The sequence below is a fragment of the Garra rufa genome, chromosome 5, assembly GCF_049309525.1.
Source record: "Garra rufa chromosome 5, GarRuf1.0, whole genome shotgun sequence".
NCBI classification, from domain to species: domain Eukaryota; kingdom Metazoa; phylum Chordata; class Actinopteri; order Cypriniformes; family Cyprinidae; genus Garra; species Garra rufa.
The window spans coordinates 55,933,381-56,005,469 of record NC_133365.1 but is presented as its reverse complement, the minus strand read 5'-3'; the positions used below and the strand labels follow the sequence as shown (position 1 = coordinate 56,005,469).

Here is a 72,089-nt window from a genome sequence, read left to right as displayed (position 1 = left end):
GCACCATGGTGGGGACATGCCGCAGCAGTGCAGGATGGGTAATGGTCTGCATGTGCGCAGACGGAGGCGACGGCTGTCCGGCCTCAGAGTTCGATCCTCCAGGTCTGTGTCGCGCGCTCTTCTGATGCGCCCGCAGTCCGGCCAGCTGCGAGTACGCGCTCTGACAGACGTGGCACTTGTAGGGCCGTTCTCCGGTGTGCAGACGCACGTGGTTGCGGAGGGTGGAGGACTGGCTGAAGCGGCGGCTGCAGAAGCGGCAGACGAAGGGTTTGTCCAGCGTGTGGATGCGCATGTGCGAGCGCAGGTTGCTGCGGGAGTTGAAGCCGCGGTGGCAGATCACGCAGCGCATGCGGCTCGCGCCCGATGAGGAGGAGGAAGAGGAGGAAGAGGAGGAAGAGGAGGAGGACAGCGAGGAAGATGCAGCGTCGCATATGTGAGAGTCGTCTGCTGTGGAGGAGAGAGAGAATATATCAGTCTCTCACACTGGACAATCTACATTTACATGTGAACTTGAATGAAAATTAGTCATTTCTTTTAAAAAGTCATTAAAATAAATAAAATCTTAAAGAAACAAAATCATGAAAATAAAATCTTCATGAAAGTCATGAAAAGTCATGAAAATTAATAAAATCTTGAAAAGTTAGGAAAATTAATAAAATCTCAAAAAGCCAAAATGAATAAAATCTTGAAAATCATAAAATTAATAAATTCTTAAATTCATGAAAATTTATAAAATATTAAACAGTCATGAAAATTACAATTAAAAATAAGTCATTCATTTTCATGACTTTTTAATATTTTATTAATTTTCATGAATTTAAGAATTTATTAATTTTATGATTTAAGATTTTATTCATTTTTGGCTTTTTGAGATTTTAGTAATTTTCCTAACTTTTCAAGATTTTATTAATTTTTGCCTTCTTGAGGTTTTATTAATTTTCATGAGTTTTTTAAAGATTATTAATTTTTATAAAACCTCAAGAAGCCAAAAATGAATAAAATCTTGAAAATCATAAAATTAATAAATTCTTAAATTCATGAACATTAATAAAATATTAAACAGTCATGAAAATTACAATTAAAAATAAGTCATTCATTTTCATGACTTTTTAATATTTTATTAATTTTCATGAATTTAAGAATTTATTAATTTTATGATTTTCAAGATAATTCATTTTTGGCTTTTTGAGATTTTATTAATTTTCCTAACTTTTCAAGATTTTATTAATTTTTGCCTTCTTGAGGTTTTATTAATTTTCATGAGTTTTTTAAAGATTTTATTAATTTTTATAAAACCTCAAGAAGCCAAAAATTAATAAAATCTTGAAAAGTTATGAAAATTAATAAAATCTTAAATTCATGAAGATCAATAAAATCCTAAAAATTCATGAACATTAATAAAATATTAAACAGTCATGAAAATTAATACAATTAAAAATAAGTCATAAAAATGAATAAAATCTTTACATTCATGAAAATTAATAAAATCTCAAAAAGCCAAAAATTAATAAAATCTTGAAAAGTTATGAAAATTAATAAAATCTTAAATTCATGAAGATCAATAAAATCCTAAAAATTCATGAACATTAATAAAATATTAAACAGTCATGAAAATTAATAAAATTAAAAATAAGTCATAAAAATGAATAAAATCTTTACATTCATGAAAATTAATAAAATCTCAAAAAGCCAAAAATTAATAAAATCTTAAAAAGTTATGAAAATTAATAAAATCTTAAATTCATGAAGATCAATAAAATCCTAAAAATTCATGAACATTAATAAAATATTAAACAGTCATGAAAATTAATACAATTAAAAATAAGTCATAAAAACGAATAAAATCTTTAAATTCATGAAAATTAATAAAATATTAAAAAGCCAAAAATTAATAAAACCTTGAAAAGTTATGAAAATTAATAAAATCTTAAATTCATGAAGATCAATAAAATCCTAAAAATTCATGAACATTAATAAAATATTAAACAGTCATGAAAATACAATTAAAAATAAGTCATAAAAATGAATAAAATCTTAATTCATGAAAATTAATAAAATCTCAGAAAGCCAAAAATTAATAAAATCTTAAGTTATGAAAATTAATAAAATCTTAAATTCATGAAGATCAATAAAATCCTAAAAATTCATGAACATTAATAAAATATTAAACAGTCATGAAAATTAATACAATTAAAAATAAGTCATAAAAACGAATAAAATCTTTAAATTCATGAACATTAATAAAATATTAAAAAGTCATGAAAATCAATGAAATCCTAAAAAGTCATAAAAATTTACAAAACCTCAAAAAGTCATGAAAATTAATAAAATCTTGAAAAATCATGAAAATTTAATCAAATCATAAATTCATGGAAATTCAAAATATATCAGCCTCTGACACTGGACAATCTACGTTTACATGTGAACTTGAATGCACTTAGTTTAATACTAAAATAAAAATGCACCCTTGTTGTCCAAACCTGGTAATATTGGTAAAATATTAAAATGTTGTTATAAAATGTTGAAATATGTGTTTTATTTAACATTTATTTGAGAAAAAATTAAAGACATAAAAAAAATTAAATCTTGAAAATCTCAAAAAGTCATGAAAAAATATAAAAGTAAAATCTCAAAATGAATAAAACCTCAAAAAGTCATGAAAATGTATAAAATCTTGAAAACCATGGAAAATAAAGAGTCATAAAAATGAATAAAACATAAAAAATAAAGCCTCAAAATCCACAATTTAAATAAAAGTGTATTTGATGAGTTTTCATAAGGTAATTAACATTTAAGTTCATTTAAAAGGTGTTAATTTTATGTTTTATGTAATATTTCATCCAGTACATGCCATTTGCGCTTTATATGGGATATGAATTCTAAAGCATGACATGAAAGTGCCTAAAAATCCCATCTGGACAGATTTTGTTCTTAAAACACTATGACTGTCTAAAAGATGATTGGATGTCAAATGTGGGCAGCAATCCCATCATGCACCACTAGAGGTCAGACGTGTTCATGTAATCGACAGATAAGCATCTGCTCCACATTCCTTCCTCAAGCTCTTCAAGTCTGACTAATTAAGCAATGACATTTAAGAACACATAACGACTTTGAATCTTTTGATCAGCTTAAGCTGCAGGTGAACACACACACACACACACACACACACACACACACACATACCGCTCCTCTTCTTCTGGTGCTCGTCCTCTGTGCCCGGAACGCCAGGAATCCCCAGGAAAGTGTTGTGGGAATTACTGTACCAAACCAGCAGCTCCTGGTCCGGAGGAATAGTCTGGAAATGCAAACAATTAAAATAAACACTCACATTTGCTGCCTTTTGAAGATTCTATATATTGCAACAAAAATATATTCTAATGTGTTATTTTTGAATGTTCTCTGAGAAAAACATAAAGGGAATGTTGCATTTTGATCATTTTGCAAACATGATGGGAATGTTACATTTGAATGTTCTCTGAAAAAAACAGTAACATTTCAAAAATGTTACATCAATCTGCAGCTCAATGTTTCAGAAAACATTCCAAATGTATATAAAGTTACAACAGTAGCGCAGATTTTGTATGTCTTTTTATGATTTTATTATTTTCCATGACTTTAAGATTGTATTAATTTTCATGACTTTTTGAGACATTATTTAATCTTTCATGACTTTGAGATTATTTGATTTTTATGACTGAGATTTTATTGATGACTTCAAGTTTTATAAATTTGAATGACTTCTTAATACTTTATATTTTTAGATTTTTTTTATTTTCATGATGTTTTGAGATTCTAATGATTTATTTTCATGACTTTTTAATATTTTATTAATTTTAAGGAATTTAAGGTTTTGTTCATTTTTTACGAGTTTTTTTTAATTGTATTCCTTTTTATGATATTTTATGATTTGATTATTTTTCATGAATCATTTCATGATGTTTGTTTTTACATTACTTTTTAAAAATTGTATTAATTTATGACTTTAAGCATTATGTATCAATTTTCATGACTATTTTGGGATTTTATTAATTTGAGACTAATCATTTTATCATGACTTTAATATTCTACTAATTTTCCTGACCTTTTTTATAAAAATAAATTTTTTCATGACGTTTTGAGATATTGTTGTTTTTTTTTGAGTTTTTAAATATTTTATTAGTTTGAATAAATTTGAGGTTTTATTCATTTTTTATGAGTTTTTGAGATTTTAATCCTTTTGTGATTTTATTATTTTTCATGTCTTTTTGAGATTCTATTCATTCGGAGACGTTTTATTTTCCCAGTACTTTTTAAAACTGTATTAATTTATGACTTTTAAGATTTCAATAATTTTCATGACTTTAAGGTTTTATTAATTTTTGAGATTTTATTCATTTTCATGATGTTTTGGGATTTTATTGTTTTCCATGACTTCTTACTATTTTCTAATTTTAATGAGTTGTCGAGATTTTATTAATTGCATGTTCAATCTTCCATGACATTTTTCATGACTTTGAGGTTTTATTAATTTCATGTTTTATTTTTCATGACATTTTGAAACTGTAACAATTTTCGTGACTTTTTCAGGTTTTATTAAGTTCCATGTATTTTTGAGCAAATGTTTTGAACACAGTTTGTTTTCACTCACATTTTTAGAATGTATCAATCCTGATCAAAACTACTGAAGATTAATTAAAGTTCAAGATTTTAACCCTTTAAATGCCAGTTTCAATTGTTTTGTTGTACCTTTTTGAAAGTTTTAGGAAAGGGAATATAGTTGAAATACTAAAATTCAAATTTGAATGAGACGAGGAAGGTGTTTTACCTCCAGAGTTTTGTAGAAGATGCTGCTTCCGATCTGAACCACCTCCAGGTTTTGCTCCTGCTCGTTTCGGGCACATTTAATGTAGGTCATCCAGCTGCGCTGATCCTCCTGACTGGCGTCGATGAAGCAGCGCACCGTGCCGTCCTCATTAAACACCTGAACACACGTCTCTTCATTAAACCACTTCATTTAAACCAGTCTCATGCAGAATAATGAGACACACACACACACCTCCCACATGAGGTTATTGTTCTTGCGCAGGTCCACATGCTCAGGGGACACCACTCTCCCGGTGAAGGGGCCCATCTCGGTGCCGGCTTTGATCCAGGTTTTGGAGAAAATCCCCAGACCTTCTCCAGGGACTGAACTCTGGGCGATGATGACCTCGCTGGGCAAAACCAGACTAGACAGCTTCTGCACCTCTGCAGGACATCGGCACCATCAACATGAATACGCTTCATTATCATTACGCTACACTCAGACGCTCCTCATCTGAGAAAGAAAGCTGCTTTACTGACACCAATGAACAACACTGCAAACAATGCTTTTCTTACTTAGATTTTTTTTGTCTTTTTGTCCAGCCAAAATATCTACAAATTCTTAAATCAAAAAGGATCTTCAGAAAAACAAGTCAAAAGCAAGTGTTTTTGCTTAGAACAAGCTAAATAATCTGACAAATGGCAGAAAACAAGATTATTTTTCTTACCCCATTGGCAGATTATTTTGTTTGTTTCAAGCAAAAATGCACTTCATTTTGACTTGTTTTTTTTCTGAAAGATTGAGTGATTACGTTGATAATTGCAAACATTTTTTATATTATGCTTTCTAAAATATTAGGTTTAAATATGCTAATGAGGCATTATTTATTAAAATATGCACTGCAAAAAATTATTCATTATATATTTTTGTCTTGTTTTCTAGTATCTAAACATTCTTGAATCAGGATGCATTTACTACAAGTTAAATCTTGTTTTAAGTCTTGTTTTCTAAAAAAAATTGTTAGTAAATATCTGCCAATGGGGTGAGAAAAATAATATCAATTCAAAGACTAAACATTTTTTTCTTGCCCCATTGTCTTGTTTCTAGTCATAAATATCTAAACGTTCTTGAATCAAGATGAATTTAATTTAGAAGTAAAATGACCTAAGATATTCCGTCTTGTTTTCTAAAAATGTAGTTAGTTTTTGGTTAAAACAAGCTCTAATATCTGTCACTGGGGTAAGAAAAATAATCTTGTTTAGCCTTTGAATTAAGAATTTTTTTCTTACCCCATTGACAGATATTAGAGCTTGTTTTAAGCAAAAACTAACAAAAAATGTATCTTTTTAGAAAACAAGACTTAATATCTTAAATGATTTTACTTGTCAAGTAAATGCATCTTGACTCAAGAATGTTTACATATTTATACTAGAAAACAGGAAAAAAATACTAAGTAAGAAAATCATTTTCTGCAGTGAAGTGGAGATTTAAATCTCAGTGTAGGAGAAAAAATTATGGCCTTTAAAAATAAAATTGCAAATAGATAAAGTACTATAAAAGAAACACTTGACAGTGTTTTTCTCTCCAATAAAAACCAAAAAGCCTAAAATCTCAAAGCTGACAGGTGCATGAATGGTGCTCTCCTTGACACCCATCAGTCTTTCCATCGCATAAAAGATTCTTGAGATTAATCAAATGTTCTTTACACTAGGAAAAATAAAAGGTTCTTTTAAGAACTGATCAATGAAAGCTTCTTTAGGGGTCTGCTATTGCATCACTGTGAAAAACACTGTTTTGGAAATTCGATTTTAAAGTTTAAACTTGTAAACTAAATAAGTATAAATAAATTATTCCACTGATGTTTGTTAGGATTGGAAATATTTGGCTGAGATACAACTTTTTGAAAATCTGAAATCTGAGGGTGCAAAAAAAAATCTAAATATTGAGAAAATCGCCTTTAAAGTTGTCCAAATGAAGTTCTTAGCAATGCATATTACTAATCAAATTCATCTGTTATATATTCACTGTAGGAAATATACACAATATCTTCATGGAACATGATCTTAATATCCTAAATCATTTTTGGCATAAAAGAAAAATCAATTTTGATTTGATTGCTACTAATATATCCGTGGTTTTGTGTCCCAGGGTCACAAATATGCAGCAAAATATAAATAAATGCCACTTTTTAAATAGCTTTTATTCATTTCTAAACGAATTAATATTAAAACGCTCATGAATATGAATGGTTTTGCATGTTTTAAATCATTTCAAAGAAGGAATCAGCGTTCACAAGAAGAGTTTGGAGGATTTGATTGGTTATTTCGGTTTGTGGTGGCCAAGAGGCTCTAGCTCATCTTTGCAATGACACTTTGGCAGACGCGTCGAAACGAATGAATGAAACGAATCCCCTTTCTTATTATTTTGGTCACGAAATATGACCTCTATTTAACCGGATTAAGTGCGTTAAATGTTGGGGAGGGAAACTGTAAAAGCGCATTGAAAGGCGCGTGAAAAGCGGCAAAGAAAGACACTCGCATTTAACGTCAAAATCAAAGAATCGCGCATTTGTTGCGCACAAAACGCAAACAGAAGCGGCCTTGGAGAGGTGAAGAAGCGCATTCGTTCCGCTTTCACTGACACTCATTATTCTCCACTGACTCATTCCACATTCATTATCCTTTCACGACGTTTGTAGCAATAAATGTGAGTGAATGAAGCGATGGCTTGTTTAAAAACACGCAGGAATCTCGCGGACAAAAAGATGGAAAGGCGATTAGCTGCTTGACATGCCGTGAATGAGGACAGAAAGAGCCGTTCACGGTGCGTTAATGGAGAGAAGCGGAGATGCCAGCGCAGGAAAAGAGCCTGTCCAGAGATCCGTGAATGCGGGAGAAAGCTCCCAGAATGGGAATCTTTTCTTTGGCTCTCTCAGGTCAAGCACAAAGTTAACCAAATGAATTTAAAGCCGCGATTCATTCAGTCATCAGCGCTTACACGCCGAACGCGCCGCGTCCAAAAGCACCTTTCACCGCGTTAAACGGCTTCAATGGAGCAGAAGAAAAGAGACTAAATGCTGGAGAACGAACGGCATCCCTTCAACGAGCTTGGGAACAAATTCCCAGCACAGGAAACACACTTTATTCCCACTGACACCGGCGAGTTTCGATCGACAACTTCGGCCGTTTTCCGACAAATCGATCGCTGACAGAATTTAACATTATTTGTCGCCAAATAAGACCAACAAGACAAAATGCAATCGATCTGCAACAGAATTAAACGAATTCAAGCATTATATAAGACCACCAACAAGACAAAACGTGACCCTGGATCACAAAACCAGTCTCAAGTAGCAATAGCCAAAAATATGGGTCAAAATGATTTTTCTTTAAAGACAAAAATCTTTAGATCATGTTCCATGAATATAGTTTGAACATTTCCGACTGTGAATATAGGCCATTACAAATTAATTCTTGATTAGTAATATGCATTGCTAAGTACTTCATTTGCACAACTTTGAAGGCGATTTCCTCAATCTTTCGATTGTTTTGCTAATTTTCGAATATTTGTCCTATTTTAACAAATCATACATCAATGGAAAGCTTATTTCCTCCGCTTTTTTAGATTATGTATAAATCTCAATTTTTAAAAAATGACCTTTATGATTGGGCTTGTCCTCTAAGATCACAAATAATTCCAGCAAAATGTACAAAACGAAACCTTTAAAAACAACCAGGCGTTTTGTTTTTGTTTTTTCACGAGTTTATGTTAGTATCTCACATTTTGCAATAGGCTATTGTAACGTTTAAACACAATTCCTTCTCTGCATTTATTAACAATAGTATAATATCATGGAAACATCACAAAAACACTCAAGAAATGATATTGGTTGCGTTTTAAACCACACACAATGCAAAACTAAAAATCCGCTTGTGCACCCAATGCAATTTATGGATAATATCAGTGATCATTTTTGTCAGGCTGAAACTTTACAAACATACACTATAGAAACAGCTAGGCTGTTTTAAGCCAACTTTGGGTTAAATATGCACTACTTTTGGGTTGAAACGAAATGTTAATAAATTAACCATGAATCCATATTTTACCCAAAGTTGGATTGAAGCTACTTGGGACTTTTTTAGAGTGTAAGCACCGATATATTGACATATATTCACAAATATTGTAATTTCAGACAGAAACACAGTCTAAAAAATGCAGGGTTGTTTTAATCCAACTTTGGGTTAAATATGCAATTTTCAGGCATGGATACTAAAAAACTCTTTAAAAAAATGCTATGGTGTTTCAACCCAACTTTGGGTCAAATATGCACCACTTTTGGGTTAAAACCTGAATGTAAAAAATGAAGCAAGCTGGAAAACAATGTCCCAGCTATTCTGAATTTGCAGTAAACCCCGATCAAAAAAGCGATGTTTACCTCCAGTGAAGGACTGCGCCAGAACTTCGGCGGTGAAGGCGGTTCTCGGGCTCTGCTGCTCCTCGCACGGATTGTCTCCCAGCACATTCCTCCATCGGCCATAGAGGAAACTGTGCAGGATATCAGAGGTGATGATCTCACACAGCTGAGACCTGAACCTGGACTTGAGTGCCAGCGCCTCCGCGGGCAGAACCGAACCCATGTGTGCAGCAGCGGAGGAGGAGCGGAGCGGAGCGGGTCTGCGGGACTCTGAGTGCGGCTGATGATGCGGGATCAACTGCTGCGCTCCCTCCGGATCAGCTCCACTTATACGAGCCTGTGGCTCCGAGCCTCTAATTAGTTATTAATGACCCCCCGACCCACCTACACACACACACACACACACACACACACACACACACACACAGGACAGGGGGGGAAAAGCTCTTTATGCTGGAGCCCCGCCACCCCTTCAAGACACACACACCCAATGAGAAACTCTGTCTTTGTGAGGAGAGACACACAGATATGAGAGAGAGAGACAGACTGAGAGATAATCTGACATAAGTGGCTCAACACCTGTACAGAGGCTATTAACACATCACAGCCTGCAATTATTCTCACACATTTAACCAGCTGTTATTAACCTCAATACACACACAGTCTCTCGTGACATACAATTATTATGCATTTCACTCACTTTCTCTTGCTTAAGTTTTCCTTTCTTGTGTCTTACTATGTAATTATTTAAAACAAGAGTAATTCAAGTTTACAATGGCCAATGAGTAAAATGCACAGGTACTTAAATTAAACCATGCCTAAATACAATATGACACACAGTGTCATTGCCATATAGCTTATAGTGTATACCCTGTAAATAATTATTTTTTTTGATTATTTTTGCAGTATCTATCTATCTATCTATCTATCTATCTATCTATCTATCTATCTATCTATCTATCTATCTATCTATCTATCTATCTATCTATCTATCTATCTATCTGTATAAATAATGCATATAAATGTTTTTCATATTTTATTGCATATGCATTATTTAGCAAATAATAAATGCATAAGAATATATACACTTTTTAATTCATGCATATGCATTATATTTAACATACGACATTATCATTATATATATATAGTATAAATAATGCATATGCATATACATGTTTTTCATATTTTATTGCATATGCATTATTTAGCAAATAACAAAAATTAAATAATTACACTTTTTTTCATGTATATGCATTATATATAACTTGCAACATCATTATATATATATATATATAGTCTAAATAATGCATATGCACATACTTTTTTATATTTTATTGCATATGCATTATTTAGCAAATAATGAAAATTAATAATTATACTTTTTATTTAATGCATATGCATTAATTTAAAATAGCCTATATAAAGAATAATCTAAGAATATTTAAGAATAACTCATGTAATTTTATGCATATGTATTCTTAATACAACAAAACTAGTCTTAAGTAGAACATAGCAATAGTCAAAAATACATCGTATAGGTCAAAATTATCTTTTTTTTTATTATCTCTCTTTTCCATAAACGTATTTTGTACGTTTCCGACCATAGATAAATTAAAACGTAATTTTTTTTTTATTAGTAATATGCATTGCTAAGAACTTCATTTGGACAAGGCGATTTTCTCAATATTTAGATTTTTTGCACCCTCAGATTACAGATTTTCAAATAGTTGTATCTCAGCCAAATATTGTCCTATCCTAACAGATCAGACATCAACGGAAAGCGTATTTATTCAGCTTTCAGATGTATACATAAAAAATACTCTTATGACTGGTTTTGTGGTCCAGGATCACACACACACACACACACACACACACACACACACACACACACACACACACACACACACACACACACACACATATATATACTCTTAGAAATGTTTTTGCATATGCATTATTTAGCAAATAATAAAAACTGTATCATATGTTAAGTTTAAATAATGCATATGAATAATGCATATGCATTATTTAAACTTAGCATGATATACACATGCTATACATCTATAAATTCTTAGAAATGTGTTTATATTTTAATGCATACACATTAGTTATACTAAGAATCTATAATAGTAGTATTTTATGCATATGCATTATTTATACTATATATATATATATATATATATATATATATATATATAGCAAAAAATTGCAAATTGCAAATTTGTGACATGATCTTATACAGTATTGTTCTGTCTGTAATCCTGCACATTATTCTTTTGAAATACAACAGATGAACATTTATCGGTGCTCATATGAAGCCCAGCGTTCAGTTGCACACCGGCTTTGCGAGCTGTTTCTCCTCTGGATTGGTGGAGTGTTTGAAATGAGCGTTTTCCCACTTTCCTCCAGCAGGAGAACATCTTTATTCCATTCTCATCCCGCAGGTTCCCTTTCATTTGATGCAAATCAATCTGTCATGCTGTTCTGAGGAGGATTTGACATTCGTGAGTCGCGGTACACTGGAGATCATTCATTCATCAGGGATTGAGAGCAGAAATGAAGGTGAGCGACAGAACCAGAAAACACATTCAACAACTGCATTTCATCAAGTTTACATGTGACCCTGGGACACAAAACCAGTCATAAGTGTCAATTTTTCAAAATTGAGATTTATACATTATCTAAAAGCTGAGTAAATAAGCTTTCCATTGATGTACGATTCGTTTAATTATGCTACACCTATATACAACATGACAGTGTAAATGTCATTACAGCGTATAATTTGCAAATCATTATTTTTTTGGATTATTTTTACATATATAGTATAAACATACGCATTTTAATGTTTTTCATATTTTATTGCATATGCATTATTTAGCAAATAATAAAAATTTATAATTATGCTTTTTTATTCCATGCATATGCATTATATATAACTTATGCCATTATCATTATAGCCTATATTTAAAATATCAAAAATTCTTTTAGAAGAACTAATGTAATTTTATGCATATGCATTATTTATACATTAAATAAGCTTTCCATTGATGTATGGTTTGTTAAAATAGAACAATATTTGGTTGAGATTTTGGTCAACTATTTGAAAATCTAGAATCTGATGGTGCAAAATCAAAATATTGAGAAAGTCGACTTTAAAGTTGTCCAAATGAATTTCCTAGCAATGCATATTACTAATCTAAAATTAAGTTATGATATATTTATGATAGGAAACTTACAAAACATCTTCATGGAAAATAACATAAATGAAAATTGATCATTTTGACCCATACAATGTATTTTTGGCTATTGCTATGTGCTGGTTTTGTGGTCCAGGGTCATATCTTGTATTAATAATCCAAATGCATAAACTTTAACATTAGTTATTCTAATATATTCTTAGATTATTCTTTATATAGGCTATTTTAAATATAGGCTATAATGATAATGTTGTAAGTTATATATAATGCATATGCATGAAAGAAAAAGTGTAATTATTAATTTTCATTATTTGCTAAATAATGCATATGCAATAAAATATGAAAAACATTTATATGCATATGCATTATTTATACTTTATATATATACACACACATATATTTGAAAAATTGGAATCTGAGGGTGCAAAAAAACTAAATATTGAGAAAATTGCCTTTTAAAGTTGTTCAAATGAAGTTCTTAGCAATGCATATTACTAATCAAATTATGTTTATATATATTTATGGCAGGAAATTTATAAAATATCTCCAATATCTGAAAATTTGACCCATACAATGTATTTTTGCCTAGTGCTACAAATAATTGCATTGCATAGAAAGCTGCATATAAATAACCATTATACATATACTCACATATCATCATCACTGAACCCTGATTCTGTCCATCGTGATCCGTTTCAGTCTTTCTTTGCCGCATCAAAACAGGGAAACTACTAAAAAAACAGAAATATGTGATCAGGCATGCATTTATATTTACTAACAGCAACAAGCCATTAAGAAACATAACTCAGATTTGAATGTAAATTCATTGCATTTTAATCTATTTAAATTATCTAAACATCTATTATAAATATCTAAACATTATTGAATCAAGATGCATTTACTTGACAATTAAAATAAGATATTAAGTCTTGTTTTCTAAAAGAAATTATCCAAATTTGGTTAGCTTTTGCTTAAAACAAGCATAAATATCTGCCAGTGGGGTAAGAAAAATAATCTTAATTCAAAGGCTAAACAAGATTTTTTTTCATGCACCATTGGCAGATATTTTAGCTTGTTTTAAGCAAAAACTAACATTTTGATACTTTTTTTTAGAGGACAAGACATTATATCTTAAGTGGTTTTACTTGTCAAGTAAATGCATCTTGATTCAAGAACTTTTAGATAATTATAATAGAAACCAAGACAAAAATACTAAGTAAGAAAATCATTTTTTGCAGTGCAATTATAATAACATGCACCACTAACAGACAGAGGAAATTGATTGACAAAATAGGAACATGCAACAGAATGGAGACAAACCACACACACAGCTGCCACTCCCTGAAGTCGAGTGTTTTATCTGTGAACGCCTGAGGGCAGAAGAAAGGAAACTCATCTGTGTTTAAAAATCCATTTAGACCAATGAATCCTCCCACAAACCACCTCTCACTAAACACACACTCACTCACACACCACTGTGCTTTCAATTACAGGAAACACCAAACCAGATGCATTACCCAAGACTCTTCAGAACACCGGCTCTTTAAATTATTAAAGGAATCGATCATGCAAAAATTAAAAACTGCTGAAAATATGCTTACCTTTATTTCATCCAAGGTGTAGATGAGTTTGTTTCTTCATCAGATTTGTATAAATGTGTCATTCTATCACTGTCTCACCAGTGGATCCTCTGGAGTGAATGGGTGCCGTCAGAATGAGAGTCCAAACAGCTGATAAAAACATCTCAATAATCCACAATAACCCACTCCAGTCCATCAGTTAACATCTTGACAAGACAAAAGCTCAAACAAATCCATCACTGAGACATTTTTAACTCAAATACATTGAGTCTGTAATCCATAATAATGCTTTCTCTTGTTGTTTTCTCACATCAAAATCTAGCCACGTATTTGTTTAGAGCCGTTTTGGTTTGTAAACAGTGCTTGATCTGTGCAGATTTCTCTCCTGATTCAGACCAGACCACTTTTTATTATGGATTATGGAGTTCGGTTGAAAATGTCTTAATGCTGGATTTGTTTGAGCGTTTGTCTTGTCCAGATGTTAACTGATGGACTGGAGTGGTGTGGATTATTGCGGTGTTTTTATCAGCTGTTTAGACTATCATTCTGACGGCACCCATTCACTGCAGAGGATCCATTGGTGAGACACTGATGGAATCACACATTTATACAAATCTGATAAACTTTTCCTTTGAGTTGAGCTGAACTACACAGAAATAGCAAATATGAAAACTCTAATTATCTTTTTGCCCATTTGATCACATTTGACTTGCTTTCTATGGAAGCCTGTTTCCGCCACTGAATAAAAAATAAAGGTGCGACATCTCACAATTCTGACTGTTTTTCTTAGATTTGTGAGATGTAAACTCACAATTCTGAAAAATAATGTTGCAATTACGTGATATACACTCACAATTGTAAGTTATAAAATCAGAATTGCAAGATACAAACTTGCAATTCTGAGAAATAAAGTTAGAATTAAGTGATATAAACTCACAATTGCGAGTTACAAAGTCAGAATTGTGAGACATTAATTCTGTGAACATTTTTTTTTTCTCCTCAGAACTGGACTTTATAACTCACAATTGAGTATTAAGTCAGAATTGCATGATATAAACTCAATTCTGAGGAATAAAGTTGCAAGTTCCTCAGAACTGGACTATAACTTGCAATTGCGAGTTTATATCTCACAATTCTGACTTTACATCTAGCAATTGTGCATTTATGTCAGTTTTGAAAAATAAAGGTGCATTTACATGATATAAATTCAGAATTGTGCGATATAAATAGTAATTCTGTGAACATTTTTCTCCTCAGAACTGGACTTTATAACTCGTAATTGTGCATTTATCTCACAGTTCTGAAAAATAAAGTTGCAATTATGTGATAATACTTGCAATTGTGAGCTTATAAGTCAGAACTGCTTGTTATAAACTTGCAATTCAGAAATAAACTCAGAATTGCATGATACAAACTTGCAATTTGGACTTTTTTTATATAAACTCCCAATTCTGAGAAAAAGTATTGTGTGATATAACTTGCAATTTTGAAAAATAAAGTTGCAATTAAGTGATATAAGTGAGTTTATATCTCACAGTTCTGACTTTAGAACTCCTAATTGCAACTTTATTTCTCAGAACTACGTGATAGAAACTCACAATTCTGAGAAATAGTCAGAATTTGAGAAATAAAGTTGCATTTTCGTGATATAATTGCCAGTTATAAAGTCAGAATTGTGTGATATAAACTCGCAATTCTGTGAACATTAGTCTTTTTTTCTCAGAACTGGACTTTATAACTTGCAATTGCCAGTTTATATCTCACAATTATCAGAAGAAGGTTCTGAGCAATAAAGTCAGAATTGCATGATATAAACGTACAATTTTGAGAAATAAAGTTGCATTTACGTGATAGAAACTTGCAATTCTGAGAAATAGTCAGAATTACGTGATATAAATGACCAATTCCGAGTTATAGTCAGAATTGCAATATAAACTTGCAAATAAAGTTAGAACTGCATGATAATAACTAAAGTTGCAATTAAGTGACAAATGAGTTTATATCTCAGCTCTGACTATAACTCGCAATTGTTAGTTTATATCACGTAATTGTAACTGTAATGCTCAGAATTGCAATTACGTGATATAAACTCACAATTGCGAGTTATAGTCAGAATTTGAGAAATAAAGTTACAATTACGAGTTATGAAGTCAGAATTGAGATATAAACTTGCAATTTTGTGAACATATTAATTTTTCCTTTCTAGAACTGGACTTTATTACTCGCAATTGCGAGTTTATATCTCACAATTTTGAGAAAGTAGTCAGAATTGTGCAATTATCTCACAGTTCTGAAAAAAATGTCAGTATTGCGTGATATAACTTGCAATTCCAAAAAATAAAGCTGCAATTAAATTATATAAATTTACAATTGCAAGTTAAGTCAGAATTGCATGATATAAGCTCACAATTCTGAGAAATAAAGTTGCAATCCCGCAATTCTGACTTTATAACTTACAATTGTGCATCTATATCAGTTTTGAGAGAAAAAAAAAGTCAGAATTGCACGTTTATGACGCAATTCTGAGAAAAATTCAGAATTTGAGAAATAAAGTTGCATTTTCGTGATATAATTGCCAGTTATAAAGTCAGAATTGTGTGATATAAACTCGCAATTCTGTGAACATTAGTCTTTTTTTCTCAGAACTGGACTTTATAACTCGCAATTGCCAGTTTATATCACACAATTATCAGAAAAAGGTTCTGAGCAATAAAGTCAGAATTGCATGATATAAACTTGCAATTCTGAGAAATAAAGTTGCATTAACGTGATAGAAACTTGCAATTCTGAGAAATAAAGTTGCATTAACGTGATAGAAACTTGCAATTCTGAGAAATAAAGTTGCATTAACGTGATAGAAACTTGCAATTCTGAGAAATAAAGTTGCATTTACGTGATAGAAACTTGCAATTCTGAGAAAAATTCAGAATTTGAGAAATAAAGTTGCATTTTCGTGATATAATTGCCAGTTATGAAGTCAGAATTGTGTGATATAAACTCGCAATTCTGTGAACATTAGTCTTTTTTTCTCAGAACTGGACTTTATAACTCGCAATTGCCAGTTTATATCTCACAATTATCAGAAAAAGGTTCTGAGCAATAAAGTCAGAATTGCATGATATAAACGTACAATTTTGAGAAATAAAGCTGCATTTACGTGATAGAAACTTGCAATTCTGAGAAATAGTCAGAATTACGTGATATAAATGACCAATTCCAAGTTATAGTCAGAATTGCAATATAAACTTGCAAATAAAGTTAGAATTGCATGATATTAACTAAAGTTGCAATTAAGTGACATAAATGAGTTTATATCTCAGCTCTGACTTTATAATTCACAATTGTTAGTTTATATCACGTAATTGTAACTTTAATGCTCAGAATTGCAATTACGTGATATAAACTCACAATTGCGAGTTATGAAGTCAGAATTGAGATATAAACTTGCAATTCTGTGAACATATTCATTTTTCTTTTCTAGAACTGGACTTTATTACTCGCAATTGCGAGTTTATATCTCACAATTCTGAGAAAAAAGTCAGAATTGTGCATTTATCTCACAGTTCTGAAAAAAAATGTCAGTATTGCGTGATATAACTTGCAATTTTTAAAAAATAAAGCTGCAATTAAATTATCTAAATTTACAATTGCAAGTTAAGTCAGAATTGAAATGATATAAGCTCACAATTCTGAGAAATAAAGTTGCAATCCCGCAATTCTGACTTTATAACTTACAATTGTGCATCTATATCAGTTGAGAGAAAAAAAAAGTCAGAATTGCACGTTTATGACGCAATTCTGAGAAAAAGTCAATTGCGAGATATTAACTTGAAATTGCAAAAAAAAAAAAAAAAGTCTAAATTGTGAGAAAAGTCGCAATAACCTTTTTTTTTTATACAGGTTATAAAAAAAAAAAAAGCACAGAAAATGTGCAGATCTGTGTGAGGAGGAGGAGGCCGGCGAGCAAAGAAAAGGCAGCAAAAAGATGTAGTCTTTCGATCATTTTAATACATGGTTACCTGTACACATGAGGAAGAAAAGAAACACTAAAATTAAACATTTTGAAATTATAATATCCCTTTTCATTAAGCAATGAAGTTAATACTAGATCAATTTGTAACTAATCAATCATACATATATTAGATCACACAGAGTAGAAAGCAAAAACTGAATTAAAAAGTTATGGGTTCGGGACTGTACAGGAGTCCACAGTGTGTACTGGTGAAGTCGAGGGATGGAGAGACCGGCGGCGGTACCAAATAAGACAAGAACGTTTGATCTTCCAATACTTCCAATATAAAAAACTACAATTAATCAATACACAGGTAGGCTCTCCGAGGCTTAGCAGTCTTGAACGCTTGAAAAAGTCGAAGTTTACAGAAACACACACATAAAACTTCTCATCCGTCAGCAAGATGCAACATCAAATTTCAAATTACACATTCACAATCTTTGACAAATTTCAGTATGAAAACAGAACAGAAAAACTAGGACAGTTTTCCTGTCAAAAAAAAAAAAAAAAAAAAAAATACGCAGGACCAAAAAAAGTCTTTGATTTTAATTATATATATATTTTTAAATAAAGTATTTAGTCAAGTATCTGAGCATACATACATAGTTTTACAAGAGAGCAAAGGCAAAAAAACAACCTCACGATACGCAAGACCACCCTTTTCCCCGTCGGACCACTGTCGTAAAAAAATCATCCGTTACATACGACAAAAAAAAAACAAAAAAAAAAACGATCTACAAGTTAAACGTCTGTCAAAATATTAGAGAGAATCCATCTTTGTTTCAAAAAAGCAAAAGTATGAAATAAGATATTGCACCTTTTTAAACCAGAGTACAATAAAATGACAATGAAAACAGAATACAAAGTACAAGAGGAATTACATCATCAGGAAGCGACCGGCGACGTCGTTGCGTTTCTCGTGTAACAAAAGCATATATTTCCGTAACAAAAACATCACAGTTTTTCATCGCACTGAATTAAAATGCTTTATGTAAAAGAAAAAAAAACAAAAGAAACATTTTGTACACATTCTTAAAACATTTCACGACAAAACGAAACGATAATTCAAGACTGCTAAGCCTGCGATCATTTTATTGCAACAGAACTAGAAAAATAAGAGATTATATTGCGCGATCGATGAAATGCCGCGACTCCGGGGTTCGTTTTGGCGATACACATTTATTTATATATATATATATCGTTGAATTAAAAAGGAAGAATAGAAAAAACAAACCAACTCGGAAACGCTCCAAAAGGGATCCCGGAAATCGCCCATATCGAATAATGGTGTACACAAGTATTTAGTAACAATTTGATGTCCTGATTTTAGAAATAGTTCTCTTTTTAAATCATATAAGTCATTCTACAGCTAGTGTTTCTCACTAAGAAAAAAAGTAAAAGTCTTCAAGGCGTTGCAAATCTAGAAACCTCTGTTACAAAAGGTCTGTTTCCTCCTCGCAGTGATTCAAAAATCTTCAACTAAAGGGTCTGCAGTCGCCCGCTTTAATGATCCTGCGGGACGAGAAGAAAGATAAACAGCGTCAGAATCCAGTCAAAATTGGGAAATATTTTTAGCATTTAAAACAGGCGTTTTCTATATGAATCCATGTTCGAATATAATTTATTTCTGTGATGCACCGCTGAATTTTCAGCATCATTACTCCAGTCTTCTGATTTACTCCTCAGGACATATGTGACCCTGGACCACAAAACCAGTCATAAGGTTAAATTTGACAAAACTGAGATTTATACATCATATGAAAGCTCAATAAATGAGCTTTCCATTGATGTATGGTTTGTTAGGATAGGACAATATTTGACTGAGATACATCTATTTGAAATCAGAAATCTGAGGATGCAAAAAAATCAAAAAGACTGAGAAAATCACCTTTAAAGTTGTCCAAATTAGGTTCTTAACAATGCATATTACAAATCAAAAATTACATTTTGATATGTTTACAGTAGGAATTTTACAAAAAATCTTCATGGAACATGATCTTTACTTAATTTCTTAATGATTTTTGGCATAAAAGAAAAATCAATAATTTTGACCCATGCAATGTATTTTTGGCTATTGCTACAAATATACCCCAGCGACTTAAGACTGGTTTTGTGGTCCAGGGTCACATATTTATGATCATTATCAATGATAAAAACAGTTGTGCTGCACAATATTTTTGTTCCAGAGCAAATAGTTCTGGCAAAACCTCATCATGTTTATGTAAATTCAATGCTGTATATCAGAGCGCTGCCTTTGTACTTCTGACTGAATTGCCTAGCAACTTTTATAATAGCTGTTGTTGTTTATTAAATATTATTCAATAAATAATATTTTAGTAAATAATAGTAGTATTTAAAAGTGTTTAGTATTAAGAAACGCATTTTATTTTTTCACATTCACAGATGAATAGAAAGTTCAAAAGGACAGAACTGATTTAATATGGAAATCTTTGGTAATATGTCTCTACCATAACTTTTGATCAATTTAATGCATCCTTGATGAATAACAGCAATAACGATCTCTTCTTTAACTGTTTTCAACATGCTATGTACCAGATATGTTTCTTGAGCAGCAAATCAGTATATTAGAATGATTTCTGAAGAATCATGTGACTGGAGTAATTCTGAAAATTCAGCTGTGCATCACAGAAATAAATTATATTTGAACATAGAACCACATAGAAAACAACCATTTTAAATTCTAAAACTATTTCACAATTTTTACTGTATTTTTGATCCAACAAATACAGCCTTGGTGAGCAGAAGAGACATCTTTCATAAACATCTTAGACAATCCAAACTTTCAGCTGGTAGTGTGTGTTGATAACATATGATCAATATCTTTATACAACAGTGAGTGTCATGGCCCAAATCCAGCATCATTTTATAAATATTACAGTTTTAGTGTATGAATGTAGTTTTAAGAGGTTTACAGGCGAGAATGTACGCGTTTACAGTTAAAATATGCAGTTTGTTAAAAATAATCTGCCAATGGGGTAAGCAAAAAAAAAAAAAAAAGAACTTATTTCAAACAGAAAGCTAAATTATTTTTCTTACCCCACTGGCCGATTATTCTGCTTGTTCTAAGCAAAAACACACTTAATTTTGACTTGTTTTTTCTGAAAACAAGGCCATTTTTACTTGTCTAGAAAATACTCCTTAATTTAAGAATTTTTAGATATTTTGGCTGGAAACGAGACAAAAAAAATCTAAGAAAAGCATTTTTTGCAGTGTAGTAACTTTTATGATGGCTGTTTTTTATTAAACATTATTCAATAAATACTATTTTAGATAAATAATCATAGTATTTAAAAGTGTTTAGTATTAAGAAACTAATGTTTTATTGTGAAAAATAAGAAATTGAGCGGAAGAATGAATGCTACACTGCAAAAAATGCTTTTCTAGCTTAGATTTTTCGTCTTGTTTCCAGCCAAAATATCTAAACATTCTTAAATCGAGAAGAATTTTCTAGACAAGTAAAAATTATTTTCTTTTTTTCAGAAAAAAAGTCAAAATTAAGTGAGTTTTTGCTTAGAACAAGCAAAATAATCTGCCAATGGGGTAAGAAATAAAATCTCATTTCAAACAGAAAACAAGATTATTTTTCTTACCCCATTGGCAGATTATTTTGCTTGTTTCAAGCAAAAATGCATTTAATTTTGACCTTTTTTTCTGAAAACTAGACAATTTTTACTCATCTAGAAAATTCTTCTCGATTTAAGAATTTTTAGATATTTTGGCTGGAAACAAGACAAAAAATCTAAGCTAGAAAAGCATTTTTTTGCAGTGTACATAATATGCAGGTAATCCCACTCTCTAATGATAATACTCTACTACACAATACACTGCTTTTACTACAGTAAAACTATAAGCTTTTGCTATGAAGCAAAATCTCATCATGTTTATGTAAATTCAATGCTGTATATCAGAGCGCTGCCTTTGTACTTTTGACTAAACTGCATTGTAACTTTAATGATGGCTGTTGTTTCTTAAATATTATTATTCAATAAATAATATTTTATACTTTTATACTGAAAAATAAACAAGTTATAAAATGTAATTTTTTTTTAGTTTCAACAACGGCTTGACGCAGCAAACAAATGCACTGAGCAGCGCTGTGAAATCACCCTTAATAGATGAAAGGATATTAACGTTACAACAAAGGTAACACTTTCCTTAGCGGGCATTCAAACTAATGGTTTTATTGTGAATATAAGATCGAGCTGAAGAACGAATGCTGTAGAAGATGCAGCTAAAGTGACGTTTTAGAATTAGTAACAGACGCTTGTGCTCAGCTGTTCAACTGTCAAACTGAGATTACCTACGGCTGAATCACAGCAGTGCCAACATATAGCCAGATTTCATATCTATGAGTGTGATATTGCTCATATAAAGTGACTATATTAGTAGAGTTGTGTTTATTACCGGGAGGCCGGGAGCCTGCGTCTGTCCCTGGCTGTAATACGCCCCCTGCTGTCTGTAATACTCCACCCAGGCGGCGCTGTAGTCTGGAGGAGAGCTCTGCTGAGACCCAGGACCGGCGCCCTGAGCTGAACACACACAGACGGACACACCATGAGAACACTGACACTATGGTTTGATGATCATGACATCAGGAGGACAGACGATCTTACTCTGTTTCTTATAATACTCCTCCCATGCTTTGCTGTAATCGGGGCCGCTGCTCTGGCCTTGGTTCTGTTGACCTGCACAGAGAGTGATTCAGGAACATTAGTTACAATTAGAGAGGCACATGAGATTTCATTAAATAAATATATGCACAATGAGTGAAGCATGGCACTGTGTTCATTTAACTGCGAGCAGCTCATGATCTGGTGTTTTCAGAGTCAATGATCCACATGAACTTTGAATGCATTTGGGAACAAAACATGCACAAAAATTGGGATCGAAAAATACAGAAACCAACATCACCAAAACTTCATAAAAAAAAAAAACACTGCAAAAAATGCTTTTCTTACTTAGATTTTTTTGTCTTGTTTCCAGCCAAAATATCTCAAAATTCTTGAATCAGGCAGGATTTTCTAGACAAGTAAAAATTTGTCTTGTTTTTAGTAAAAACGAGTCACAATTTGGTGAGTTTTTGCTTAAAACAAGCAAAATAATCTGCCAATGGGGTAAGAAAAATAATCTAGTTGTCTGCTTGAAATAAGATTTTTTTTCTTACCCCATTGGCAGATTATTTTGCTTGTTTTAAGCAAAAACTAAAAACTAAAACTTTTAACTAAAAACAAGATAATTTTTACTTGTCTAGAAAATCCTTCCTGATTCAAGTTTTTTTTTTTTTTTTTTTTTTTTTTTGATATTTTGGCTGGAAACAAGACAAAAAATCTAAGAAAAGCATTTTTTGCAGTGAAGTAAGGGTTCCCAGGTCAACATTACATTTGGATGGTTTTAAACTTAGAAAATCAAGAAATTAGTATAGCCATAAATATTAAATGTTGCATTTAACAGTTAAAATGTTATAAAAAATTATGAATTATAAATGTATTATTTTTATATTAATTTACTAATACTCTTTTTTTTCAGATTTAATGTAAAATACTACATTAGTAATATTTTTTAATTTGTTTATTAGTCATTTTTATATTTAATAATAAATTAATAATAAAAATAGTAACGATTACTTATCACTATATTATTATTATTATTATTATAGAAATGTTTGACAGTGTTGAAAATTATATAGTTATTTTATCTATTTAAAAAAAAAAAAGTAATAAAAAAATGCCAGTGTTTATATGATACAGTCATTTTTGTTATTTTATCTTTGTTATTAGTAAGAACAGATGCAAGTAACAAACTAAAGACACAAATGAACTAAGTACGGCCTATGAAATCAGTTATACTTTTTCTGGATTGCGTTTTGTCCGTTTAACATTTTCTAGACTCTATTTTAATTTTTACATGAAAAATATAAACCAAAAAGCATGAAAACTTTTTTAAAAAGTTTAACAAAAATTATATTTTAAGGCCCTTAAATTCACATTTATTTTTATCTGGTGTTGTGAATCATTCCATTAATTGTCTGGATTCTATTTTAATAGTCTCAATAGTTCAAATCATTTATAAAAATGAATTTGATTTTATAAAGAATTAATTGATTCTATTATTCATTTATTTATTTTCCAGAGACACTATTGCGAATTATTAACAGTTTTCTGGTTAATACCTTTTCTGGTAAATATTCCTTAAACATTTGTTTTAATAACATTTTATCAAGTCTTTATTTACTTTTATTTTGACAAATTGCTGTAAAGACCTTTGGGTTTCTGTTTGTTTATGATATAATATCTTTTTATCTGCATTTCATCATTTGTTTATGATTTGTTATCAAAAGTAACTGTAAAATGCTCATAAAGTGAATCTCTAGCAGAGATTATGTTTGTGTTTTCACCTACTTGTATATTGAGACGAAAGAGGCTGAAAACATTTTTTTTCTTTTCCGTTTTAGACATTTAACTGTTATAAAGCTGTAACTGTCAATAACAGATCACATCCCTTTGGGCTTTCTGTGTGATCCAACAGAAGTTCATCGGAGGCTTTTATCAGGACGAGTAATGAAAAACAACAAGAGTATTCCACTCCAAGTGGCAGAAAATAATACAGCAGACTAGGAAAATTGCTAGTCAGGAAAATAAAACCCTCTCAGCCACGTCTCTTAAGTGTCCCGACATCTCACCCAAACCTTCATGATGTTTCGACTGAAGAAACACAGCAAAGTGTTTCAGAACCAGAGGTACTTGCCTAGCTTTTTATAATACTGCTCCCATGCTTTGGAATAGTCCATCTGGCCGGTCTGAGATCCATTGTGGCCTGAAATGAAAGATGAAATGAATCTACAAGCGACTGATGTTCCTCAGAGGAAACTGTGGTGTTTATAAGGCCAGTGAATCTTACTGGGGTCCTGCTGGCTCTGAGGCTGCCATGTCTGGTACGTGGTTCCCCAACCTCCAGTCATGAACGTCTGCGGACCGCTGGCACACAAAACAACACAACATCAAAACAAACACTCCAAAAGAAACCACAGACAATCAACCCAGACTGAAGCTCATGGAAACGATTCAGCTGAACACTGTGAGGTCTGGGAGGTTTTAAATCATTAAGAGATTTTTAATGTGTTAATTTGCCGATCAGGGCTGTCGCCATTCGTCGTTTCTAATCGGCTAAATTTTTTGGGATCCCGTTTTTCCCGTTTGTAATTTTTCTAGACTCCATTTGAATGGTTACATCAAAAATATGAATCAAAAAATTTTTGAAATCATAATATGTACACTATTTTACAGCTTTTCTTAACATTAACAAAAAAAATTTTTCAATTATTTTATATATATATATATATATATATACACACACACACACACACACACTTTTTCTCAAATTCAGTTTCATTTTGATCAAATTCCATTAATAGTTTAATTTAATTGTAATAATCAAAGTCAAGTCTAATCAAATTATAAAAGATTGATTACATTTTCAGAAATACTGTCTTGTGTATTTACAATTTTCTTGTAAATATATTCAGGTATTACATTTTTATCAGTAGTAGTAGTACTAGTACTTGCTTAGTTTTGATAGTAATGATAGTATTACATTATTTTTTATTATTTATTAAAAAACTAAGCAAGTGATTTATGAATGATTCACTGAATCATTGACTCACTCGATTCGTTCATAAACGTGGATTCATCCAGTAATGAATCAGTGCTGTGTGTTAATCAGAAGTTCTGCTTCTGTTCTGTTTTATGTGCAAATTTGAGCAAAAACTGACAACATTGTATCTAAAATGTAACAATATTAACTTGTTTATTGAAATGCTCAATTTCAAATCAATATTACATTTGCAGTTGTGCAGATATTAGTGAAACGCAGCACTTTTGCTGATGTGATGTTAAACTATATATTATAGAAGCATAGAAGGGTGTTTTTTTTTTAAGTTGTTTTTAATATTCAGGTACTCAAAACAACCAAACAAAACACCATCCCGGAAGGAAACAATATTTGATTTACTGCCAAACTAAAAATACCCTGAAACTGCAGTTGTTGATCAGAATAAACCCAAAAGGCAGAGAGGAAATAAAAGGAAGGAAGGAAGGCACTCACTTCTGATGAGGAGTCGCTGGTCCTTGGGTGAAAGGACTGAGTCCAAAACTGCTGCTTCCTCCCATTCCAGACGCCTACATGAGGAAGAAACAAAATTAGACATAAGAGACTGAACAGATAATAGTCCATTTGATAGGATGCACCATCTCCAGAAACAAATTTTTTTTTTAAAGAAATTAATACTTCCATCCAAAGATGCATTAAATTGATCAAAAGTGATAATAATGTTACAAAAGATTTCTATTTCAATTCATGCTTTTCCTCTGAAGATTATATTTATCTGTGAATTCTGAAAAACTAAATGCATCCGTTTCCAAATCAGGGACAAACTAAAATATTTAGCAAAAGTTTAAAAAGTATATGACACGAGATAAAACAAAAATCCATGAAAAAATAAAACAAAAATAAGTAAATAACAGAAAATGTAAATAAAAATAACCAGTTAGAAAAATCCAGGGCAAACAAAAAATAAAATTTAAATACTTACTAAAATAAATAAATAAATACAAAAAAATAAACTAACCATTTAGAAACATCAGGGACAAACAAATATATATAGTCTGCAAAAGTTTAAAACGTATACGACAAGAAAAATACACACAAAAATTAAAACAAAAATAAATATATATATTTTTTAATAAAATAATCAGAAAAATCCACAACAAATACAAAAATGAAATTAAAATGATATAAAAGGTTACATGCATTATAAAAAAAATAAAAAAATAAAAAAATAAATAAACATTTAGAAACATCAGGGCCAAACAAATATATAGAGTCTGCAAAAGTTTAAAAAGTATATGATTAGATAAAAAAATTATATACATTAAATAAAATAAATAAAACAATTAAAAAAAAAAAAAAAAACAGGACAAATACAAAAATAAAATTGAAATAAAAAAGGTTAAATGCATAATAAAATAAAAATACAAAAATAAATAAATAAAATAAAATAACCATTTTAAAACAGAGACAAACAAATATATAGTCCCCAAAAGTTTAAAGAGCACATGACATAAAATAAAAATAAAGAAAGAAATTTGATTGTAAATATTTTGTGCAAATTTGAGCAAAAACTGACAATATAGTATTTAAAATGTAACAATACTAACTTTTTTGCCCTCATATCTGGAATTTTAGGCTCATATAACTTGTTTTTAACATTTAGATATTCAAAACCACCAAACAGAACATCATCCCAGAGGGAAACGAACAATATTATGATTTACTCCCGAACTAAAAGTACCCTGAAACTGAAGTTCTTCATTAGAATAAACTATTTTTTTTTAAAGAAATTAATACTTTCTTCCAGCAAAGATGCTTTAAACTGATCAAAAGTAAGAGTAAATGTTATAACGTTACAAAGGATTTCTATTTCAAATAAATGCTGTTCTTTTGAACTTTCTACTCATCTGTGAATTCTGAAAAACAAAATGCATCAGTTTTTACAAAGTATTGTGCAGCATTTCTTAAGCAGCAATCAGAATATTAGAATGATTTCTGAAGGATCATGTGACACTGAAGATGAGTTATGATGCTGAAAATTCAGCTTTGATTGCAGAAATAAATTAGATTTGAACATAGATTGACACAAAAACAGTTGTTTTGAATTTTAATAATATTTTACAAATTTTCTGTATTTTTTTTTCTTCCACAAACTGCAGCTTTGGGGAGCAAAACAGACTTCTTTTAAAAACATCTAATCGACCCCAATGCACCTGCAAAAAGAAAGGACAGAGGAACTGATCACTCACCCCGATCTTCTCGTCTATCAGTTGTCTGGCCATTTCCATCTGCTGAGGAGATCCGCGGATGGAGAAGATCCTGACGTTGGGGTCGGTGTTTGGAGGAGGATTTCTCTGCAGCTCCACATGAGCTCCGGACTGCTGGTTGATGTTCTTTATGGTCTCTCCACCTGAGCACAACACAAACACATCAACACCATCTGGTTAGATCTGTCATACGCACAATGTCCTGTCTGAATGACTGTGAGGTATAACCAGTAAGAAACATCAGAGACAATCAAACATAAAAGAGGTAAAAACACCAGTTACTGAAAAACAAATAAACAAAAAAGGAATCAAGCATCTGGGGCAAAGAAACATAAAAAAAAAATACAGGTGCAAAACACACAATGGGTTTAAAAGGTATATGGACACAAGGGATAATGTAAAAAAATAAAATAAAGAAAAACTAAATTAAAATAATAAATTAGAAACATCAGTCTAAAATGTATATGACACAAGAGATAAAAAAAAATAAAACTAATAAATAAATAAATAACAAAAATGTTAAAAGTTAGAAAAATCCAGTACAAACAAAAATAAAACTGAGAAAAGGTTAAATGCATAACAAAAAAAAAAAAAAAAATTTACTAACTATATTTTGCAGACTATATAGTATATGACAGAAGAGATTAAAAAATATATACATAAAAAATAAAACAAAAATAAAGAAATAAAATTAAATAAAAAACAGAAAAATCCAGGACAAAAAAATAAATAAATAAAAGGTTAAATGCTTAATACAACAACAATAAAAACAATAAAATAAAATAACCAATTAGAAACAGAAACAAACAAATATATAGTCTGCTAAAGTTTAAAAAGTATATGACACAAGATAAAAAAAAAAAATAAATACAGAAAAAAAAATAAATAAAAACAAAATATGAAAATAAAATAACCAGTTAGAAAAATCCAGGACAAACAAAAAATAAAAGGTCTGCAAAAGTTTAAAAAGCATATGACACGAGATAAAAAGAATATATACATAAAAAGTAATAAAATAAAAACAAAAATAAAGATTTAAAATAAAATAAAAGGTTAAATGCATTTTAAAAAAAACTATAAAACTAAAAAACAAAGATTCAATGTTTTAAAAAATTAAATAAAATAGCCAAAAATAAATAAATAACTTGAATACAATAACCAGTTGTAACCAAATTGAGAAAAAAAATAATAAAATGTAAATACATAATAAAATTAAAAAACTAAAAACTAAACAAACAAACAACTGAAAACAGACGCACTAAACAGCCAAACAGTCCACAATGTTTTTTTTTTTTTGTTTAAGTATATAGACAAATCATGTTCTCAGGGCAGAACCAAGGGCTCTCAGGCTGGTGTCCAAACACAAAAAGGCTGGTAAAGGGAAACACAGCGATGACTGAACATTTGTTGACTCATCTAGGCGGTTTGACCCCGACTGACCCCGGCTGAAAACGCTCCTCAAAACCACTCCGATGGACTGAGCGGCCCATTACGCTATTGTCAAACAAACTGAACTGCTGCATTAATGAAGCCATTATGAGCTCCGCAGATAAAGAGTTCAGGGAACCACCGCTTTAGTTAAAGGATGCTGGTTAAAGCCGTGAGACGCTGCTACTGGTGGTCTTCATCTCGCGCTCAAAAGAGCGTCTAACAATGACATGCGTGTCCCACACTGACCTGTCGGGTCTGAGAAACGCAAATCTGCTCAATACCAGCCCATAATTCATGCTAAACCAATCTGGAGGGGATCCGATGACCGATGTGGACAGAATTAAACATGCAATCAAATGCCATTACACTAACAAACTATCAGTGATAAAGTATTCTCACAATCTCTGTAACTTAATTTTTTTGTATTCATTAATCAAAGGTAAAATATATTCATTTAAAATGTATGCAAAATGTAAATGTTTTGTAATGAATCAAAATGTGTTCATTAAAATTACAATTTTGTAATTAAAATGAAACAAAAATAAATACATTAAAATAAATATTATAAATATATTAAAAGTAAAACACCCTTTTATTTTAATTTAATAAAATTGTTTTAATTTTTTTTACGTTATATATATGTAAATAATTGAAACAAATGTATATATACACTATATAAATATATATATACACAAATATACATTTTACTTTTATATATTATACTTTATTAAAAAAGTATGAATTAAAAGTAAAATATATTATTTTAAAATTAAATTGAAAATGTATTACTTAAAATGTAATTAATTCAAATGGATTAATTGAACTTAAAATGTATTTTATCTAAATGCACAAAATGTTTTCATTAAAATTACAATTTTGTAATTAAAATGTAACAAAAAAATACATTAAAATAAAAATTGAAATAAATTTATTAAAAGTAAAACTTTATTTTAATTATTTAATACAAATTTCAATTATTTATGTTATATACATACAGGTTTCAATTATGTTAAATAATTGAAAAATTTATATATACACTATACAAATATATACAGAAATATACACTTATATAATACTTTTTTTTAATTAAAAATGTATGAATTAAAAGTAAAATATTTTATTTCAAATTTAAATTGATAATGTTTATGTAAAATGTAATTAATTTAAATGCATTAATTAAACTTTTTTTTAAATCAAATTTAAAATGTATTTTATTTTATGTAAATGCATTAAAAATAATTTAATAAAAATCAGTTGTTTTAAAAGCCACAAGTGAATTTAGGTTTCAAAACATCAAAACGTATTACTTTATTTAGTTTTAGTTATTTAGTACTTCAACTTAAAATAAAATACTAATTTAAGTTTAGGTTTTAGTAATTTTGTGACTTTTAGTAACTTTGCATTTTTTTAAATAATGTCTTTTTTAGGTTTTAGCTGATTTCATTTGAATAATTTTAGTACTTCAGCTTTAACTAAATGAAAACAAGAAACATTGCCTTGCCAAGTAAATTAAGTGTTTTTTTTTAAATATTTTGCTTGATTTTAATGGTTTCAGTTTAAATTAGTTGAAATTGTCATTTTTTAAATTCATTTTAGTTTTCAACATTTATTTTCTTAAATGTCTGTATTGTCTTTAAGTTTTAGGTTTCTCATTTTCATTTACTTTGAGGTTCTATTTTTATATTTTGTATATTCTTTTTTCATGCAATAAAAATGTTTCTGATTTTAGTTCATAATAACCTCGCTGTGCACTTAAAACTCCAAAAGAAAAAGTGTGAACGTCAAGAATTATCACTCGGATGAACTGCAGTGTTTTAGACCACCCAGAAGATGCTTCACCCCATTGTAGTGCAATAAAGAGCTCAAAAGCTCCCTATAGAGTGAACACTTATAAGGGTCATTTATACACACTGACATTTCACTTCACGCTCAAAAACGAGCATCTTTTGAGTTTCGCAGCCCATATCCACCAACTCAAAAACTGATCCCACTTTGTTTTCTAAATGATATCTGACAATTAAATCAATACAATAGAACTTTCCAATATAATGCTTTCTATAAATAAATGAAACTGCTTGCGAATGACTGAATGCAGTTCAAGTCCTAACCTTTTCCGATCACAAGGCCGCACTTATCAGCCGGTATTGTGTAGGTCACTTCCTGCAGGCCTCCAGGAGTCCCCATGTTCCAATCGCCGCGACCTCTGCCACGACCTCTGGGTCCAACCGGCCCTCCGAACCCATCACGCTCCTGAACGCAACACAACACAAACTATTCACTCACAACTATTTAATCTAATTCATTGCAAATTAAGCACAATTTTGGCAGAGAAATTAGACTTTAAACCATCATCAGTAAATATGCATTACAAAAAAGTAGCTTTAAAGAAGAAATATTTTGATTCAACATTGAATAAATAATGATAATAAAGCGGTATATAAGTGTTATTTTCAGTTTCTGACCAGAATAAGATGCAATGTCAACTAGATTTTTTGATTCAACATTGTATAAATAATAATAATAATAATAATAATAATAATAATAATAATAATAATAATATGTATTAATGTTTTTAAATACAACAATTAATTAAAAAAAGGACATTTTAGCCTAAATATGAAACTAAAAGCACCAGTAGGTGGTGGCAAATCATGGTTTTAATGAGTAAGTCATTGAATCAATCACTCAACTGAACTGATTCCTTCAAAAATATATATATGTGACCCTGGACCACAAAACCAGTCATAAGGTTAAATTTGACAAAACTGAGATTTATACATCATATGAAAGCTCAATAAATAAGCTTTCTATTGATGTATGGTTTGTTAGGATAGGACAATATTTGGCTGAGATACATCTATTTGAAATCAGAAATCTGAGGATGCAAAAAAAAATCAAAAAGACTGAGAAAATCACCTTTAAAGTTGTCCAAATTAGGTTCTTAATGTATATATTACAAATCAAAAATTACATTTTGATATGTTTACAGTAGGAATTTTACAAAAAATCTTCATGGAACATGAACTTTACCTAATTTCTTAATGATTTTTGGCATAAAAAATCAAAAATTTTGACCCATGCAATGTATTTTTGGCTATTGCTACAAATATACCCCAGCGACTTAAGACTGGTTTTGTGGTCCAGGGTCACATATATTTTTTTTTCAACAAATTTCTTTATTGATTTTAGGAACTTTAACATGAAAAATATAAATAATAATAATAATAAAAATTAAATAAAAATAATAATAAATAAAATAAAAATAAAAAATAATAAAAATAAGAAAATTATTTTCAGTTTCTGACCAGAATAAGATGCAATGTCAACTAGATTTTTTGATTCAACATTGTATAAATAATAATAATAATAATAATAATAATAAAATGTATTAATGTTTTTAAATACAACAATTAATTAAAAAAAAAAGGACATTTTAGCCTAAATATGAAACTAAAAGCACCAGTAGGTGGTGGCAAATCATGGTTTTAATGAGCAAGTCATTGAATCAATCACTCAACTGAACTGATTCCTTCAAAAATATATATATATATATTTTTTTTTTTCAACAAATGTCTTTATTGATTTTAGGAACTTTAACATGAAAAATATAAATAATAATAATAATAAAAATAAATAAAAATAATAATAAATAAATAAAATAAAAATAAAAAAATAAGAAAAATAAAATTAAGATACATTAAAATTACATGTGCATATATATATAAAAATTTTTACATATGCATAAACCCATAGAAATCAAAGCAATGGTACAATAATATCATATGGTGATACATGTTAAGCCAAGATACCCAGAGAACAGATTTGGATCAGCTTCCTTCAAAAATACTAAAAAGGCATTCCACACTTTGGAAAAACTTTTCAGGTTTTCTTTTAACAATATATGTGAGTTTTTCCTAACCCTAACTATTCTTGTCAAAAATGTTTGTTTTTTTTAAATAATGTTGTCTTTAGGTTTAATTTTATTTATTGTAGTACGTCAGCTTTAACTAAATGAAAACAAGAAATGTTGCTTTGTCAAGTAAATTAAATAAAAGTTATGGTTAGGGTTAATATATGATTATTATCATTATTAAAATATATATATTTTAATTTTTTTAATGGTTTCAGTTAAAATTTGTATAATTGTTGTGTCGTCATTTTCTATTCATTTCAGTTTTCTTTTTTTAATGATTGTATCGTCTTTGTTTACATTTCTATTTTAATGTGTTTTTTTTAAGCAATAAAATGTTTATGATTGTAGTTTATTATAATAATCCTGCTGTGCACGTAATACTCAAAAAGAAAGAGTCAAATCATGGTTTTAATGCTCAAATGACTGATTCATTCAAAAGTGAAGTCACTGACTTATTGACTCACTCAATTCATTCAAAACCACAAACAGTTAATTTAGAAACAAAACAAATTTGTTTTTGTATTTATTTTTAAATAATGTAATCTTTGGGTTTAGCTTATTTCATTTGATTTATTTTAGTACTTCAGCTTTAACTAAATGAAAACAAGAAATGTTGCCTTGGCAAGTAAATTAAATAAAAGTAGTTTTTTTTTTAATATTCTGTTTGATTTTCATGGTTTCAGTTTAAATTAGTTTAAATGTATCATTTTATTCATTTCAGTTTTCTTTTTTAATGTCTGTATTGTCTTTAAGTTTTAGTTTTCATTTTCATTTACTTTAAGGTTCTAGCTGTTTTTAGTTGTTTTTGTTACATTTCTATTTTAATGTTTGTTTGTTTTTTCAAGCAATTAAAATGTTTATGATTTTAGTTTATTATAATAACCCTGCTGTGCATTTAAAACTCCAAAAGAAAGTCAAATCATGGTTTTAATGAGTCATTGAATCAATCGCTCAACTGATTTGATTCTGATTTGATTTAATTCAGAAACAAAACAAAATCTAAAATACTTTTGTATTTTTACTTTTGATGTTTTATGCGTCAATCATTTTAACACATTATTTTAAAATAAAGAAATCACACTAAATTAACATCTCAAATCGGCATCTCTAAATAAAATACAAGCCACATAAACGCACCTGTGCTGTATGGACCAAATCGTTGATGAGGTGAACCGCATGCTGACATCGGTCCGGCTGACCCATGACCTGAGCGATCCGGTCCGGACTGATCCCATCATCTGAAATACAGACACACAGATCCGGCTTCATCAATACAGATACAGAAATCACAAAACAACAGCATTAACCCTAGAAAACTACTCTATCAAATCGATATGTGAATTTCTAAATGATAAAAATTTGCTGAAAAACAATTACTCAAAGCTTTGTCATGAAGTTTAGATCCAGTAAATCCAGATGAACTTTAATGGCTTTATTTATTTCACCATGAATCATATTGAAAAAAAAAAAAAAAAAACAGTAACTTTTAAATCTGATCATCAGGATCTTTTGAGGAATGTCACAATGTTACCATTAATAAATAATCTATTGCTGCATTCTTCCATCATGATGCACTAAATGAAGTTACATTTATTCATTACATTCAAAAATTATATTTAAATACAACTAATGTTTATAAAAATATTTAAAAAGTTTATGTATAATTCAGAATTAAAACAACTACACTGAACTAAAGTGTAGTTAATTAAATTTTCCATTGACTTCTCCTTCTTCGGTCTGTTTGTTGCTTTAATTCAGATTCGGTGCGTGAATGAACTGAACAGGCATTCTCAGTTGAATCGCTCAGCTGCATGAATATTCATGGGATTGCAAGCAGGCAGTGAGAGACACATGTGAGAGAACAGTATATTAATCCCTGTAAACTTCTTAACGCTTCAATGATCCTCCTGCAGGGCCTCCACAGTCTTAAGAGATTTGTGTGCTCGAGTGTGTCCCAACATGCCCTAACCTGAGCTCAGCAACACACAGGTACAGATAAAATACGAGCACACATCCCAGAAAATGCACCAGAAAATTCATCCTAGACAATCAAAAAAAAAATCACATACTAAAAATAAACTCATGGACTTTTCTGGTTATGGCAAAAATAAAACTGCATACTGATGCATGACTACAGTTGCATTTGCATGCAAACATTTGCTCATTAACTTTGACACTATTAAACAAATTTAAGTCGTAAGGCACCGTTTTATTCTGTTAAGCTGCTCTAGAACTTCTTGTATTGGACAAAGTGCTGCACAAATCTATTTCACGAAAGTAAAACTCCTCATGCATTAAACGAGAGAGAGACTGCATGATTAGAAACTATTAAACGACTACAAAAATATACAATACTAATAAATAACTTTAGTTACAATGAAGACAGTGCAGTTTATTTTACATTTGATTCATTTCTGTAATACTAATCCTATCTGAAAAACGTTTTATTTGTGTCTTTGTCCCATTGCTTTCTGGCTTTGTTCTTATTTTTGATGACAGAAATAAACAAAAGAAATTGGTAAAACAAAAATTTGCAAGCTTTCTGCATTAAAAAAAAAGAAAACTAAAAGCATAAAAACACTAATTTTTACTGAAAATTAACATTAACTGATATAAAATAGTCTTAAAAAGCTTCTAGTTATTCAAGCTCAATTTGAAGCATTGTTTTCAGTTTCTGACCAGAATAAAATGCAATGTGGACCAGATTTTGCTGAATGAAATCCAACACTTGTTTCTAACTAATCTGTGCTGCTGATTCCAAAAATAGTGTCTGTTTTGCCCTTTCGACACACTTTGATGACTAAACTTGTGCACTTTGCCGGTAATGGCAAAAGTAGTTTGCAAAACTGCACATTGATGCATGACTTCAGTTGCATTTGCATGCAAACTTTTGCTCATTAACCTTCACCTTATTAAACAAATTTAAGTCGTAAGGCACTGTTTTATTCTGTTAAGCTGCTCTAGAACTTCTTGTATTGGACAAAGTGCTGCACAAATCTATTTCACGAAAGTTAAACTCATCTTGCATTAAAAGAAAGAGAGATTGCATGATTAGAAACTATTAAACGACTACAAAAATATACAATTCTAATAAATAACTTTAGTTACAATGAAGACAGTGCAGTTTATTTTACATTTGATTCATTTCTGTAATACTAATCCTATCTGAAAAACTTTTTATTTGTGTCTTTGTCCCATTGCTTTCTGGCTTTGTTCTTATTTTTGATGACAGAAATAAACAAAAGAAATTGGTAAAACAAAAATTTGCAAGCTTTCTGCATTAAAAAAAAAGAAAACTAAAAGCATAAAAACACTAATTTTTACTGAAAATTAACATTAACTGATATAAAATAGTCTTAAAAAGCTTCTAGTTATTCAAGCTCAATTTGAAGCATTGTTTTCAGTTTCTGACCAGAATAAAATGCAATGTGGACCAGATTTTGCTGAATGAAATCCAACACTTGTTTCTAACTAATCTGTGCTGCTGATTCCAAAAATAGTGTCTGTTTTGCCCTTTCGACACACTTTGATGACTAAACTTGTGCACTTTGCCGGTAATGGCAAAAGTAGTTTGCAAAACTGCATATTGATGCATGACTTCAGTTGCATTTGCATGCAAACTTTTGCTCATTAACCTTCACCTTATTAAACTAATTTAAGTCGTAAGGCACCGTTTTATTCTGTTAAACTGCTCTAGAATTTCTTGTATTGGACAAAGTGCTGCACAAATCTATTTCACGAAAGTAAAACTCCTCATGCATTAAACGAGAGAGAGATTGCATGATTAGAAACTATTAAACGACTACAAAAATATACAATTCTAATGAGTAATTTAGTTTATTTAGCTTTCATTTGATTCATTTCTTAATAGTTTTGAACTAAGTTTAAAAGTACTTCGTCAGAATTCGGTAAAACAAAAATTAGCAAGGTTTCTGCATTTTAAAACACTTTTAAAACTGAAAGCATTACAAAAAAAAAATTCTGCTGAAAATGAATGTGAACTAAAATAAAATAGCACTCACATAAAATGAATAAAAAGGCTTTAGTTATTCAAGCTTAATTTCTTACCACAATAAGATGCAATGAAATCCAAAAATTGTTGTTTTTTTTTACTAATTTGTGCTGCTGACTCCTTTCTCACTAAATATGATGTATTTTGTAGCATTTTTACTTTTGAAGAACATTAATGAGGTGAAAATTAACCCTCAAACAGCAGAAAAACACTACAATCTGAGCCAGACTACAACTATTTGTTTAATTCTTAGGCCTTTTTCACATGCACAAATGATTCTGAAGACATTGTTTTTTAAAGCCTAATCCGGATTTACACTTTTTCCATTCCTTTGCAGATTGTAAACAAAATAGTGCATTTTGAAAAACACAGTTTTGACTCATTTCAAAAAGTGCATCAAAATTTGTGAACAAACTCTCCGGGATGCATCATCTCAGCATCATCAAATTATGTAATATTAGACCTTTTTGTTGCAAAACATCAGATATTTTCTTAAAGATGCAGAGCTGTGTATTTTGGTAGTACGTTAATGCTGGAAACACACTAAAAAGGACAAACTAATCCATGCAAACATGTCATTTGTGAGCACTGACCTGGCTTGAACTGGATCCTGACTCCTGCGTCATTCTGAATCTTCTTGATCATCTCTCCGTTTCTGCCAATGACGATTCCCACTGCGAACCTGGGCACTGCAACCTGTGTGAGTAAACAGCAAACCAACAATGAACAAAGAGGCTTGTCTGGTTTATATCAGCTCTAAATGAAGCCGGAGCTGATCTTACGTCGATGCTGCTGCCCAGTCTGGAGCCGAAGTCGCTGCGGCCGCTCCTGAAATCTCCCTGATCCTTTTCCCTGATGATCTCGACCACCAGCTCCCGCGCTTGCTGTAGTCAACACACTCTTAGAGTCAGACACACGGCTCAAACCGCACATAATTGCAGATCTGTGACTGCACTGCTGTTAAACTGACTGACCTGAACTTTATAAGGGTCTCCAGTGATTCTCAAGGGTTTGTCTGATCCAGTGGGCATCGGGTCGTCCTGAATCATGATCATCTTTACTCCTGTCCTCTCCTATGGGTAAGCAACATTCATTTACAATTAAAATTTTAACCTTATTAACTGCATGATGTGCCGATTAATTTTAACCCAATTAGCAAATTAATTGCACATCAATTTCGGCTGAGAAATGAACCCCAAAATAAGTCTTTATTGAGTTAAATTAGACAAGCACTTAATGGACATTACAAAAAAAGTTGCTTTTTGAATATTAAAATATCAAATGATTTCTGAAAATGAAATGATACGCCTAATATGAAACTAAAAGTCACTGTCTTAATAAGTCACTGAATTATTTACTCAATCCATTTGTTCAAACAGCTGATTCATTCAGAAATGAAGCAAATAACTGTCTTTATGAATGAGTCACTGAATCATTGACTCACTTGAATTGAGTCACTGAATCACTAACTCACTTGAATTGTTAAAATGGCTGATTCAATTAGAAACAGTGAATCAGTGACTCTGAAAATGATTCACTGAATCATTGTCGCACTTGATTTGTTAAAACAGCTGATTCATTCAGAAATGAAGCTACTGACTCTATGAATGAGTCACTGAATCATCGACTCACTTGAATTGAGTCATTGAATCATTGACTCACTTGAATTGTTAAAACAGCCGATTCATTCAGTAACAAAGCAATTGACTGTCTTTAAGAATGAGTCACTGAATCATTGACTCACTTGAATTGAGTCATTGAATCATTGACTCACTTGAATTGTTAAAACAGCCGATTCATTCAGTAACAAAGCAATTGACTGTCTTTAAGAATGAGTCACTGAATCATTGACTCACTTGAATTGAGTCATTGAATCATTGACTCACTTGAATTGTTAAAACAGCCGATTCATTCAGTAACAAAGCAATTGACTGTCTTTAAGAATGAGTCACTGAATCATTGACTCAATTGAATTGTTAAAATGGCTGATTCAATTAGAAACAGTGAATCAGTGACTCTGCAAATGATTCACTGAATCATTGTCACACTTGATTTGTTAAAACAGCCGATTCATTCATAAATGAAGCAAATGACTGTCTTTATGAATGACTCACTGAATCATCGACTCGCTTGATTTGTTAAAACGGCCGATTTGTTCATAAACAAATTAATTGACTGTTAATGATTCACTGAATTATTAGCTCAACATTCATTTGCAATTAAAATTTTAACCTAATTAACTGCATGATGTGCCGATTAATTTTAACCCAATTAGCAAATTAATTGTACATCAATTTTTGTTGAGAAATGATCCCCAAAATAAGTCTTTGAGTTAAATTAGACAAGCACTTAATGGACATTACAAAAAAAGTTGCTTTTTGAATATTAAAATATAAAATGATTTCTGAAAATGAAATGATACGCCTAATATGAAACTAAAAGTCACTCCCTTAATAAGTCATTGAATTATTTACTCAATCCATTTGTTCAAACAGCTGATTCATTCAGAAATGAAGCAAATGACTGTCTTTATGAATGAGTCACTGAATCATTGACTCACTTGAATTGTTAAAACAGCCGATTCATTCAGTAACAAAGCAAATGACTGTCTTTAAGAATGAGTCACTGAATCACTGACTCACTTGAATTGTTAAAATGGCTGATTCAATTAGAAACAGTGAATCAGTGACTCTGCAAATGATTCACTGAATCATTGTCACACTTGATTTGTTAAAACAGCTGATTCATTCATAAATGAAGCAAATTACTGTCTTTATGAATGACTCACTGAATCATCGACTCGCTTGATTTGTTAAAACGGCCGATTCGTTCAGAAACAAAGTAATTGACTGTTAATGATTCACTGAATTATTAGCTCACTTGATTTTTTCAAACTTCTGACTCATTCAGAAATGAAGCAAATGACGCTCTTTATGAATGAGCCACTGAATCCCTGACTCACTCAATTCATTCAAATCCATAGATTCATAGATAGTTCTGCTATGGCTTTGACTGGAAATCGAGCAAAAACTGACAATATCATGTCTCAAATGTAACGATGAACTGAGCTTTCGTAATATTGTATAAATAAATGTTACTTTTGAACATTACAAGAATTTTTTTAGTGAAACAAATGGCTGAATCACAATTAGCAGCTTATCAATTCTAACACATCTCATTTTCAATTTTAGATATTTTAGAATTGCAAACCAACCTGCAGCTGTTTGATGGTGTCGCCTCCTTTCCCGATGACCAGGCCTACTTTACTGGCCGGGATCAGGATCTCCTGGACGGCGCTGTTCCCATCCATCTGATTATGGAAGCCCGGTCCGTTCCGACACCGGTCCACGATCTGCCCCAACAACCTCTTGGCCTGCCTGATGAACACGAACGACAGCAGAAAAAATAAATCACTTGAGCTCATTTAGTGCATCCAGAAACTCTGACTAATAAAGCAGAATCTGAAAGTGCTGAAGGGTTCAACTGTGGTGCGTTCTTACTCGATGCTTTCTGGGGTCCCAGTCAGGGTGCAAGGCCTATCCATCATACCTCCACTGTCTGTGGGGGTGACACGACAAATAATTGCAAACAAATTAAAAAAAAAACGCAAACTGTTGGACTCAGTTCATTTCTCAAATGCATACATTTAATTATTTTTTATTAACATTTATTGAAAATTTATATATTTTATTACACATTTCATTATAAAATTTAAAGTTTCATCATGCAATGCCAAGTTATTATAAATTAAAATCAATTACTTAGGAATGTGTACCATCAATTTATCAAATGCATATTTTTTTATTAACATTTATTGAATATCAATCTAATATTTTTATTACTCATCATTATAACATTAAAATAGTTTTATTATTATACAATTTATTTACAATTTTATTTCGATTCATGCATAACGATAAGGATATCTGGAAACAATTTAGCATGAATGCAATTGAAAAAATGATTATAAACTAAAATCAATTACTTAGGAATCTGTACCTTTAATTTCTTAAACGCATAAAATTATTTATTAACATTTATTGAAAATTAATATATTTTTATCACACATTTCATTATAACATTTAAATAGTTTCATTATTATAATATTTTTGTTTACAATTTTATTTAAATTTATGCATAACAATAAGGATATTTCACAACAATTTAGCATAAATGCAATGTCAAATTATTATAAATTAAAATCAATTACTTAGGAATGTGTACCATCAATTTATCAAATGCATAAATTATTTTTATTAACATTTATTGAAAATTTGATTTTTTCATAACGCTAAGGATATTTGGAAACAATTTAGCATAAATGCAACAGCATAAATTATTATAAATAAACTTAAAGAATTTGCATCAATTTCTCAAAAATATTCTACTCTCAAATATTACTATAACTATAATTATTATTAATTAAATATTTTTTACTTATATTATACATCTACAAAAAAATGTGTATAAATTATTATAATATTTTTGTTTACAATTTTATTTAAATTTATGCATAACAATGAGGATTTCACAACAATTTAGCATAAATGCAATGTCAAATTATTATAAATTAAAATCAATTACTTAGGAATGTGTACCATCAATTTATCAAATGCATAAATTATTTTTATTAACATTTATTGAAAATTAGATTTTTTCATAACGCTAAGGATATGTGGAAACAATTTAGCATAAATGCAACAGCATAAATTATTATAAATAAACTTAAAGAATTTGCATCAATTTCTCAAAAATATTCTACTCTCAAATATTACTATAACTATAATTATTATTAATTAAATATTTTTTACTTATATTATACATCTACAAAAAAATGTGTATAAATTATTATAATATTTTAATAGCTTCATTACTATTTTTTTTTTTTAATTACCGTCTTGTTTACATCTGCATTTTGTAGATGCTTTTACATAATTTGACTTCTAGCTTTTCCTGGAAGTCGAACCAACATTCGCCTCACTCTGTGTTTTTATAGAGGTAATTAAAGAAGAAGAATTAAAGATGAAGAACCGTATTCAGATGAGAACGTACCAGCAGCGATCTGGATCTTACAGTTGGATTCCAGCTGAATTCTTGTGATCTGTTCACCGCCCCGTCCAATGACTGCCGGACAACAAAAACACACAGATCAGATTATATTCTGACAAAAACTGCATGCATACTATTTAAAAAAAAATTAAAATAAAGAAAATTAAATAAAAATGCAGAGTTCAACTACTAAAAGGCCAAAACTTTTATGCATTCGTTTTTTTTTTTTTTAAGATTTTTTTTTTCAGAATTTTTAATGAAAAAAAGTTTTTAAAAAACAACAGTAAGTGCTTTTTTTTCTTTTAGAAAAAAAAAATGCTATTTGAAAAAAAAAAAAAATGTTGTTCTAAATGTTGGTAGGACTTCAAAAAAAAAAAAATCTGTCAACATTTTTAGAGCATTCATTAAATAATAATAGTAAAAAAAAAAATATTAAATACAATTTTATATATTTTATTTATATCTATTTATCCATGGTACTTACTGAATCCAACCATCTTATCAGGCACTTTGAAGTCTTCTGTAATTATAGCCCTAAACAAACACATAACAACATAATCATTACAGCTGTGCTTACAAATGCATGTTTATTAATCTAAAACTATAATAAATAGGAGTTTTAATAAATAAAAGCACTCACCTTGTACCATGTACCATTGCGCCCAGCTGGTTAGCCACTTCACAGAAACAGAATGAAAAATAGATTCATGTTAATTACTGAGAAATACACAGAACATCATCACAGTCTGCCAGAAGAAACTTCAAATCTTATAAAAGTCCATCAAACTTTACGTTGGCTTGAAAAAGCCTGATCAGCAAGTGTGAAAAAGTGTAAAAAGTTTTAGAAATTGTAGAAATGTTATGGTTTTCAGTCCAAAAAAGATTGAAGTTTAAAGTCGTTTTAAAGCTTGAATGTTTTGAAGGCAATACAGTCTGTCAGATGATGGATAGATAGCATGTTTTAGCATGTTGCTAACATGTTTCCAACCTATTTAACAAGTTACTGACATGTAGCTAGAATGACTAACAAGTTACTAGCATGTTGCCAGCATGTTTCTAACATGTTTAACATGTTTTATAGCGTGTTACTAGCATGTTGTAGCATCATTAACATTTTGCTAGCATGTTGCTAGCATGATTAACATGTTAACGTGTTTCTAACATGTTTAACGTCAATAGCGTGTTACTAGCATGTTGTAGCATCATTAACATGTTGCTAACATGTTTCTAGCATGTTGCTAGCATGATTAGCATGTTGTTAACGTGTTTCTAACATGTTTAACATGTCAATAGCGTGTTACTAGCATTTTGTAGCATCATTAACATGTTGCTAGCATGTTTCTAGCATGTTGCTAGCATGATTAGCATGTTGTTAACGTGTTTCTAACATGTTTAACATGTCAATAACGTGTTACTAGCATGTAGTAACCTCATTAACATGTTGCTAGCATGTTTCTAGCATGATTAGCATGTTGTAAACAAGTTTCAAACATGAACATGTTACCAATGTGTAGCTAAAATAAATAGAATGTTGCTAGCATGATGTTAGCATTACTAGCATGATTAACAAGTTACTAGCATGATTAGCATGTTAACTTTTCTAACCTAATTAGTATGTTGTTAACATGTTTCTAGCATGATTAGCATTTTGTTAACTTTTCTAACATGATTAACCTGTTCCTAGCATGTTGCTAGCATGATTAGAATGTCGTTAGCATGATGTTAGCATGATTAACAAGTTACTAGCATGTTTATAGCCTGATTACCATGTTGTTAACATGTTTCAAGCATGATCAGGAAGTTATTAGCATGCTATTAGCATGATTAGCCTGTTACTAACATGTTGCCAGCATGATGTTAACATTACTAGTATGATTAACAAGTTACTAGCATGATTAGCATGTTAACTTGTCTAACCTAATTAGTATGTTGCTAACATGTTTCTAGCATGATTAGGAAGTTAATAGCATGCTGTTAGCATGATTAGCATGTTTTTAACATGATGAACCTGTTACTAGCATTATTAGAATGTCGTTAGCATTAGTAGCCCGTTGTTAGCATGATTAACAAGTTACTAGCATGTTTATAGCCTGATTACCATGTTGTTAACATGTTTCTAGCATGATCAGGAAGTTATTAGCATGCTATTAGCATGATTAGCATATTGTCAGCATGTTTCTAACATGATTAGCCTGTTACTAACATGTTGCCAGCATGATTTTAACAGTACTAGTATGATTAACATGTTACTAGCATGATTAACATGTCGTTAACATGATATAAAAATAATCACTGCATTTAAACACATCATGGTTAAAAAAGTCATAATCTATTTAAAATTGTTTTTATTTGTAATCTTTGACTTAAACAATAGATTAAACATAAAAACTAATTTAAATCGATTGAGTTTAACGTTGAGGCCAGTGTTGAACCGTGACGTGTTTGGGGTTGTGATTGTGTCTTTATTCGGGTGTTTGAAGTCGACTCGGGTCTCAGCTGCGGCACACAAACAGGTTTCACTTCCTGAAACGTCCCACACTCGCTGCTTTCTGACGTTTGCTACCTCTTTCGCAAGCGCTTCAAGAACACAAGAACCAATCAGTGTCTGGTGTGGAAACTAAACGCTGTCAAAGGTCAAGATCTGCATTGATTTGAGCCTCACAGTCGCCTCACATCTGTCTCCTCCACTGTATTAGAGACACACATGTGACTCACAGCAGACACAATCATTAACAAACACACACTGATTCTCATTTAGCTCACCTCAGAAAACTAACTTACTACTCTTCAAACTCCAGTTCATCTATCGAAATCATGCTAACAATATGCTAATCATGCTAGAATTGTGCTAGTAACTTGCTAGTCATGCTAGTCATGCTAGTAACTTGCTCATCATGCTAGAAACACGCTAGCAACTTGCTAACCATGCTAGAAACACGCTAGCAACTTGCTAACCATGCTAGAAACACGCTAGCAACTTGCTAACCATGCTAGAAACACGCTAGCAACTTGCTAACCATGCTAGAAACACGCTAGCAACTTGCTGATCATGCTAGAAACACGCTAGCAACTTGCTGATCATGCTAGAAACATGCTAGCAACTTGCTGATCATACTAGAAACACGCTAGCAACTTGCTAATCATGCTAGAAACACACTAGCAACTTGCTAATCATGCTAGCAACTTGATAATCATGCTAGCAACTTGATAATCATGCTAGCAACTTGATAATCATGCTAGCAACTTGCTAATCATGCTAGAAACATGCTAGCAACTTGCTAATCATGCTAGAATAATGCTAACAACATGCTAGTAACATGTTAATCATGTTAGACATATGCTAGAAACATGCTAGCAACTTGGTAATCATTAGAATGATGCTAATAACTCACTAGAGTTAGAGTCATGTTAACAACATGCTAGTAACATAATCATGCTAGAAACATGCTAACAACTTGGTAATCATGCTAACAACTTGGTAATCATGTTAACAACTTGGTAATCATGCTAGAAACACGCTAGCAACTTGCTAATCCTGCTAGAAACACGCTAGCAACTTGCTAATCCTGCTAGAAACACGCTAGCAACTTGCTAATAATGCTAGAAACACGCTAGCAACTTGCTAATAATGCTAGAAACACGCTAGCAACTTGCTAATCATGCTAGAAACACGCTAACAACTTGTTCATCCTGGTAGAAGCACGCTAGCAACTTGCTAATCATGCTAGAAACATGCTAGCAACTTAATCATGCTAGAAACACACTAGCAACTTGCTAATCATGCTAGAAACATGCTATCTGTCTATATTCATCTAGCTAGCTATCAAATATTAAGCTTAAACTTTTGTAAATTGTTCAAACTTTCTCAAGCCAACTTCAAAAGGCTGGTCTTGACAAACTGTGTATCTAGTTAATGCTGCAACACCAACACACTACGTCTGTCACAGGTGTGTGTTTACATTCAATTTAATGATCCGTTTCATAAATAAAGACATGAGGACGTACCTCCTTCATCCAGCGAGCGTTTCTGGCCTCCATAGCCGTACAGTGAGGCGTCCACGACTGGAGACGAGTTGTTCAGATGCTGCATCTGCTCTCCCCCCATTTTAGCAATCTGTAAGACATCAGAGCAAACCACAGACTGTTTTTCATTTACAACAGTCATTTAACACACATATACATATATATATATATATATATATATATATATTTTTTTTTTTTTTTTTTTTTTTTCCAGACACACACAGATAATATTTGTTAAAATACACACACATACAAAAAAGTATTTAAATTACTACATTTTGTACATAATTATATAAATAATAAAATTTGTATATTTAATTAAAAATTTGTTAATATACACACAATTTGCAAAAAAAGTAAAAAAAATTATCATTTTCTATATATTTAAAATAATAAACTTGTTTCATTTATTTTTAAGTGAAACTTTGTTTAAATATATATACACGTAGATAACTTGAATAAAAAAAAATCCATGACATTTTATATATAATCTTTTAAATAATAAATTTTGTATATTCAAATTCAAAATTGTTATATATACACACACAATTCGCAAAAAATAACATATACATATATATATATATATATATATATATATATATATATATAATTACTTAAAATGCTAAACTTTGTAAAATATGATAAGAATTGTTAAAATATACACAGTTTGCAAAAAATAATTTAATTAATTATTAAAATTTTATATATAAGAAAATTAAAAATTTTATATATTTAAGCTATATATTTAAGCTAAAATGTATTAAAATATATATACACATACACAAAAGTAAATAATTATTTGCCGTTTCAGCAATGCATTGCATTTTTTTTTTGTCAGGAACGCATTATGAAACATTATGAAGCATCTTTTATTTATAAAGTATTTATAAATTTACTGGAGGTGAGCGCCTCGTTCCAGTATCTCACATTGAAGAGCAGTGTTTCAAACAAATCACACTAACCTGAAACATAGATTAGAAAAATCAATAAATAAATAAATAATTGGTTAATGTGTAATCTATTTCAAATTATTATAATTTCAAATTATCTCTCAATATTTAGATTAATAAAAAAGTAACAAGTATTTAATTATCATTTTTAAATTATTTGTGTTTAATGTGTAATTTGAAAATTTAAATAATTTCAAAATTTGTTTCAAATAAAATTACATTTATTTATTTACGGTGGTTTATGTATTTTTTTTGTTAGAAATATTTTGTTTTATCATACTGGACAGGTTTTGAGCAATCATGAGTTATAAAAAGAATTTAATTCAACGGAATTGAACTAAATTCCATTCATTACAATGGAGCTAACACTGGTAATTCTCCATTTATTTGTTCTTATAAATGTCGTAGAATGATTTTTTTCAAATACATTTTACACACACATTCCAGTATCATGCATTGAAGAGCAGTGTTTTAAACAAATCACTAAAACATAGATTAGAAAAATCTGAACAATTCATTCTAAGAATTAAACTGTCATTTGCCAGCATTAATACGGTGAATGGTGCACAACAGAGAAGCAATGCTTCTAATGCTGTTCAACTCAAAGCAAGAGGCCATTTTGAGGAGAAAGACTGGAGCGGGGCAGAAAGAGAGACCGACAGAGAGAGACAGGCCCGTCCGTCTCCACCTCTTCCCTCCGGCTAAACCCTCTTTCTGGGGAATGCTGGGAAGGAATGCCAGCTATGCGAGCGCCGGGATAAACGAGCGACCCGAGGGAACGACTCCAGAGAAACGCAGGAGAAGGTAAACAGCAGTTGGAGGAATTCAGACGAACAACTGGCCACTTGTTGCCCACTCCAGCCGGACGACACAAGGAGCGGACCCAATGTAGGTCAATGGAGCGCATTAGTTACCCATGATGCAACCCAACAGGAGCAGCAAAGTCAGCGCAACAATGGGTGGAGAAACGAGACCGTTCACTTTTACACGCTCACGGATTAATGCTAATCACCGCCTGCTTTGATTGTTTCAGCGCTGACTAATTAAATGAAACTTGATGTGAGACAGCTTTTGGGTTCGTTCAGACACAGAATAGATGCATTAAAAGTTCTAACAAAATAGTTTTTAGTAAAAGAACAAGACTTTGCAAATGCTTGAAAACTCTTAAAATACACAAATTATTTTGTCAGGTTTTTCACAATTATTATTGAAGATATCTAAGCAATTAAAATTAAAATATTACGTTTCAGATGCAGGTCATGCATTTATGGAGTGCCATCAGGTGTCAAAAATACTAGTTGTAAAATAAAAAATAAATAAATAAAAAAAACCTGTAAAATATATTTAGCTTTTTTTTCCATGTCAGATGCTGTTTGGACTGAATTTTGTTGACGAATATGAATGTCACTTTTTATTTGAAAATAAAAGTATGCAAGTAAAAAAAATTGAATTTGCTTTCTTTTTTTCCAGAGTAATATTTATGCAGTTTATGCAGTAAAATTTAGTTAAATTCCACTCATTCCAAATGGGGTTCTTGATCTTATAGTTTCATGCAAATTTCTGAAAATTAAAAAAAAAAAAAAAAATTATATACAAATAAATAATTAAATTCTAAAATTATAATAACTTTTTTTCCTGGATTTTCTCAATATTTAGATTAATAAAATGTGATTAATATAAAATGTGATTAAAAAATATAATTGTTTCAATTATATATACATATATATTTTTATGGTTAATGAGTAATTTTACATTTCAAATAATTTCAAACAATTTGTTTCAAATAAATAATTTAATTAATTTTAAAAAAAATTATATATATATATTTTTTTTTTTTTTTTTTTTTTTTTTTTTTTCTGGTGGTTAATGTGTTTTTTTGTTAGAAATATATTTTTCTGTTTTACCATGTTGGACTGGTTTTGAGCAATGCTGAGTTATAAAAAGGAATTAAATTCAACGGAATGAAACTAAAATCCTTTAATTTTTTTTATTACATTTTAATAAATATTAATATTTAAATAATATACATTATTTTTTTAAATATATTTTATTTAAAATGTGGTATGATTTATTTATAATTTGAAATTTCAAAAAATTCAAAAAATTTTATTACTAAAAAAAAGGTAAAAATGCAGTAAATAATAAATAAAAAAAGTAAAAGTAAATAATAATGTTCCACATGTCCAGACAGGGAATGTGAAAATACACATAATCTGAATGCATTACGAGGGTTAAAACATGACCGCTGTCATTGCACTACACAGGAGAAGCCGATTATGTAACGCGTCCACAAGCACGTCATCACAAATCAAACACAAACGGCCGCTCGTTTCTATCGCAGGAGAGCAAACTTGAGATAAAGAGAATTGTGTCAGCTCTGGAGCTTCGAGCGGCAGAGACGGGGCTGTAAAATGGGCCTGCGATTCTGGACGTGAGCCCAGGTCTATTTTCTTCCCCGTCAGAGTTGATAAAAACTGAACGCAGAGGCGTGCGGCCCGCGCTCAAACACCAGGAGAAAACTTCAATCCGGCCACAGGTGTCACAGCGCTGCGTTCAAGGACACACGCTTCATGAACGGACGAGACGTGTTTCGAAATGGAGGCTAAACGGCAGGCGTGTGCGCAAACATGTTTAAAACTACACCATTAATCCTTTCAGTCATTGCCATATTAGCAGTAAAACGTGAGAGCGGAACAAAAGAAAAAGATATGAATATATAAAAGATACTAATATATATTAATATTAAAATTCAGGGGTCAAAGAAGTTAAGATGTCCATATCAAACGAAATTTAAAAAAGTGATCTTATGTTCATAGAAACACATTGAATGAAAATGAAATGTTACTTTTAATGTTTCAAACGTTTTTGAACAATAAAATGTCTAAATTTGGTTGGAATAATGTTACATTTTCTTTCAGTGTAACAATATTTATGTAACAATTCAGACAACACGCTTATTCTGACTTGTACAAATTATATATATTATACAAATTAAAATATATAAAAAATAATAATGGAGCTTATTACATTTTATTATGTTTTAAATGAGTAAAAAATTCTGACTGACAAACGGGCAAAACCTAGGATTGTGGCAAATTTTAAAAATGTAGAATTACTAATAGTAACTATAATTCTTTTAAGAATTTATTGTTTGATTAATTAAAATTAATAATTATAATAATATTTGGGGTGAAAGTAATTATTTTAATTTCTTTTAATATGTCATAAACTTATTGATTTTTGTTGTAAATATGCCTGACAAGATTGACATTTTAGTATGTGTCTTCTGTAAATTAGGGAAAACGCTTTTTTTTGCTCAGAAAAACAAAAATGCAATTAAATAAAACAGAAAAAAATTCAATATTTTGTTATGAAAAACAACAACAATTTAAAGCAGTATTACACTTATTGTTTTATGCTAATCTTTGACCCTTATTATATTATAGTATAGCATACCATAGAATAGTATAGCGTGGTATAGTACATTATGGTATAGTACGGTATGGTATGGTATAGTATAGTATAGTATGGTATGGTACATTATGGTATAGTAAGGTACAGTATAGCATAGCCTAGTATAGTGTGGTATAGTATAGTACATTATGGTATGGTGTGGTATGGTATAGTATAGTATTAGTATAGTACAGATAGATAAATAGTAAAATCACTGTAATATACTTTTTAGAGTGAAGTCTTGCTTTTACAATGGCAAAATAATTAAACACAGCATTTTTAGAGAAGTTGGTAATAATAATAACGATCAGAATAAACAATGCCTTTGTCACGTAAGCATTCATTAGTCTAACTGTAGTGATTTACAACTGCCAAACAATGTGGCAACACCGCATTTTATAACGGCTTTAGACGTGTCTCAACCAATCAGAATTCACAGACATTTGAGTGAAATGACAGCTGCTTACATAAACTAATGAATACACATCCATCCCACAAACTGACCCATATTAACTAGTATTACATCATCAAAAACGTCCAAGCTTAAATATCTTTTATAAAATGGATAATTACATCTGTATGTTTTACAAACAGCACAAATCTAGAACAATGTATTGTGATAACGGATTTTTCATAAAGTGATCAAACCTGCACAAGCATGAGGTGATACTGTAGAAAGCTGAAGACACGCAGTCTGTCAGTACAGTATCGGGCTCTGCTCAGCCTGACAGGCCTTAACCGAGCATCGATCCATCAGGCGCCTGCTTACAAGCGCCGACACTCAGGAGATTTACAATGAAGTCATGCAGAGACAACAACTCTACACTGAACTTTAACATCTCAAAACATGTCTAAAAACGTATTAACATCTCAGAATGGGTTAAGAAAATATACGGGATGCAACTGTTTGCTACCTGTATGACAAAGCAAAACTCGAAATCGCACCCGTGTTTCCGAATAAGCGATGATAATAATAGCATATTCATGCCATTTACAGTTTACGGCTCCAGTCTGGTTTTTCATGTTATGCAAACGTGGCGCGGCACACGCACGCATGACTGACTCCTCTCAAAGTGTCTCATATTCACAGCTCCAGCTTCTCTCTCGAATACTGACACGCGTGTGTCATGACAGCTGCATGTCGCTGCTTACTGTACAGCTCTCAGCGAATCAATGACTTCAGCCATCAACTCAACTACCACCAGAGTTTATGTGGTATATAGTGGAATGTCTGCAAGATACTTTGACATTTACCAAGTATTATGTACTATGTAACGGTAAAAGGAAGATTTTTGAGTATTAAAAGTGCTCATACAAAAAATACACTACACGCCATACTATATGTAATGGTGAAATGACGATTATGAGTATTAAAAGTGCTCATATGAGCAGATATACTACATGCAATACTATATATGTAACGGTAAAAGTACTATTTTGAGTATGCTGGGTTTAAATGTGTTGCAACTTGCTTGACCAATTTAATAAACAAATCTAGAAGTCAAGTGCATTAAATAATAGCCTACGTTGTTTATAATACGTTGAGTTTAAACGTGAATATGTTTAGTATTATTGTATTAGTGTACTGTGATAAAAGAGTATCCCAATGCTGAAAAAGCACGTTTGGATTTGAAATTAAAATAACGGATAAATGGTGTGTTTGTGGTAAACACCCGCGGATCAGGAACGGACTGCAAACGCGTTCTGTGTGGAAGCAAAACGAGTCCGTGCTGCCTCTGCACCGCATACGTAACGCACACGGACTGCATACGCACTGCAGACGGAGTATGTGTGAAACAGGCGTGATACTTTATTTTGGTTTGCAAACTTTGCACTACAAGGTTGAAAAATGTTTTGTTTATTTTTTATAATTGAGTGCTTTTCTGCTCAGAAACTTGAAATGGCTGTGCACTTTAATAAAAAAATAGTTTATTTTGATAATACTATTTAACTATGATGTGGATAAAACATGTGAAGGCTACTGTAGCTCTACCTCCACCACATCTGTTGTCATTTGATACATTTATATTGCTGCACTAAAATGTATTTTTCTCATTTGTGACAGTTCAGTTAAATGTCACTTCAAATAACGAATAAAAATAAAGTTGCAAAAAATTATGCAATGATATTTTTGTCAAACTTTTCAGAGAATAACTGAAAACGTACTTTATTTTGGTATATCGTGATATATATCGTTATCGTGATATAAAATAATCCATATCGTGATACATGATTTTTCCATATCGCCCAGCACTACTATATGTAATGGTGAAATGACGATTGTGAGTATTAAAAGTGCTCATCTGAGCAGATATACTACATGCAATACTATATGTAATGGTGAAATGACGATTATGAGTATTAAAAGTGCTCATCTGAGCAGATATACTACATGCAATACTATATGTAATGGTGAAATGACGATTATGAGTATTAAAAGTGCTCATCTGAGCAGATATACTACATGCAATACTATATGTAATGGTGAAAGTACTATTTTGAGTATTAAAAGTGCTCATATGAGCAGATATACTACATGCAATACTATATGTAATGGTGAAATGACGATTATGAGTATTAAAAGTGCTCATCTGAGCAGATATACTACATGCAATACTACATGTAATGGTGAAATGACGATTATGATTATTAAAAGTGCTCATCTGAGCAGATATACTACATGCAATACTATATGTAATGGTGAAATGACGATTATGAGTATTAAAAGTGCTCATCTGAGCAGATATACTACATGCAATACTATATGTAATGGTGAAAGTACTATTTTGAGTATTAAAAGTGCTCATATGAGCAGATATACTACATGCAATACTATATGTAATGGTGAAATGACGATTATGAGTATTAAAAGTGCTCATCTGAGCAGATATACTACATGCAATACTATATGTAATGGTGAAATGACGATTATGAGTATTAAAAGTGCTCATCTGAGCAGATATACTACATGCAATACTATATGTAATGGTGAAATGACGATTATGAGTATTAAAAGTGCTCATCTGAGCAGATATACTACATGCAATACTATATGTAATGGTGAAATGACGATTATGAGTATTAAAAGTGCTCATCTGAGCAGATATACTACATGCAATACTATATGTAATGGTGAAATGACGATTATGAGTATTAAAAGTGCTCATCTGAGCAGATATACTACATGCAATACTATATGTAATGGTGAAATGACGATTATGAGTATTAAAAGTGCTCATCTGAGCAGATATACTACATGCAATACTATATGTAATGGTGAAAGTACTATTTTGAGTATTAAAAGTGCTCATATGAGCAGATATACTACATGCAATACTATATGTAATGGTGAAATGACGATTATGAGTATTAAAAGTGCTCATCTGAGCAGATATACTACATGCAATACTATATGTAATGGTGAAATGACGATTATGAGTATTAAAAGTGCTCATCTGAGCAGATATACTACATGCAATACTATATGTAATGGTGAAATGACGATTATGAGTATTAAAAGTGCTCATCTGAGCAGATATACTACATGCAATACTATATGTAATGGTGAAATGACGATTATGAGTATTAAAAGTGCTCATCTGAGCAGATATACTACATGCAATACTATATGTAATGGTGAAAGTACTATTTTGAGTATTAAAAGTGCTCATATGAGCAGATATACTACATGCAATACTATATGTAATGGTGAAAGTACTATTTTGAGTATTAAAAGTGCTCATATGAGCAGATATACTACATGCAATACTATATGTAATGGTGAAATGACGATTATGAGTATTAAAAGTGCTCATCTGAGCAGATATACTACATGCAATACTATATGTAACGGTGAAATGACGATTATGAGTATTAAAAGTGCTCATATGAGCAGATATACTACATGCAATACTATATGTAATGGTGAAAGTACTATTTTGAGTATTAAAAGTGCTCATATGAGCAGATATACTACATGCAATACTATATGTAACGGTAAAAGTACTATTTTGAGTATTAAAATTGCTCATATGAGCAGATATACTACATGCAATACTATATGTAACGGTGAAATGACGATTATGAGTATTAAAAGTGCTCATATGAGCAGATATACTACATGCAATACTATATGTAATGGTGAAAGTACTATTTTGAGTATTAAAAGTGCTCATATGAGCAGATATACTACATGCAATACTATATGTAATGGTGAAATGACGATTATGAGTATTAAAAGTGCTCATATGAGCAGATATACTACATGCAATACTATATGTAATGGTAAAAGTACTATTTTGAGTATTAAAAGTGCTCATATGAGCAGATATACTACATGCAATACTATATGTAACGGTAAAAGTACTATTTTGAGTATTAAAATTGCTCATATGAGCAGATATACTACATGCAATACTATATGTAATGGTGAAATGACGATTATGAGTATTAAAAGTGCTCATATGAGCAGATATACTACATGTAATGGTGAAAGTACTATTTTGAGTATTAAAAGTGCTCATCTGAGCAGATATATTACATGCAATACTATATGTAATGGTGAAAGTACCATTTTGAGTATTAAAAGTGCTCATCTGAGCAGATATATTACATGCAATACTATATGTAATGGTGAAAGTACTATTTTGAGTATTAAAAGTGCTCATCTGAGCAGATATATTACATGCAATACTATATGTAATGGTGAAAGTACCATTTTGAGTATTAAAAGTGCTCATATGAGCAGATATACTACATGCAATACTATATGTAATGGTGAAATGACGATTATGAGTATTAAAAGTGCTCATATGAGCAAATATACTACATGCAATACTACATGTAATGGTGAAATGACGATTATGAGTATTAAAAGTGCTCATATGAGCAAATATACTACATGCAATACTATATGTAATGGTGAAAGTACCATTTTGAGTATTAAAAGTGCTCATATGAGCAGATATACTACATGCAATACTATATGTAATGGTGAAATGATGATTATGAGTATTAAAAGTGCTCATATGAGCAAATATACTACATGCAATACTACATGTAATGGTGAAATGACGATTATGAGTATTAAAAGTGCTCATATGAGCAAATATACTACATGCAATACTACATGTAATGGTGAAATGACGATTATGAGTATTAAAAGTGCTCATATGAGCAGATATACTACATGCAATACTACATGTAATGGTGAAATGACGATTATGAGTATTAAAAGTGCTCATATGAGCAGATATACTACATGCAATACTATATGTAATGGTGAAATGACGATTATGAGTATTAAAAGTGCTCATATGAGCAGATATACTACATGCAATACTACATGTAATGGTGAAATGACGATTATGAGTATTAAAAGTGCTCATATGAGCAGATATACTACATGCAATACTATATGTAATGGTGAAATGACGATTATGAGTCTTAAAAGTGCTCATATGAGCAGATATACTACACGCAATACTATATGTAATGGTGAAATGACGATTATGAGTATTAAAAGTGCTCATCTGAGCAGATATACTACATGCAATACTATATGTAATGGTGAAATGACGATTATGAGTATTAAAAGTGCTCATATGAGCAAATATACTACATGCAATACTACATGTAATGGTGAAATGACGATTTTGAGTATTAAAAGTGCTCATATGAGCAAATATACTACATGCAATACTATATGTAATGGTGAAAGTACCATTTTGAGTATTAAAAGTGCTCATATGAGCAGATATACTACATGCAATACTATATGTAATGGTGAAATGATGATTATGAGTATTAAAAGTGCTCATATGAGCAAATATACTACATGCAATACTACATGTAATGGTGAAATGACGATTATGAGTATTAAAAGTGCTCATATGAGCAAATATACTACATGCAATACTACATGTAATGGTGAAATGACGATTATGAGTATTAAAAGTGCTCATATGAGCAGATATACTACATGCAATACTACATGTAATGGTGAAATGACGATTATGAGTATTAAAAGTGCTCATATGAGCAGATATACTACATGCAATACTATATGTAATGGTGAAATGACGATTATGAGTATTAAAAGTGCTCATATGAGCAGATATACTACATGCAATACTACATGTAATGGTGAAATGACGATTATGAGTATTAAAAGTGCTCATATGAGCAGATATACTACATGCAATACTATATGTAATGGTGAAATGACGATTATGAGTCTTAAAAGTGCTCATATGAGCAGATATACTACACGCAATACTATATGTAATGGTGAAATGACGATTATGAGTATTAAAAGTGCTCATCTGAGCAGATATACTACATGCAATACTATATGTAATGGTGAAATGACGATTATGAGTCTTAAAAGTGCTCATATGAGCAGATATACTACACGCAATACTATATGTAATGGTGAAATGACGATTATGAGTATTAAAAGTGCTCATATGAGCAGATATACTACATGCAATACTATATGTAACGGTAAAAGTACTATTTTGAGTATTAAAATTGCTCATCTGAGCAGATATACTACATGCAATACTATATGTAATGGTGAAATGACGATTATGAGTCTTAAAAGTGCTCATATGAGCAGATATACTACATGCAATACTATATGTAATGGTGAAATGACGATTATGAGTCTTAAAAGTGCTCATATGAGCAGATATACTACACGCAATACTATATGTAATGGTGAAATGACGATTATGAGTCTTAAAAGTGCTCATATGAGCAGATATACTACACGCAATACTATATGTAATGGTGAAATGACGATTATGAGTCTTAAAAGTGCTCATATGAGCAGATATACTACACGCAATACTATATGTAATGGTGAAATGACGATTATGAGTCTTAAAAGTGCTCATATGAGCAGATATACTACATGCAATACTATATGTAATGGTGAAATGACGATTATGAGTCTTAAAAGTGCTCATATGAGCAGATATACTACATGCAATACTATATGTAATGGTGAAATGACGATTATGAGTATTAAAAGTGCTCATATGAGCAGATATACTACATGCAATACTATATGTAATGGTGAAATGACGATTATGAGTATTAAAAGTGCTCATATGAGCAGATATACTACATGCAATACTATATGTAATGGTGAAATGACGATGAGTATTAAAAGTGCTCATATGAGCAGATATACTACATGCAATACTATATGTAATGGTGAAATGACGATTATGAGTATTAAAAGTGCTCATACGAGCAGATATACTACATGCAATGGTACATTTTTACCGTTACGAACAGGATTGCATGTTGATGCAATAAGTGCAGATGAGCACTTTTTGTGGTCTCTATTTTAACATTAAATGTAGTACTGCATGTAGTATACCTTCTGAGATTAAGATTGAGTATTAAAAATGCTCATCTAAGATGCTACACTACACCCAATAATGGTAAAACAAAGATTATCTGTATTTAAAGTGCTTATATGAGGTGATATACTATATGCAATGATATACGCAATGACAAAAAAAGTTTTGCATGTAGTATATCAGCTCAAATGAACACTTTAAATAGTCATACTCATCATTCTACCATTAAATATAGTATTGCATGTAGTATTTCTGCTGGGATCAAGATTATGAGTATTAAAGCTCCTCATCTGAGCTGATACACTACATGCTATATTACATATAATGATAAAATGGCAATTAAAATGATCAAAAGTGCTGATCTTAGCACTACATGCAATACTATATGTAATGGTAAAATAAGTTGTATTTATTAAAAATTAGCAGATATGCTACTAGAAATACTACATGTAAAGGTAAAATGAGGACTCTTAATAATTATAATCCTCATCTCCGCCGATACTATATATAAGACTAAATTGGTGATTAAAATAATTAATCTGATCTGAGCAGATATACTATATGCAATAGCAAAATGATCACTTGTAATTTTATAATCATCATTTCACCATTACATATAGTATTGCATGAGGCTTATCTACTCAGATGAGCACTTTAAATGCTTACAATCTTCATTTTACCATTAAATATTGTATTGCAGGCAGCATTTCAGCTAAGATGAAGATTAAGAGCACACATGAGCAGATATAGCACATGTACAGTACAGTGGTAAAAGCAGTACAGTACTGGTGGTAAAATGGAGATTGAGTATTAAAAGTGTTCATATATACTATATATATAAAATGGTAAAATAATGAGTATAAATGCACTCATTTGAGCAGATATACTACAAGCAGTACTGTAATAATGATAAAATAAAGAATATGAGTATTAAAAGTTCTCATCTGATCAGAAATACTACATGCAATACTATATGTAATGGTGAAATGGTGACTTTTAATAAGTGTAACCACCATTTTACCACTACATATAGTTTTGCATGAAGTAAATCTGCTTAGATGAGCACTTTTAATACTCACAATATTCATTTTACCATTAAATATTGTATTGCAGGCAGTATTTTTACTAAGATGAACATTAAGATCGTTTATATGAGCATATATAGTATATGCAGTATAGTACTGATGGTAAAATGAAGATTATGAGTATTAAAAGTTCTGATCAGAAATACTTCTGACGATTTTAAGTATTAAAAGTGCTCATACAAGCAGATATACTACATGCAATACTATATGCAATGGTGAAATTATCACTTTTAAACATTACAATCATCAAGTTACCACTACATATAGTATTGAATAAAGCATATCTACTCAGATGAGCAGCTTTAATGCTCACAATCTTCATTTTACCATTAAATATTGAAAATGAGGATTATTATCAGCAGATATTCTACATGCAATACTATATGTGATAGTGAAATGAGCACTTTTAATAATTATATTTGTCATTTTAATAAGTATAGTAGTATATTTGCTCAGATGAGCACTTCTAATCATCATTTTGCCATTAAATACAGTACTGCATGCAGCATTTCTTCTGAGATGAAGACTTTAGCATTAAAAGTGTAAAAATACTTTATGCAATGCAGTATGTAAAGGTGTGATGATCAGTTAAATGAGTGTAATCTTCATCTGAGTAGATGTGCTACATGCTGTAGTATGTAGTGGTCATATGAAGCTTGAGTATGAAAGTGCATTGATGTGAGCAGAAGCACAAGGCCTCTGAAGAACACAAGCATGATAATGTGAAACACACACACACACACTGACAGAAGTTCTTTCTCGAGTCCTAAAACTGCTCCGAGCACATGATCACCTCTGAGGATCCACTCCACGAGTGTGTGAGAGAGAGAGAGAGAGTGTGAGCTTTAGCACAAGTGTCAACGTGCACAACAAACTTCTCGCTGCGCACTTTCCGCTCGTTTGCGGCGGACATTTGCCCAAAGCCAGGAGTTTGTTGTGCGTGCGCGCGCGTGTGTGTTCGCGCTGAAGTAAGTTTTAAGATGTGTGTGTATGACAACAACAGGTTGCAGCAGTTTGTTGCTGCTGTTTTTGGAGTTTATGGTCGAGCACACAGCGCTAAAGTTGGTGTTAGTGTTGTCAGCGCGATGTTGTGCGATTCGAACGCGTCTAAATAGTGTTTTACGGTTGTTGTGTTGTGGCCTTAATCTGAGTCTCTGTGTGTGTGTGCGTGTGCTGGAGTTTTTAAAGCTCCTGCAGCACTAGCAGCTAACATGCTACACACTCTCCGTCCAAACGCGCACTCGTCAAACACACTCACGGACACACGCTCATCTTCTCACGCTCGCTCGTGTGTCTACCTGTCGCGCGCGGTGGAACGGGTCCGTGAATCCGTCCGCCTTCATCCCGGGCTGAGCCACCGAGGCCTGTCCCTGCACCAGCTCCGCCATCATCATCATCACACACACTCACACACACGGACACACACAAGCACATAAACACACACGGAGCGTACACTACCGACCCCGGAACAGGAAACGTGCGCGGGAGCACCGCGAGACCTCAGTGGGATGACGAGACTCTGCGAGATTTCACACACGTGGTTCTCACAGCGCTTCACTGCATGGAGCACTAAACTGTACATTATTGTTGATTTATTAACTTATTTAATAAACTTAGTAATATATTTAATTAAATATTTAATTTTTAATTGATTTATGTCTCAGTTTTGTTGCTTTTTTATTATTTTATTTCTAATGTAACTTTTTGCTTTTATTACATTTACTAGAATATAATATGTATGTGTGTATGTATTTTTATGTCAGGCACAAGTATTTTATTGAATGTATTTAATTTTATTTATTTAATTTTTCTCATATAAGCAGATATACTACACCCAATACAAAAATGTAATGGTAAAATGATGATTTTGAGTATTAAAAGTGCTCATATGAGCAGATATACTACATGCAATACTATATGTAATGGTAAAATGATGATTTTGAGTATTAAAAGTGCTCATATGAGCAGATATACTACATGCAATACTATATGTAATGGTTAAATGATGATTATGAATATTAAAAGTGCTCATATGAGCAGATATACTACATGCAATACTATATGTAATGGTAAAATGATGATTTTGAGTATTAAAAGTGCTCATATGAGCAGATATACTACATGCAATACTATATGTAATGGTGAAATGATGATTATGAATATTAAAAGTGCTCATATGAGCAGATATACTACATGCAATACTATATGTAATGGTTAAATGATGATTATGAATATTAAAAGTGCTCATATGAGCAGATATACTACATGCAATACTATATGTAATGGTAAAATGATGATTTTGAGTATTAAAAGTGCTCATATGAGCAGATATACTACATGCAATACTATATGTAATGGTAAAATGATGATTATGAGTTTTAAAATTTTTATGTAACTTTTTGCTTTTATTATATTTACTGTAATATGCATGAGTGTATGTAGATTTATGTAAAAAGTATTTTATTTAATGTATTTCATTTTATTTTGTTCTTGTTTTTCAAACTTTTATATGCAATTTTTGTTTGTATTATATTTATTTTAATATACAATATAAATAAATATTATATAGATATTTTATGTAAAGAAATCTATTATGCTATATAACTTGCATTGCTAATTTTTATATCAATTTTATTTCATTTAATTATTCATTTATGTAATGTATTCATTATTTCTTAGTTTATTGTTTTTAAAATATTTAATTCTTATAAAACTTTTTATTACAGCTGAGTATATTTTTTTCAGGATTCTTTGTGGTCAGCATTTATCTGAAATAAAAAGCTTTTGTAACATTATGCATTATACCATTCAAAAGTTATGAGTCTGAATGTGTTTTTTTTTTTTAGTAAAGAAATTACAAAAATGAATACTTTTATTTAGCACGGATGCTTTAAATTGATCAAAAGTGATGACAAAGACATTTATAATGTTACAAAATATTTCTATTTCAGATAAATGCTTTTCTTCAGAACTTTCTATTCATCAAAGATACCTGAAAAGTTTTCAACATCATAATAATAATAATAATTGTTTTTTGAACAGCAAATCAGAATATTAGAATGATTTCTGAAGGATCATGTGAAAGTATATTTTTTAAAGTATGTTCTAACAGTAGTGTACAGTAGATAGATCAACTAATTAAAACCAATGGCAAAAGCTCTTATATATTCCTAATTCTTTACAGGAAACAATCATTTTAATTGAACATGACTGGCATATTGGTGTGAAACAGTCATCCAGTGATGATCCACTTCAGTCGGTTATGATGAACTCATTCACACATGTGGAAACATCTGAGAACATCTGGCAGGAACTGTGGTGTTGGGCGAGTCACAAGTTAAATACATTAAAATTGCCATCAATTTTAGACCTGATTATGCAAATTGGTTTTGTTGGCTGTATGACAGGCATAATAATGTGTGTGAATATCATTGTATAGGGCAGATTCTGAACAGAGTGCATCTTAAGTACAGCCAATATTTAAAAATACAAAAAAAAAAAAGGAAAAATAGTATAACTTAGAGTTGTGTTGCTAATAGATCAGTTTGGTGAGTTTTGGTGACACTCTTAAAAATAAAGCTGCTTTACGATGCCATAGAAGAGCCTTTTTGTCTAAATGGTTTTATAAAGAACCTTTAACATCTAAAGAACCTTTATGTTTCACAAAAAGTTCTTTGTGGCAAATAAAGTTCTTCAGATTATAAAAAAGGTAAGCAAGAAATGGTTCTTTGACTAAAAGGTTCTTTGTGGAACCAAAAATGTTTCTTTTATGGCATCGCTTGAAGATCCTTTTGAAGCACCTTTATTATTAAGAGTGTAGCTGAAAATCAAGACAAACCTGTTCCATGAATGAGATATGCTTTATTCAGGACTTGTGTTAAAATGAGTCACTTTAAACCTACAAAACCACTACGAGAGATCAACTGTAATTCTAAAAACTTGTTTTAAAGAAACGGTTCAGCCAAAAATGAAAGTGTGCTGTAAATGTGCTCACCTTCAGTTCATCCAAGATGTAGATGAGTGTGTTTCTTCATCAGATTTGTAGAAATGTGTCATTGCATCACTGTCTCACCAGTGGATCCTCTGGAGTGAATGGGTGCCGTCAGAATGAGAGTCCAAACAGCTGATAAAAACATCACAATAATCCACACCACTCCAGTTCATCAGTTAACATCTTGACAAGACAAAAGCTAAAACAAATCCAACATTAAGACATTTTTAAAAATGAAAGTCCATAATCCATAATAAAAGTATATAAAAGTGGTCTGGTCTGATTCAGGAGAGCAATCCCTTACTAATAAAAGAAGTTTATTCAAGTGTGCTATTAGTATACCTAAAAAAGGGGAAAGTATAGTTTCAGTCTACCTTTAATGTACTTCTCAGAAGTGTGCTTTATATATTTCTCAGAAATATACTTAAGTGTATTTAATACAATTAACTTGAAGTCTACTTCATATAGTATAGTGTAACTACATAAAGTATACTTAAGAATATACTTGAACTTTACTTAAGTATACTTAAAATAAACTTGAAGTATACTTCTTTTTGTAAGGGTTACTAAATAAAGTATACTTAAAATATGCTTGAACTTTACTTAAGTATACTTCTTTTTGATAAGGGTTACTACATAAAGTATACTTAAACATATACTTGAACTTTACTAAGTATACTTAATAAAATTAACTTGAAGTATACTTCTTTTTGGTAAGGGTTACTACATAAAGTATACTTAAGAATATACTTGAACTTTACTTAAGTATGCTTAAAATTAACTTGAAGTATACTTCTTTTTGATAAGGGTTACTACATAAAGTATACTTAAAAATATACTTGAACTTTATTTAATAACATAAACTTGAAGTATACTTCTTTTTGTAAGGGTTACTACATAAGTATACTTAAACATATACTTGAACTTTACTTAAGTATACTTTTTTGGTAAGGGTTACTACATAAAGTATACTTAAACATATACTTGAACTTTACTTAAGTATACTTAATAAAATTAACTTGAAGTATACTTCTTTTTGGTAAGGGTTACTACATAAAGTATACTTAAGAATATACTTGAACTTTACTTAAGTATGCTTAAAATTAACTTGAAGTATACTTCTTTTTGATAAGGGTTACTACATAAAGTATACTTAAAAAATCTACTTGAACTTTAATTAGTATACTTAATAAAATTAACTTGAAGTATACTTTTTTTGGTAAGGGTTACTACATGAAGTATACTTAAAAATATATTTGAACTTTACTTAAGTATACTTCTTTTTGGTAAGGGTTACTACATGAAGTATACTTAAAATATACTTGAACTTTACTTAAGTATACTTAATAAAATAAACTTGAAGTATACTTTTTTGGTAAGGGTTACTACATGAAGTATACTTAAAAATATATTTGAACTTTACTTAAGTATACTTCTTTTTGATAAGGGTTACTACATAAAGTATACTTAAAAATATACCTGATCTTTACTTAAGTATACTTTTTTGGTAAGGCTTACTACATAAAGTATACTAAAAAATCTACTTGAACTTTACTTAAGTATACTTTTTTGGTAAGGCTTACTACATAAAGTATACTAAAAAATCTACTTGAACTTTACTTAAGTATGCTTAAAATTAACTTGAAGTATACTTCTTTTTGGTAAGGCTTACTACATAAAGTATACTAAAAAATCTACTTGAACTTTACTTAAGTATGCTTAAAATTAACTTGAAGTATACTTCTTTTTGATAAGGGTTACTACATAAAGTATACTTAAAATAAACTTGAACTTTAAGAATACTTAAATAAACTTGAAGTATACTTCTTTTTGATAAGGGTTACTACATAAAGTATACTTAAAAATCTACCTGAACTTTATTTAAGTATACTTAATAAAATAAACTTGAAGTATACTTCTTTTTAATAAGCGTTACTACATAAAGTATACTTAAAATAAACTTGAACTTTACTTAAGTATACTTAATAAAACAAACTTGAAGTATACTTCTTCAAGTTTAGATAAAAATGTCTTAATGCTGGATTTGTTTCAGCTTTTGTCTTGTCAAGATGTAACTGATGAACCGGAGTGGTGTGGATTACTTGTGGATTATTGTGATGTTTTTATCAGCTGTTTGGACTCTCATTCTGACGGCACCCATTCACTCCAGAGGATGCATTGAAGTTATTTCTTATTTTTCCAACAGTAATTCACCTGCAAGTCATTTCCAGCTACATATGACTCTTCAAACTCATGCAAAATCATTTTCCTAGACATGCTGCCCGGTTTGAGAATAAACAGACCCATTGAGATATTAGTTTTCATCCACCTGTTGACCTCAGGCGTTATATCACCCAGATCCTCACAGGACGTGATCTCACGCTCAGATGCGGCTCAGACACATTCGTACGTGAATCAAAGAGTGGTCCGATGTGATCTGCAGGTGCAGGCGCTCCAGCTCAAGGGCTAAAAGTGTATCAGTAATTGTGGTTCTTCTGCAAGCAGTTATGACACAAAGGGCTGATCGAATATCAACACTGGAGTTTCTGCATGCATAATGAGTGTGGATCTGCAGCCGTGAGATCGAGAGCGAAGCACATGTGTGTCGACAGCCGCGGCTCCACTTCACAAACCCCACAGAAGTCAGCGTTTGATTTCAGACAGCTGGACAATCGCTGAGGCGGAATCATCACGGCCTGTCCTTGATTTCCTGGGCCTGAGTAGAACAAAATGAGACAATCAGACAAGTTCACCACGCGAACAATGAGTCTCATGTGAGATATTTTGATATGCAAGCATCAATTAAGTTATACACTGCAAAAAAATGCTTTGTCTTGTTTGTCTTGTTTCCAGCCAAAAATATCAACAAATAACAAACAAATATCAGCAAAATAATCTGCCAGTGGAGTAAGAAACAATATTGTTTTCTGTTTGAAATAAAAAAAAATATTTTTGACTTGTTTTTTCTGAAAAAACAAACAAATCTTCTAGAAAATCCGTCTTGTTTTAAGAATTTTTATATATTTTGTCAGGAAACAAGACATAAAATTTAAGAAAATCATTTTTCTTTTTTTTTTTTTTGCAGTGTAAACAGTTTTTGCTGAGGCTTGGGCTACTGCAAAAAATGCTTTTCTTACTTATTATTTTTTTGTCTTGTTTCCAGCCAAAATATCTAAAAAATTTTAATCAAGAAGGATTTTCTAGACAAGTAAAGATTATTGTCTTGTTTTCAGAAAAACAAGTCAAAATGAAGTGTTTTTGCTTAAAACAAGCAAAATAATCTGCCAATGGGTTAAGAAAAATAATCTCGTTTTCTGTTTGAAATAAGATTTTTTTTTCTTACCCCATTGGCAGATTATTTTGCTTGTTATAAGCAAAAACTTACTTAATTTTTTTTCTGAAAACCAGAAAATACTTTTTACTTGTCTAGAACATCCAGTAAAAGTAAAAAAAAAAATAATTGCAGTGTGTAATCAGATTTTTCACTGCAAAAAAGGCTTATCTTACTTAGCATTTTTGTCTTGTTTTTAGTCAAAATATCTAAAAAATCATAATTTAAGATGCATTTACTAGACAAGCAAAGGTACATAAGATATTCAGTCTTGTTTTAAGCAAAATGCATGCAATTGAGTTTTTCCCCCTTGAAACAAGTAAAATTATCTGCCAGTGGGGTAAGAAAAATATTCTTAAATCAAAAGAATTTGGCAGATAAATCTTCTTATTTTAAGCAAAATGCACTTAATTTAGTTTTCCCCTTGGAAACATGACTAAATATCATGTCATTTTGCTTGTCTAGTAAATGCATCTTAATTAAAAAATTGTCAAATATTTTGACTAGAAACAAGACAAACCTTTTTCTGCAGTGTAAACAGTTTTTGCTGAGGCTTGGACTACTGCAAAAAAAAAAAAAAATGCTTTTCTTACTTAGCCTTGTTTCCAGCCAATATATATATATATAAATAATAAATAAACTCAAGAAAGATTTTCTAGATGAGTAAAAATGGTCTTGTTTTCAGAAAAAAAAAAAGTCAAAATTAAGTGGTTTTTGCTTGAAACAAGCTAAATAATCTCCCAGTGGGGTAAGAAATAATAATTCTGCTTTCTATTTGAAACTAGATTATTTTACTTATTGGCGGATTAAAGCAAGTGGCCCTGATGATAGACCTCCTTGTCTTCTTAAGAATCGCACAGAAGGTTTGGCAACAGTCATAGTACATCTAATCAATAGCTCATATCAAAAGGGTTTTCTATCAACTGCATCAGAAGCTAATATAGGCCCAGTCCCAGAGGTTGCCTGACTAAATGAAAAATCTGACTGGAGACCAATTTCCTTAATGCCATGCGCTGGTAAAATACAAGAAGGGTTTGTGTTGAAGGAACCTCTGCCAACAGTTCTGGAGAATGCAAGAATCAGTACTTATCTGCTGAAACACCACACGATGGATGCTTTGGTTAACAATATACATACGTGACTCACAATGATCAGATGCTTTGTGTGGACTGTAAAACATTTTCACCAATTTCAACTTAAAAACTTAAGTTTAGCAGCTGCCAATGTTTAAGTTAAATCAACTAAAGTCGTTTCAACCCACAAGTTAAATCAACTCATTTTATTGTGATAAGTTGAAATGACTTGTAGTTTTAAGCTGATTTAACTTAAAATGTTAAGGCAGCTGCTGAACTTAGGTTTTTAAGTTGAATGGTGAAAACTTTACAGTGTGTTAATGGCAGACATGTTAAAAGCATTTGATGGAGTTTTTAGTATTTAACACTTAACCTCAGTCCACAGTTGTTGGCTTGACACACAACAAGAACACTACAAAGTGTAGTTGCAAATGACAAAAGCAGTGCATGGAAATTCACCCTTACCAAAATGAAGTATACTTCAAGTTTATTTTATTAAGTATACTTAAGTAAAGTTCAAGTATATTTGAAGTATACTTTATGTAGTAAGTAAACAAATATCAGTGTACTAGTAGTATACTTTTGAGTGTACTATTTCAATACTTTTTGGGACTAAATTGGCCCACTTTGTAGGATATAAAAGCATATATTTATATATTTAATAATATATAATATATTGTCAAACATGCTACTAACTTGTTAATCATGTTAGAAACATGCTACCGATATGCTAATTAGGCTAACAACACGCTAGTAACTTGCTAATCATACTAACATGCTACTAACTTGTTAATCATGTTAGAAACATGCTACCGATATGCTAATCATGCTAACAACACGCTAGTAACTTGCTAATCATACTAACAACATGCTACTAACTTGTTCATCATGCTAGAAACATGCTAACAACATGCTAATCATGCTAGTAACATGTTAATCATGCTGTAAACATGATAGCGACATGCTAATCATGCTAGTAACATGTTAATCATGCTGGAAACATGCTAGCGACATGATAATCATGCTAGTAACATGTTAATCATGCTGGAAACATGCTAGCGACATGCTAATCGTGCTAGTAACATGTTAATCATGCCGGAAACATGCTAGCGACATGCTAATCATGCTAGTAACATGTTAATCATGCTGGAAACATGCTAGCAACATGCTAATCATACTAGCAACATGCTACTAACTTGTTAATCATGTTAGAAACATGCTACCGATATGCTAATCATGCTAACAACACGCTAGTAACTTGCTAATCATACTAACAACATGCTACTAACTTGTTAATCATGTTAGATACATGCTACCGATATGCTAATTATGCTAACAACACGCTAGTAACTTGCTAATCATACTAACATGCTACTAACTTGTTAATCATGTTAGAAACATGCTACCGATATGCTAATCATGCTAACAACACGCTAGTAACTTGCTAATCATACTAACAACATGCTACTTACTTGTTCATCATGCTAGAAACATGCTAACAACATGCTAATCATGCTAGTAACATGTTAATCATGCTGTACACATGATAGTGACATGCTAATCATGCTAGTAACATGTTAATCATGCTGGAAACATGCTAGCGACATGATAATCATGCTAGTAACATGTTAATCATGCTGGAAACATGCTAGCGACATGCTAATCGTGCTAGTAACATGTTAATCATGTCGGAAACATGCTAGTGACATGCTAATCATGCTAGTAACATGTTAATCATGCTGGAAACATGCTAGTGACATGCTAATCATGCTAGCAACATGCTAGTAACTTGCTTATCATGCTAACAACATGCTAGTAACTTGTTAATCATGCTGAAAACATGCTAGCGACATGCTAATCATGCTAGTAACATGTTAATCATGCTGGAAACATGCTAGCGACATGCTAGTAACTTGCGTATCATGCTAACAACATAATAAATCAGCATATTAAAATGATTTCTGAAGGATCTTGTGACACTGAAGACTGAATTAATGACGCGGAAAAAGTCAACTTTAATTACAGATATAAATTAAATTTTAATGTATGTTGATATAGACAAACATTATTTTACATCATAATAATATTTCACAAATTGTACAATATTTTCTGTGTTTTTACTCAAATGAACACAGCCTTGATGAGCAACTTCTTTAAAAACACTTCAAAGATGGCAGTGCATCTTCAGTCATGATTGCACTGGAAACCAATGAAAGCAAATCCTCTGCGTAGAAATGAAAACAAGGAAAGTTTGAGGGACTGTTTGCTCTCAGTTTTTCAGAAACACAGATGATCTGTAACACAGGCTTTTAACAGCGAGAGCGTCTGCGAACTAAACGCTTGTGTTCTCATGGCGTCCGTCCGTAACCTGGGCCACTTTACTTGATTCCTGGCGCACAGACACTCTGAGCGACTCAATTACACAGAGGCCCTGTGGTGAAAATGAGGGATGTTTTTGCCCAGTGTTGTGCGTTTCCGCTGGGCCGCTTTGACCCCGTCCTGCTGTCGGCCGTCCCTCGGCCCTCCCTCGTTTCTCCTCTTTCTCTTTGTCCTCCACTTATGGTGCACCTGTCCTGTTTTCCTCTTTCTGGAGGTGTGTGGATTCATTGTACTGCCGTCCACGGCTCCTGTGAGCTAATAACAGGTAAATGCAGTTGTTTGTGCACTTCTCCCAGCATGCTCTAAGAGGGACAGACTTCTGCTGGCAATTTCCATTCAGCGGCGTGCGCCGATTATAGCGGCCGTGGGAGGAACTGGATGAAAGCTTTCTGTGCAAATGCAGCCATTGTCAAACAAATGCACACGGACCAGAAAAACATGACGCTTTCGCTCCTGAGAGCTTCACGCAAACAATATTTACAGTTCACTTACGCAGACAGCGCTTTACAGGAAATGCATCGCAAAAATGGCGTTTGATTCTTAAATATGATTCAAGTTTAATGACCTCATGTCATCATGAAAGATTGTACATTTAATTTAATTTTCTGCTAGAAAAAACTGATTTGATTCAATTGGTTTACTAAATTAAATTATTTTTACATTACATTTTTACATAAAATAAAAAGTATTATTATTTTTATTAAATGTAATCCAATTTTTTCTAAGTACAAATATCTAAACATTTTTAAATCAAGATGCATTTACTTGAGATGCAAAATGACTTCATTTAGCCCTGTTTTCTGAAAACTGCAGCAAAATTAAGTGATTTTGTTTAAAACAAACAAATGTCGTCGATTTTTATTTTTTGTTTTTTATTTTATTTTAATTTTATGTATTATTTTATGTGTATATTTTTTAAAGAAATTAAAAATATTATTAATTAATATTTAATAACCTTTATTAAATATGTATAAATCATAAAAATATGTAATAATTAAGCTTTGTTTTCTAAAAAAAATGCAAAATGATTTTATTTGTATTATGTTTAATGAAATAAAAAAAATCTTAATTATTATTTAATTATTTTTTATTAATTTTTTTCTTTTCCAAGTACAAATATCTAAACAAATACATATACATATACATATATATATATATATATATATATATATATATATATATATATATATATATATATATATATATACATATATATATATATATATATATTATACATTTTTCCAAATACATACATATATTTATTAATCAAGATGCATTTTCTTGAGATGCAAAATGATGTAATTAAGCTTTGTTTTCTGAAAATTGCAGCAAAATTAAGTGATTTTGTTTAAAACATAAACAAATGTCATCCATTTTTTGTTTTTTTATTTTATGATATTTTAATTTTATGTATTATTTTATTTGTATATTTAATTTCTATATAAATAAAGGTGACTTGTATATTTTTATAGAAATGAAAAGTATTATAAATTATTATTTAATTATTTTTATTAAATATGTATAAATCGAGATGCACTGACTTGAGATCCAAAATGATGTAATTAAGCTTTGTTTTCTGAAAAATGCTAAATGAAATGAGTTTAAAACAAAAACAAATATCTTCCATTTTTATTTATTTTTTATTATATTTTTATTTTATTTTTTTTGTATTATGTTTAATAAAATAAAAATAATTATTTTTTATATATATATTTTTTAATAAAATCTTTTCCAAGTACAAATCTAAACAAATACATATATATATTTATAAATTTTTCCACATACATGCATATATTTATAAATCAAGATGCATTTACTTGAGATGCAAAATGATGTAATTAAGCTTTAATTAGTTTAACTTTTTAGTGAGTTTATGTTTAAAACAAACAAAAAAAATCTTAAATTTTTATTAGTTTTGTTAAATTTTTATTTTATGTTTTATTTTATTTGCATAATTTTTAATATTTATTTTTATCAAATTACAAATTACAATTTTTTTTCCAAGTACAAATATCTAAACATTCTTAAATCAAGATGCATTTACTAATGAAGTGTTTGTTTAAAACAAGAACAAATATCTTCCATTTTTATTTTTCATTTGTTTGTTATTTTATTTTGTTATATTTTTATTTTGTTTTATTTTA

General features: G+C 30.8%; 2 protein-coding genes across 3 annotated transcripts in view; both read right to left on the bottom strand.

Annotated features, from left to right (window-relative positions):
- LOC141335883 (PR domain zinc finger protein 12-like) overlaps window positions 1-9,423 on the bottom strand; it is a 10,058-nt gene extending 635 nt beyond the window's left edge. Inside the window, exons 1-5 of the mRNA XM_073841443.1 lie at window positions 9,222-9,423; window positions 5,039-5,229; window positions 4,808-4,963; window positions 3,187-3,298; window positions 1-447 (exon numbers count right to left, since the gene is read on the bottom strand). The exon at window positions 1-447 is cut by the window's left edge and continues 635 nt beyond it. Of these exons, the coding sequence (XP_073697544.1) occupies window positions 1-447; window positions 3,187-3,298; window positions 4,808-4,963; window positions 5,039-5,229; window positions 9,222-9,423 (1,108 nt within the window). The remainder of the gene's footprint in view (window positions 448-3,186; window positions 3,299-4,807; window positions 4,964-5,038; window positions 5,230-9,221) is intronic.
- Window positions 9,424-17,965: 8,542 nt separating this feature from the next.
- fubp3 (far upstream element (FUSE) binding protein 3) lies at window positions 17,966-60,603 on the bottom strand. Of its 2 annotated transcripts, none has more exons than XM_073839615.1 (19): window positions 60,470-60,603; window positions 46,293-46,401; window positions 42,928-42,964; window positions 42,772-42,821; window positions 42,291-42,362; window positions 40,739-40,796; window positions 40,453-40,615; window positions 38,213-38,311; window positions 38,021-38,122; window positions 37,832-37,934; window positions 34,364-34,464; window positions 31,422-31,563; window positions 27,865-28,025; window positions 26,111-26,184; window positions 24,908-24,984; window positions 24,755-24,823; window positions 22,624-22,695; window positions 22,415-22,539; window positions 17,966-19,501 (listed from the first exon to the last, which is right to left on the bottom strand). In XM_073839615.1, exons 1-19 carry the CDS (start codon window positions 60,566-60,568, stop codon window positions 19,493-19,495), a joined length of 1,722 nt encoding a protein of 573 aa, XP_073695716.1. In that variant the 5' UTR covers window positions 60,569-60,603; the 3' UTR covers window positions 17,966-19,492. The 2 variants fall into 2 exon arrangements, with proteins under 2 accessions (XP_073695716.1, XP_073695715.1); XM_073839614.1 differs by having other exon boundaries at window positions 46,293-46,428; window positions 60,470-60,583.
- Window positions 60,604-72,089: the final 11,486 nt, after the last annotated feature.

Bases quoted from the DNA above. Each gene is read 5' to 3' on its own strand.
- fubp3 (XM_073839614.1), bottom strand. From the start codon at position 60,568: ATGATGATGATGGCGGAGCTGGTGCAGGGACAGGCCTCGGTGGCTCAG. The intron at 34,465-37,831 runs GTCAGTGCTCAC...TCTGTATTTCAG, and splicing joins CAGGATCCAGTTCAAGCCAG to ATGATGGGATCAGTCCGGAC. The intron at 26,185-27,864 runs GTGAGTGATCAG...TTCCTCATGTAG, and splicing joins TGATAGACGAGAAGATCGGG to GCGTCTGGAATGGGAGGAAG.